The sequence below is a fragment of the Cuculus canorus genome, chromosome 22, assembly GCF_017976375.1.
Source record: "Cuculus canorus isolate bCucCan1 chromosome 22, bCucCan1.pri, whole genome shotgun sequence".
NCBI lineage: Eukaryota > Metazoa > Chordata > Aves > Cuculiformes > Cuculidae > Cuculus > Cuculus canorus.
The window spans coordinates 4,606,026-4,676,646 of NC_071422.1; the positions used below are offsets into that span (position 1 = coordinate 4,606,026).

Sequence of the window (70,621 nt, forward strand, 5' to 3'; positions counted from 1 at the left end):
GCCCGTCATTGCCCCGTGGGAGCCCGTTTCGGCGGTGATGCTCAGGGGTTAAAAACTGTCACCGTCGCGTACCCCCTTGGACCCAGCATCTGTTGTCTGATTTATGAATGAATAGCACGCTCCCTCCCTGCGTGCTGCTCTCAGATCCCCTTCCCTTAACTACAAAACAGATCCAGACACCCGCATGGCCCTACTGAGCGCCGCGCTCCTGAGGAGGCTGAGGCAGGGGTGGTGATGAATTTTTAATAGAAAGCTTCCTATAAAGCCTCTGTGCTCACTTTCTTGCCGTCCAAACAAGAGGTTCTGCTGCTACGTAGCGGCTCAAATGAATTAAAAACTACAGAGGAGTCTGTAGAGGAAGTAATCCCAGCGAGTAATGATTTAAAGAGCCGCTGACCTCTCTGCTATGTGAGCAGTAGCTTTTAAGTATTTGAAAGGATGCCCATGCAAATCCTGAGTCTTAGACTTCTATTCACCTCTTCTGGAGTGCGGGGAGGGTGATGAGAAATAATCCCCACGTGATGATGTCTCCTGGTTGCTGAGGACCAGAGCAGTATGGGGTTTCCCCCGGATTGAGACTCTGAATCCTTCTGTGCTGGAAAGGATAATTCAAACGAAAGAGAATTTAGGGTACTGTGGGTACCTGTAGTTCGGGGATGCCTTCGCTGGCTTGAATACCTCTTTGTAGAAACAGCTAATGGGTTGCGTTGTTGGGGTTGCACCTCTGGGGATCACCAGACAGTTTCAGGAGCTTGGTTTGCTACGGTCCTGTGGTTTGGGTCTGATTTTATGTCTGGGACTGGCTTTGCGCTCATGAAGAGGAGAAATGCAGGGCCACGTAATGGGTTATGGTGGTGAGTGTGCATCCCTTGCCCTGAAGTCAAGAATAAGTTGGGGTTGGAGTGCAGAGGGTGCTGGAGAGAGTGGCTTTTGGGGAGAGAGCAGGACACGGTACCCTGCACACCTTGGGATACTCGGCATCGGTGACCTTCTCGATGTAGTTTGGGGGAGCATCTATGTGTTGCTTTGAGAACACTGAGGTAACAGGCTGAGAGAGTTGGGGTTGTTCAGCCTGGAGAAGAGAAGACTACGGGGAGACCTTAAAGCAGCTTCCAGTCCCGAAAGGGGCTCCAGGAAAGCTGTGGAGGTGCTCTGGATCAGGGAGGGCAGGGATAGGACGAAGAGGAATGGTTTTGGCCTGAAAGAGGGGAGATTGAGATGAGGTCTTTGGAAGAAATGTTTTGCTGTGAGGGTGGGGAGGCCCTGGCCCAGGTTGCCCAGAGCAGTGGTGGCTGCCCCATCCCTGGAGGGGTTCCAGGCCGGGTTGGATGGGGCTTGGAGCCCCTGATCCAGTGGGAGGTGTCCCTGTCCATGGCAGGGGGTGTTGGAACTGGATGATCTTTAGGGTCCCCTCCAACCTAAACTGTTCCATGACTCAAAGTAATGAGATGTCCTTTCCAACAGGTTGCTCCCAGTATAACAAGGGATTCAAGAACTGCACAGATGGCAGGGCTGTGGGCAGACACTGCACAGAGAAAACAGCTGAAGCAGGAAAGGCAGGGCACGGAAAGCTGGAAACAAGTGTTGCGCTGCAGGGAAGCAGCTCTGTCCAGTTGGCACCAAGTCCAAAATCACCTAATTGGGGCTTGTAGGCTGGGACTGGCTGTCATTGCTGTACCCTACCTGCCATGCGGCCACCCCGCAGGGATGTAGTGATGCTTGTGAAGCTGCAGCTTAGTGACACCTGTGGGGTTGTAGCTCGGTGATACTCCTGGAGCTGCAGCTGGTGACACCCATGGGGCTGCAGCTTACTGGGGAGGGGGAAAGTGGTCCGGGCTGTGGGGGGCAGGGTGCAGTGGACTGTGCTGTGGGGAGAGGGGGAGCAGTGGATTGGGCTGCAGGGAGGGGGGGAGCAGTGGATTGGGCTGCGGGGATGGGGGGAGCAGTGGACTGGGCTGCGGGGATGGGGGGGGCGGTAGACCTGACCGCCCCGTCGCGCCCGCCCCGTCGCGGAGCCGCCCCGGCGGAGCCCTGGCGCCAACTAGTGGCCACACCGTGCACTGCAGCGCAGCTGCGCTCTACCCTCCCGCCGCCCCCCGCCCCGTTGCCCCCCTCCCAGTACCGGGAGAGGGACATGAAAACCCCACAGCAAACCCAACAGCAAATCGTCCTGGAGCACTGCTCCGGTTTTGTGGGTTCCCCCCCCCCCGCCCAATTTGAAGGGAAGAGAAAACTACAATTAAACCCGCTTTCACTTCCAAAAAGGCAGGATTTGAGCACCGGGAACTGCCCCCCCACGGCAGGCTGGTGCCCCCCGGGACCGGCTCCCCTCGAAGCTGCCCCCAGTCCCGGCTCGACGGCCGCGGGGGTCTCTGCGCATCCCCTTGCGCTGCTCTGCGTGTTGTGGGGCGCTGTACCGGAGGGGACCTCCTCTCCTCCTAGATATTTTTTTAATATTTTTTTTTTAAATAGTTTTAAAAATAGTTAAAAAAACTATTTTTGATGTTGTTCTGAGGCTTTTCCGGCAGCAGAGGGGTGCGGAGCCCGGGCTGCCCCTCCACGCGCTGCAGTTTGCGCAGGAAAATCTTCCACTAATTGGCGGAGAAGCTTCAGCAAAAGGAGGGGAGAAAAAAAAATATCAGTCTTGGGGGAGTTTTGTTTGTTTGTTTTAAAGAAAATTGCGTTTCATACGGCAGAGCAGGCTCCACTCCGACTGGGCATCCCGGTCCATCCCGGCCCCCGGATCCCACGGGAAGGGAGTTGAGCCCCACCGAGAAGAAACCTCTGCCGGCAGCCCGGCTGTGCTCCGTTCCGGCGGTCGGGGAGCCGAGGGCAGCAGCGCTCCTTGTGTTCCCGATTTAATTCCTCACTAATTTTCTCTCCGACGATTCCAGCCGGAGCCACCGGCACAGCCCGCAGTCGCTGGAGCTGCCGGGGCTGCCGGGACCGCCGGGGATCGCGGCGGATTTCGTTAAAAAAAAACCCAGGGGAAGCAGAAGCGGAGGGTGGAGAACGGCTGTTTCAGCGCAGGCCGAGACGCTCCGTCGGGGACGCGGGTGCCGGTGCTCCCCAGCGCCTGCCCCGTCCCGCACGGCGGCGGCTGCGGTCCCGAATCACCCCATCGTGCCCCAAAACCGTCCAGCGGCGGCAGCTGCGGCCCCGAACCGGCCCCATCTTTCCCCCAAACCCCTCCGGCAGCCGCGGCTGCGGCCCCAAACCAACCCCATCGCACCCCAAAACCATCCGGCAGCGGCTGTGGCCCCGAATCAGACCCATCACTCCCCAAAACCAACCCGGCTGCGGCCCCAAACCAACCCCATCGCGCCCCAAAACCATCCGGCAGCGGCTGCGGCCCCAAACCAACCCCATCGCACCCCAAACCCCTCCGGCAGCGGCGGCGGCAGCGCGAACCCACCGGAGCCCCGACGTGCGCCCGCCCCGCCGGGACAGCCGGAGGGGGCGTGGCTCCTCTAAACCACGCCCACTTCAGCAGAACCCTCTCTCCCATTAGAGCCAATGGGAGTTCCAGTTCGTGCCCCCTTACCTCGTGGCCACGCCCCCTGTCTGCGCTGGCCACGCCCCTCGCCCCGCGGGAGCCGGGCGGTGGGCTGGGCCAGGTCCCGCCGCTGCCTCCCCATTGGCCCGCGCCCCGTCCGTCAGCGCCGGTCCCGCCCGCCCCCGGGGCCGACAGTAAATACGGTACCGGGCGGCGCGGCTGACACTTGGGAGCTGCTTTCGGACGGGGACCCAGGGTGCCCGGCCGCGACGTGGCTCTACCGGGGCTCCCCGGGTGGGACCGCAGCGTAAACCGCTTGGGGTCGAGCCCCCCCGCAACCGGACCTGAGCGGATAAACCCCGCACCGCTTCCTCCACGGACGGCGATCTGCCGGGACGCAACGAGGCAGCGCGGGGCTCGGCCGCTGCCGCCCCCGGCCAGCCTTCCCGGGTCCGTCCTCGTCCCCTGACGCCCGCCGTTGTGATGCGTATTCCCGTAGACCCGAGCACCAGCAGGCGCTTCACACCCCCCTCCACGGCTTTCCCCTGCGGTAAGATGGGCGAGAACAGCGGGGCGCTGGGGGTTCCCGCCGCCCCGGGCGCCCGGGCTCGCCCCGAAGTCCGCTCCGTCGTGGATGTACTGGCAGACCACGCCGGCGAGCTGGTGCGCACCGACAGCCCCAACTTCTTGTGCTCCGTCCTACCGTCCCACTGGAGGTGCAACAAGACGCTGCCCGTCGCTTTCAAGGTAAGCCACGGTGGCTACCAGCCACCCCCTCGCCGCTTGCCCTCCGCCCCTTTCGCTTTGACTCCTGACATCACCTTCAAGGGAGACCGCTTGGTTATTTTTAATCAAGTCTCCGCGTTGCCCCGCGGTCACAGCATCTGAGATATTCCGTACGGTTAGGAGCTCTCGGGCAACTTTGAAGTTTTAATGAGAGTGGAGGTTAATTACCTTTGCTGGGAGACGGGGAGAGAGGCAGGGAAGGGAGATTTAATCTGGGAAAGGAAAGGAAAGGAGAGGAAAGGAAAGGAAAGGAAAGGAAAGGAAAGGAAAGGAAAGGAAAGGAAAGGAAAGGAAAGGAGAGGAAAGGAGAGGAAAGGAGAGGAAAGGAGAGGAAAGGAGAGGAAAGGAGAGGAAAGGAGAGGAAAGGAGAGGAAAGGAGAGGAAAGGAGAGGAAAGGAAAGGAGAGGAAAGGAAAGGAGAGGAAAGGAAAGGAGAGGAAAGGAGAGGAGAGGAAAGGAGAGGAAAGGAAAGGAGAGGAAAGGAAAGGAGAGGAAAGGAAAGGAGAGGAAAGGAAAGGAGAGGAGAGGAAAGGAGAGGAGAGGAGAGGAAAGGAGAGGAGAGGAAAGGAAAGGAGAGGAAAGGAAAGGAGAAAAGGAAAGGAAAGGAGAAAAGGAAAGGAAAGAAAAGAAAAGGAAAGGAGAAAAGGAAAGGAGAAAAGGAAAGGAGAAAAGGAAAGGAGAAAAGGAAAGAAAAGAAAAGGAAAGGAGAAAAGGAAAGGAGGAAAGGAAAGGAGAAAAGGAAAGGAGAAAAGGAAAGGAAAGGAGAAAAGGAAAGGAAAGGAGAAAAGGAAAGGAAAGGAGAAAAGGAAAGGAGAAAAGGAAAGGAGAAAAGGAAAGGAGAAAAGGAAAGGAGAAAAGGAAAGAAGAGAAAAGGAAATAAGACAAAAGGAAAGGAGAAAATGAAAGAAGAGAAAAGGAAATGAGAAAAGTAAAGGAGAAAAGGAAAGGAGAAAAGGAAAGGAGAAAAGGAAAGAAGAAAAGGAAAGAAGAGAAAAGGAAAGGAGAAAAGGAAAGAAGAGAAGGAAAGGAAAGAGAAGAGAAGGAAAGGAAAGAGAAGAAAAGAAAAGAAAAGAAAAGAAAAGAAAAGAAAAGAAAAGAAAAGAAAAGAAAAGAAAAGAAAAGAAAAGGAGCTGAAGCGCTTGCACAGGGCTCACAGAGGGATGGGGTGACCCGACGGGCACCCCCAGGCCGGGCAGCCCCGAGACATCAGTGGAAGGAGCCGGGCAGGACGGTGGAGGGGTCGCTGGGATGCTCGGGTTGGGAGCGAGGGCCCGGCGGAGGTGCAGGAGGAGGTTTGCAAACCGGGTTCCGCAGCTCTCGGGGTTCGGGATGCTGCTCCCCGGGCAGCCTTTTTTTTTTGGGGGGGGGGGTTGTCCTTTTCCCCAAGCCAAGCACAGGCTCCGCGCTCCCCTCCGCGCCCGCGCTGCGCTGCCGGCTCCCCCCGCGCTTCCACCACGGCTTCGGCAGTGCTTTTCCCCCCAAAAAATTAAACAAAATCATAATTCCCCGAGCACAGCCTCATCCTCTCTCCGTGGCTCTGCTCGCTCCTTTTCACCCCCTTTTTTTTTTTTCGCCTATTTTCCCCCTCCCTCTGCGACTTTCTGACCTTCTCCGGGGGCTCGGGTTGCTTTTGCTTTTGGTTTGATTCGATTTGGGGGGGGGGGGGAAACGGGACCGTAGGGCCAAATTAGATCCAACAGCGGTGAATTTTAACACAATCCTTTCGCCCTGCCCTAGGTCGTAGCCCTCGGAGATGTTCCCGATGGGACAGTGGTGACGGTGATGGCAGGGAACGACGAAAACTACTCAGCAGAGCTCCGCAACGCCTCTGCCGTGATGAAAAACCAAGTAGCAAGATTTAATGACCTCAGATTTGTTGGGAGAAGCGGCAGGGGTAGGTACCGGCCGGGAAATGGTTGGCCTTTTTAATTGTATTTTTTTTTTAAGAGACAAAATTAGTTTTACTTTATTTCATTTTTTTGTCTTCTTTTATTTTTATTTTTGTCTTATTTTATTTATTTTTGTCTTCTTTTATTTATTTTTTTGTATTATTTTATTTATTTTTTTGTCTTATTTTATTTCATTTCCATTTTTTGTCCTATTTTATTTCAATTTTTCGTATTATTTTATTTCATTCTTTTGTCTTATTTTATTTCAGGAGTTTCTCTTATTTTATTTCAGGTGTTTGTCTTATTTTATTTCAGGTGTTTCTCTTATTTTATTTCAGGCGTTTGTCTTATTTTATTTCGGGGTTTGCTTTATTTTATTGAACTTTATTTAATTTCATTTGATTTTAACAGTGTATTTTTTGGTCGGCCGGTTGTTTCGTTGCTGCGGGACTGAGCTTTTTGTAGGGAACAAAAACTTCTTCCAGCCCCGAAGTGGTTCCCGGTGGAAGAAGGGATGCGGGAAGAAGGGATGCTGGAGAAGGGATGCGGGAAGAAGGGATGCGGGAAGAAGGATGCTGGAGAAGGGATGCGGGTGAAGGGATGCTGGAGAAGGGATGCGGGTGAAGGGATGCTGGAGAAGGGATGCGGGTGAAGGGATGCTGGAGAAGGGATGCTGAAGAAGGGATGCGGGAGCCGGCAGCTCTGCCTCGCTGATCCCGGGGATTTCTCTCTCCCGATATGTCGGGAAAGGGTGGTGTAGGGAAATAAAGCAGAGGGCAGAGAGCCCCTCTCAGGTGCACGGCGCTGGCGGGCAGCCCCAGCCCAATCCCTCCCCAATTTATCCCATCGGGACGGGCTCGGCGCTTCCCCTCCGCAGTGAATGCGCTCAGGAGCAAAAACCCACCCGGGCAGCTCTGCTTAAAGCGGTGAAAAATCAAGTGCTCAAAGGAAAATAAAAATCCATGTTGTGCTCGGCACGAAGGGAACGGAGAGAGTAGGAGCGCAGAAAGGCTCATTTCCATCGGGAGATGCTGGAGCCGAGAGGGGGAGCAGAGCTGGGGGGGCTTTTGGGGGGAGGTTCACCCTTTTTCTCTACTGTAGATGTGTTTTTGGGGGAGGTTCATCAATTTTCTATACCGTGGGTGTCTTTTTGGGGAAGGTTCCCCCGTTTTCTCCCTAGAAAACTGGAAGAGATGTTTTCCTTTCCGGCTCTTTGAGCTTTAAACGCGTCGCGCTGCTGGCTTTTTCCAATCAAACTGAAAGGGAAATAGGAGGAGAGAGACATAAATTCCCTGAAAATCCCGAACGGCAGCGGGATATCAAGCCCTGCTTGCCCTTCCCTGCTCTCGGTCCCTCGCAGCCCTGTCCTACCTGAATTCCAAACGCCTAAATAAAATTTCATCACCAATAAACACCGCAGACCGAAGCACTTAATTGTTATTTTAAACAAAAATAGGAATACTGTACTTTAATGGCCATATGGCAGCATTTTTTCAAAGGCTTCGAGTACATAAGCACGATGTCACATATATTTTGACTTCTCTGCATTAATTAAAAGCAGTGATGCTAGGGATTATTTGCATGTAATAACTGTTTACTTGTTCCTCTTTATGAAACTTGAATAGTTTACATTCTTTCATACATTTCCTTTTTCCTGTTGGCTCCTTCTCCACGGTGCAGTTTCTTTAAAACTCTCCACTTAACTGTTTGCAGGTTGATGGATGGAAAATGTTTTTCTTTTATGAATTAAGCTTTCATTTCTGTAATCAATTATCCTCTTCAGCTCTTGTAATTTTTTTTTTTTCATCCTCCTTACACAAATTTCCAAACTCAATGCAACCCAGTCTCAGCTTGACTCTTGGATTCATTATTAACGTTCTTCCTCTGCATCCCAAGCTCTGAATTAACAGTAGTTTACAGTCTCTTGGAAAGTACTTGGTCTCCTTCCTAGGGCAGAGCCCTGGCAATAACTCATTACAGCAGTGGACACATCCCTGCTGCCTCTAACGGGCTTCGAAGCAAGGAGCGCAACTCAAACGACGATTGTTTTTAATTTATATATCCTGTGGGATGAGGGTTTGTAATATCAGTAGAGAAATAATCCCCCTGGGGCTTTGGGGCTGGTGTGAAGGCAGCACGGTGGGCTTTTCTCGTGTGTTCCGTTCCTCTCGCACACCCGTGCTTTCCCAGCCAGAGGCTCTTTCAGACCTATTTAGTGTGAAAAATCGTTTTTATTGTGTTTTTATTCTGCGTGTCACGCTTTGCTTTCCCTTGTTTGGTTTAATTTCTGAAAGCGCGAGGCTGGTTTCGTTTCTTCGGGCAGAAAACTGGATTCGAGGTGAAATATTTGGTTGGGGCAGAGCTCCGCGCAGGTGTAAACGTTGGTGTAAACGCGATGTGTGGGTGAGGGCATCTGTAAGTGTGAATAGCCTGAGCTGCTGGAACCCTGCAAAACCCGCAGCAGCCAGGCTCTTGTTTAGGAAACGTGAGCTGAAATGGTTCAAAAATGGGTTTGTTTGTAGTATTAATGCATCTGGGATCATTTCCCCAGCGCTGTGAGCTGGGAAGAGCAGGTTCTTCTCCGCTCCTTCAGAATTACCTTCTCCCTGTGGAAGACAAAGCGAGGGGAGAAGGCGCAGTTTCATGCTGTGCTCTATTAAAATAATAATAATAATACTTTAACCCCCCTTTTCTGCTCGGGTTGCGCTGTATAAAATCAAAGCCAAGGCCAGCGGAGTGCTGCGATGCCAGCAATTCCCCACCTTCTCCTTTTCCCAGCTGGAATTTCCCCCCCAGAGCATCCCCAGGTGCTTCCAAATCCCCCCAGGAGCTGGGATCCTGCTCTACGCAGCAGGTGAACTCCGGCTGAGGCAGGGTGGGAATGAGCAGCCTCAGCCTGGCTTCCCGAGAAGGTGGGAAATGAGTAAAAAATGTTGCTGAGTAATAACTGTAATTTTCGAGTCATGGGAGGGTTTTTTGAGAGCCGCTCAGAGACACACAGAAAGGGCTCGGGCGACTCCACGCTGCGGCAAACTCCCTGGAGAGGTATTCCTGTCTGCAGTGAGCAGGATGGGAGAAACTGAAAGCCAGGGAAATTAATCCACATGGAGAATAAAATATTAAAAATAATTAAAAATAAGATGTAGTAGTAATTAGGGAGCCGGGAACAGAGCTGCTGGGCTCAGCTCGGCTCTATGGAGGGTTCTGTGTCTCTCCAGCCGGACACACGCAAATCCAGAGGCTCCCTCCCCTCCCTGGGAATTTCCTAAATAATTGCTCCTAATAATCCTCATCCCTGCGTTTTGATTTTGCAAACCTTTTGCCAACAAATACTTGGTGTTGGTTATTTTTGACGCGCAGGCATCCAGGAGCCTTCACGCTCCGCAGGCTTTTCTGTGCAGGTTGTCGGCACAGCCATCCCACTGGGGACTAGAGTTGTATTTAGGGGGGTTAAAGAAAAATTCCTTTTTCGTGCAGAAAATGAGATGAAAGGTTGTGCACTGTTAGTCCCTGAGGTAGGGCAGGGATCGATGCTTGTTGCCTACATTTCCCCCTTGCCTGATGCTCGTGTAGAGAAACTCTCCCAACCTGGTATAACTGCAGGATGTTCTCTTGAGGAGAAAATCTCTTTTTTGTTGTTGTTCTTTTTTTACTTCCTAGCTGTATAAATACCATTTTGTTTGGCTAGGGACATTCTCGGGTCCAGACTTATAGATAGATGCTGGTCGGGATCAGAAAATTGCTAATTCTTTTAGGGAAAAAAGGGAAAGGAGGTGATTTCTTACTGCATTTGTTTATGAAATAAAGGCTGGAGGAGCTCGCACGGGCATTTCCAGCCTGATTCCTGCTGGGGTTTGCACCTCTGAAATACTCAATACCTTTGCAATCCCATAGTGATTGTTCCTGGGGGCTTGGATGGAGTGATTTGCATCCTCGCGTGTGCAGCCGTCCCCTTTACCCAAGTGAATCCTGGATGTGGGGAAGCCGGAGGCTCCGCTCTCCCCATCAGCCGGGCATGGAGTGCATGATGGCAGCAGAAATTGGACACGGGGGAGGGCGGAGGATCTTGGTTGGGGATGGATGGGTTTGAGTGGGTGCTGGGAGGGCGAGGCGGCACATGGGTGCAGGGCTGGCAACGCCCTCCGTGGTGCCAAAAGCATTTTTGGGCTGCAAATGGAAATCTGTGCAGCTGGAGCAAGGGGTTATCGTTGTGTTCTTGCAAAATGGGGCTCCAAAGAGTTTTTCACCTCTTCACCCATTTTTTTTGAAGGTGTCAAGCACCCCAGCCCCCCCCCCATGGTGGTATCTGAGCCTTTTCCCAGGAGCACGAGTTCCTGGTCTCTGGTTTGAGCTGGCAGAGGGATACAGTTCCCACAGCTGCTGGGGCCACCTTCCTGGTGGCCACTTGTGGTGGCCAAAGCTGGCTGGATCCAGTCCCCATGGCAATTCCCAATTTCTGGCCCTAGTGTGAGGGCTGCAGGTGCCCATTCAACCGACAGCCCGGCACAGCTCCCTCCACACATCCCCACGCGGGTGCATCCACGGGGCCAAAGCCACCAGGTTTCCCCAGCGACCACCAGCACCCATCACCCACCAACTGATGCCATGTCCCCAGCCTGCTCCTGCAGGAGCATCTCATGGGCACCAAGACCCAAATCCATCTGTCATCGAAGGGATCCTACATCGAGCACTGCATTTCAGGGCCGGATTCCCATGGGAAAAGGGGAAGCATTGAGCAGGAAGGCACCAGGAATCTGCTGTGGGTGGAGGGGTCGATATGAGGACAGGACAGGGGAGGGGGAGGACAAGTGACTTTTCCACCCAGGAAGGTCCTGGCTCCCGCCCTGAACCAGGTCCAAGCCTCTCTCCACTGCAGCCAGCTGAACCCCAGCGGGAGCCGGCTGAGCTCTCTGTCTCGGCAATAATGTCTCATAAAATTAAATGATGTGTTTGGTGGATGTGGATATTTGTGTCTGAGCTTGCTCCAGCAGGAGCCTTGCGCTCCCACAAAAGCTGAACCCATGCAAATATCCTAATTTCTCTTTTCCCCCCTCTCTCCTCCCCCTCTGTCCTCCTTAGGAAAAAGCTTTACCCTGACGATCACCGTGTTCACCAACCCCACTCAAGTCGCTACCTATCACCGAGCCATTAAAGTGACTGTGGATGGACCCCGGGAGCCACGAAGTAAGTGATGTGTTTTATTTGGCAGCTACTGAGCAGCGCTGGGGGGGGTGCAGGGATCCGAGCTCTGCGTGGCCGAAGGATGCAGGATGCGGCCGGTCAAAACCTGCTGGGGGAGGCATCATTTGAGGAGGCAACGAGATTGGTGTCGGTGTGGTTGAGCGAGCACCAAGAGCTGCTTTTGTTCTACTTATTTTTAGGGTGCTGTGTCTTCCTGCTGCTTGTTTGCTCTGCCTGTGCTCTGTATCCCATCAAGGAGCAATGGTTTTATAGCTCTGGTCTTTGTGGTGGTTGACACGGAGAAAAGCCTTTGGGCTTTGACAGCAAATGTGCAGAGGACTCAAATCTGGGAGCCCACAGGGCATTTTGGGGAGGGGAGGTTGCAAAGCTGGAGATGCTGTGCCTGGCTTCGGAGGCTGACTGGCTGATTATTAAGCTAAAGACGATGCAGGTTTTCTCCTCACGGTGCTTTTATTTGCCTGTCTGTCCGCATGGGCCCAGGAGAGCTCGGTGAGTGCCTTTCCCTTTGGTTAGTGGCAGTTTCGCTTTCGTGTAAAGACTCCGGCTGGCAGTGCCCGCAGCCGGGGACTGCGTTGCTTGAGAAAACCAAAGAGACGATTTAACCGCAGAAATTTCTTTCTGTTTTGATCGAGTAGCTCTCCTGGATGCAGGATGGTGCCTCTTGACTGAAAGATGCTCTTTGCAAAGGCAGCTGCGAACTCGCCTCGCTGCATTGCTTTCCGGGCTGGTTTGAGCTCACCTTGGCATCTCCCGTGATCGTCTGAGGAAATGCTCTGGTGCTTTGGGTGGAGGAGTTTCCTTTTTGCCATAAGGATTATTTGCTCTGTGGGACCCCCTGTGTGCTGGGACCTCATCTCTGGGGCCTTCATCTCCATTTTTTTCCTCCGGCTTCACCTTCCTGCTCGCTCAGCACCACCCCAGGGACTATAAAGCAGAGTTTGTTCCCTTTGCATGTAAAGCTGTCAGGGCTCAAATTGAAAGGAAACAGTTTGATCCTTCTAAATGTGCTTTAGAAAACATTTTCTGTTGATGCTGTCACTGGGCCATTGGTGCCCCTTGATGTCCAGCCAGGTGGAGGCTGTTCCCTCGGCGAGGGGTTTTGAGTTGCATCGGGGTTTGTTGGATTTTCTTCCCCCCTTGATTTTTATCTTGGAGCGCGAGAGGCTTCACCAGGAGCCTGTCGAGCAGTTGGGCTGGAATTGCGATGCTGGCACATAGGCGATGCAATGCTGTTTGGTTTCTTTTAAGCCAGAAAAACAAGGCAGGTCCCTGTTGTGGGGCTGCGGCGAGCACATGTGGGTTGTGGTGGGTGCTGCAGACACCGGGAACAGGCTCCGTCTGGGGCTGGGAGGGGAAAGCAGGCAGGGAATTTCACAACTCTTCCAGGTCAGGAATAGAAACCAGGTCTCCTGACTCCTGGCTCAGCCCTTTATCTGCTGTATCAGATCACCTTTCTAATAATAATAATAATAATAATCAGGAATACATAAATAATAATACAAGGCAGATAGTTACTACTCTTAGTAGTTTGGTTCGTTCTGACTTCACCGACAGCCAAAACCCCTGCTGAATCACACCCGCTCCTCCTGAATTTCAACATCTCAGCCCATCGCTCCTGATCTTTAATTGAAATTTTCTGATATGGAGGCAAAAGGCTTCAGATCCAGGCGGGGAGTCTGGAGAAGAGGAGAAGAGGAGGCTGAAGGGAGACCTTATTGCTGTCTACAACTGCCTGAAAGGAGGTTGTGGAGAGGAGGGAGCTGGGCTCTTCTCCCGAGTGACAGGGGACAGGACTAGAGGGAATGGCCTGAAGCTCCGTCAGGGGAGGTTCAGGTTGGATATCAGAAAAAAATTCTTCATGGAAAGAGTCATTGGGCACTGGAACAGCTGCCCAGGGAGGGGGTCGAGTCACCTTCCCTGGAGGTGTTTAAGGAACGGGTGGATGAAGTGCTGAGGGACATGGTTTAGGGAGTGTTAGGAATGGTTGGACTCGATGATCCCGTGGGTCCTTCCCAACCTTGTGATTCTGTGATTCTGTGATGCTGTGAGTCGGGGGCTGAGCCGCGGGTGTGCTCACCCCGTGCTCTTTGAGTTGGGGCCATGGCTTTGTTGGCACAATGAGGCAAAACCCTCGGACAGGGCAGCTCACCCTGGCTCTGCCTCGCTGCGCCTGAGGGATGCTCACCCTCGGCTGCTGTCCTGGGCTGCAAGGTCAGCAGTTTGTTGCTTTTTTGCTTTATTTTTTTTTTCTTTTCCTGATTTCTGGACCTCATACTGTTTGTGCTGGAGGTGCAAACTCCTTGAGAAGGTCTGTGTGCTCTTTGTTTGCTATTTCTGCTGTGGTCTTGTGTGGACCCACATTGTGGATCAAAGGAGTTTAAACCCAAGTTGTGAGTTTTCTGGAGGTTTTTGGGTTTTTTTGTTTTTGGTTTTTTTTTCAAATAATCATAGATTTACTTGCATTAAAAAATTGCCACAAATTTATTGGCAAAATAAAGGTCATATTTTGATTTCCAGTTTGACCCAGGGCATAAATTCATGCTTGATGAAAATCCAGTGTCTTGCATTGGAAGGAAAAAAAATATTAAAAAACCCTCCTTTTTGCTGTGTTCTTGTTCGCACTTTCTAATGAACCTGAAATTTAAAAAAAAATAATTAAATAATGGCCTTTGCCTTCCCCGCGCTCCTCTCCCTGAAGAAACCCTTGGCGTGGAAAGACTGCAAAATGATCCAGGCTCTCCCATTCATGGAAAATCAATGTGTTTTTCCTGGTTAATCTGCCACTTGGTGGCTCTCCAGCACATCACCCCTTGGTGCTGGCACCCACTGGGATCCCCAGTAAGAACTGGTAGAGCCCCTTAAATCCCTACATTTGGCCAAAACCAATGGCTCGCATTGCCTGACTTTGGGAGGCAAGAGCTGTCGGCAGGAATTGCAATTTTTATGTGTATATATTATATATATTATTTTTTTTGCATATATATATATACGTAGATACACGCGTATTGTGTGTGTATAAAAAATAGATGGGTTTATTCTCCCCTTCTTGGCTGTAGCGTTGCAAACGAGAGGAACTTGGTGTGCTTGGGCTTCTGTTGTGGAGGATCAGCGCAGGCTGGGCGTGGGGCTGGGAAGGGGCTGGTGTGAGTAGGCAGAAAAGCACCCTTAATGTGGAAAGAATTGGGCATTTGTCTTGGTATCCTGGGAAAGCCCTGGGCATCGTCTTCTCAGATGCGGTGAAATTCCTCCAGCAAATGTTCTCGTGGGGTTTGGGGGCCAGAAATGCGTCTGGGCTCCACGCCCCAGTTCTGAGCATCCCATTCATCTTCACCCCTGTCCCATCGCTTCATCTCAGCCCTTGAGCAAGTCTTTTAACTAAAGCTGTGCCCAGCGAAACTACTGAGGAGTCTGAAATCAAGTCGAGTTGGGTGAGAAATTGGAGGGAAGTGCAGTTTCAACCAGAGCCCCTCGCAGGGCCGGGGAATGAAGCCAGGATGGGGGACCAGGACAGCTGGACCACAGTGTTGAAGACAACCAAGTGCACTTGTTTGAAGGACCCACAGCTTAGTGAGGAGCAGCGCTTGGGGCTGATAACAGTGATGGTTTTGGCTGAGCCACCATCTTGGCTGCTCAGACGTAGTACCCACGAATCATGGAAGGATTGGAAGGGACCTCACAGCCCATCCAGTTCCAACCCTCTGTTATGGGCAGGGACACCTCCCACTGGATCAGGAGCTCCAAGCCTCATCCAATCTGGCCTTGAACACCTCCAGGGATGGGGCAGCCACAACTCCTTTGGGCAACCTGAGCCAGAACCTCCCCACCCTCACAAACCCCTGCGAGCCATTGTGTGGGCTCCTTCCAAAGTGCCCCACACACTCATTCCAAGATAGGTTTGTTTGTTTGTTTGGTTTTGTTTGGTTTTTTTTTTTCCTTGTGCTCAGTGTCTTTCTGGAGAGAAAAAGGACATTTTTTTCAAGTTGACACCTTAGCTATAAACAAATGGCGCAGCGGGTGCCAAGTGTTGACATAGTTTGTACAAACAGGAAGTAATAAAATATTTGAGTTTCCTGTGGAATTTCCTCCTTTCCCCCCCTTCTCTGCAGCTCTTTATTTAGTAAGAACCCAAATCGGCTGAGCTGCAGCCTTGCAAAGTCCTCTCGCATCCACAGCTGCTTGCAAAATAATCCGCGAGAGGCAGAACATGGCAAAAGGAATAGCTGGAAGCTACAGAGGGATTTTTAGTCTCTTCCTGGGTAAATGGGAGCATCTCTGGGGCCTCCTCCATCACACCCACCTGCTGGCTGCCTTCCCTTTCCCTTTCCCCTTCCCTTTCCCCTTCCCTTTCCCCTTCCCTTTCCCCTTCCCTTTCCCCTTCCCTTTCCCCTTCCCTTTCCCCTTCCCTTTCCCCTTCCCTTTCCCCTTCCCCTTCCCTCTCCCCTTCCCTCTCCCCTTCCCTCTCCCCTTCCCTTTCCTTCCCTTCCCTTGGGATTCTTATGCAAAATCCCTTTTTCCTTTAATTCCTTTCCCCCCACCTTTTGACTGTTTTTCTTGCTGCCATTCAGTCTTCCATACCCTCTCTTCCCCTTTCCAGATCCACTTTGCCCATAACCCCTTGTTTCTGATCTCCACCCCATCCCTGCTGTCCTGGCCACCATGACAAGGAGGAAAGGGAGATCGAGAATTGGGGATGCTCCATCGCTGGAAGTGTTCAAAGCCACGTTTGGATGAGGCTTTGAGCAACACGATCCAGCGGGAGGTGTCCCTGCCCATAGCAGGGGAGTTGGAACTGGATGGGTTTTAACGTCCCTTCCAACCCAAACCATTCCATGCTTCTATGACTTGATCACCCACCATAACCCACATCAATACCCAGCCATGCTCCTCTCCCGGGGTAAAAACTATCCCATTGGCTTTAAGCACACACAAAGCCTCATGTGGGGAGGTAGGAAGGGGTGCAAGGCTCTGCTGGGACATGCAGAGCCTTATTCACTTCCATGGTGAGATCTTGGACCGTTTTGAGTAAAAAATTGCTTCCAGAGGTTTAATGCTGTGTAAATTTGGGTGAATGGAGGTGTTTTTCTCACTGCATCTCCCTGCTCTTACATTGCAATTTAAATTTCTTCTGTCCTGGGCAGAAGGATGAAATGGAGGGTGAGGATGAGGAAGGTTTGTAGCTTGGTTTTCCACATTCAAAGAGCAAAGGGGCAGTGGGGTCCACACAACCACCTTTTGTTGTCCACTTGGCCTCAGTAGTGGTGCAAATGCCTGCAGAGGTGCTGGTGATGGTTGTTGGTGTCTCCTGTCCTGCTCATTCTGGGTATGTGCATCAGAGATTCAGTGCTGTTCCGTGGTGTTCCTGCTTGGTATGACCACAGTGAACACCACAAGCACGTCTCCATGCTGCAGCGCCTGCAGGAGGAGGAGGGGGCTCATGGCTGCATTCACCCTGGCCAGGCAAGATCATTCCATAACCTCTCTCTCTATCTTATCCCTGCAGGGTATTTATGTCAGGGCCTCATCCTGCACAGGCACAAATCCCCTCCATGGCCACTTTTCCTCCCCAAAAGGCTCCTTCTCCCCATGTCCCATGGGAGGGATTGATGGAGCCGTGCTGGGACCTGTGCCACCCTGAAGGGGACAGCCCAGCAGCCACCACTCTGGCTCACCCCATACACCCACTCGCCCTCACATGGCACGTAGCCGGCGGGTGGAAAGGCTTCTCACCTCCCACAGCTCTGATTCGTTTCCAAGAACTGCCGCTTTTTGCTTTCGTATTTTCAAAAGCCTCAGCTGGGTGAGGGTTTCCCTCCCTGCCTGCCCCGTATATGTGACGTCAGCTCCTGCCGCAGCCCAGCCCTGTGCTCTCGGCTGGGAAATAAAGAGTTTGGGATCTGAAGAGTGTGAAACCCCCTTGTCTGTGCCTGTGTGAAGTGTTAGTGGCATCTGTGTCCCCGGGGTGCTGGCAGTCAGTGGGCGCAAGAAGGCTGCGGCTTGGGTGCTGGCTGCCCTTGAGCACTGGGAGCTCTTGGCTTCAAGTATGGGGCAAAAAAGGCAAAGAAAAAACTGGGAAAAAAAAAAATTGATTGTAAAGGGAAAAAAATCCTGTCTGTAAATCCATCCTGGAGTTTGTTGATACTGGGGTGGCTGCAGGAGGCAAGTGCCTGTGGTGCTGAGTGTCCCCAGAAAGGCCAAGGGCATTTCTTCCAGCTGCACTTGTGCTGCCCAGGTGGCAGTCAAGGAGGAGAAAGGGTTGTATCAGCACTTACCACGGATGACACGTAACCTCGGTGTGGCTTCTTTATCCACCTTGTAGCTGTGCTGATAAAATCAGAGCCCTGAATCATGCCGTCCTGCATCAGGTACACCTTGGCACCACTGCCTACACCCCGGTATCTCACCACCTCCATCTCGATTCTCATCTCACGCCCAGCACCTTGCTGGCCCTGGCTCCCTGAACCCTAGTGTGTCCATGAATCACCCTGAAAAAGCCTTTCTCACTTCTTTGTTTTGATGTAACGTACAGCCTAATCCATATTTCTTGAGTTCAGATGAGTCTGTGCTGTGAATTCCTTTTTCCCCCACTTTTATTCCCAGTAGATGATCCAGTTTGAGGCTAGAGGGGAAAAAGGATCTGCAGGACCATACTAGCAACATTCGCTACTGATGCTAGCAATTCTCCCACTCCTTTCCCTGCCCATCATAGCTGCAGAAAAGTCTGAGATTTGCTACCAGCAGTAGTAAAACTGAAACCCGTTTTACTTGGGGAAGGGAAAAAAGGTGCAATGTTCCACTCTGTTAATTAGAACAAGCTCTGCAGAGACACCAAAATGATGTTAACAACTAGAAATCAGCAGGGGTTCTCTATAAGATGGTGTTGCCCTAATCTGAAGCCTCTTATCCTGCCCATGGGTTTTGAGCAGGCGTGTGGAAGGCTGAGTACCCGGGTTTTCTTCTCACAGATAACAAGTGATACGACAAGAGGAAATGGCCTTAAGTTGCACCAGGGGAGGTTTTGATTGGATATTAGAAAGAATTTATTTACCAAAAGAGTGATGAAACACTGGCAGAGGCTGTCCGGGGCAGTGGTGGAGTCCCCATCCCCAGAGGGGGTTCAAAAAACATGTAGACATGGCACTTGGGGACATGGTTTAGTCGACACAATGGTGTTGGGCTGACCGTTGGACTGGATGATCTTAGAGGTCTTTTTCAACCTTAATGATTCTATGACTTGTATTCGCCACAGGCTGTTCTGGGAAGTTTCAGTGCTTTAATCTGGACGGTTGCATGCATTCAAGTTGGTCTGTATGCATCCCCACAGCAATGTCCTTCTCCACTGCCCGCTCTGCTCGGCACTGGCTTTGACCTCCAAACCAGCTCCATGGCATTTTTGCCTTATCTACGCCTGGGCTTTATGTATTTGAAAGCGAGGGCCGTTCGCCCAGAGCTGCGGTTGTATGGCAACTGGATGAGGCTGAAGAGCTGAGTCGGCCCCTCTGCACCAGAGGGCTCAGATTTGAAGGGTTTCAGCGATGTGGACTTCCCCATAGTGTGAATTCCAGGCTCCTGTTTGTTTTTCCTGGGGTACAGCAGCCCTGCGCAAGCTGATTTCTTTAGCAGTGTTATGTTTTTTATGCCTTAATGGCTTAAATGCCATTAAAAGTACCAAATGTCATGTTTAATGTATTGCAGAGTTGGTTATTATTGCCTTTCTAACTTCTGGATAGTGATGTCTTTAAAAGCGTTGGTGATTGCTGGTGAGATTTCTGACTCCTTGCGAATTGTAGCAGAGAACAACTCTTCAGGGCTTCCCGCATTTGCAGTGTTTTTTTTGGGGGGGGGTGGGGAGGAGAGAAAAGAAGATAAAGCAGAAACATTTCTGTTATCATCGAGAAAAGTGACCGATCTATGAATTCACCCATCACATCCTGACCCTGCCGGGTGCTGTAGTACACGGTGTCCCTTCACGGAAGGGAAATTGGTGGCACTTCTGAGAAAGGCAGGGCCAGTCTTGGGGAGCACTTCTGACGCCAAGAACCCCACGGCAAAGCTGTTGTTTGCCTCCCAGCCTGGTGTCTTGGGATGCTTTGAACCTGTGCTGGGGGGGGCGCAGAATTTGTGTAAATCTACACTATGCTTCTTCCGCACAGAAGGGGGAAAAAAAAAAGGCTGTCTCATGGGTTCGTTATGAATTGAAGCAACTTTGAGAGAAGAGCTCTGCAGGGCTCGGGTGCACTGCAGGGAGGCTCAGGGAGACGCATTGGAGCATGAATCCAGATGGTGAAATGAAACCCAGAGGGGACATGCGGGGGAATCGGGGTCTACCGAGTGGCAGACACAGGTACGAGTCAGCAGCCAAAATAGCTGAGGATGAAGAAGAGGGAGTGATGCAGTCAGATGGGGTTGAAGGATGGGAGCCAAAGAGGAACAAAGGCAAAACTATCCCCTCTTACGATATTCCTGCGGGCAATTTTGGAACCCCACAGTCTGTAGAGTACCTGGGTCATTGCCACCCCATGTTTGCTGTGTCTTTTCCCCTCAGAGGTTTGATATGGCTTTGGGAAGTGCTCGGAGAAGAGATCATATATTATTAGAGGGTCTTGCACTTCTCAGAAGCTCAAATGGAGACCCAGGATGAGGGCTGTGTCGTGCCAGTATTGTCTGCTTCCAGATCTTTATCTTGGCAAAGAGGCTTCCTCATGGGGATGCGTAAAACTTGAACTCGAGATGTTTCTGTAATTAAAAGCAGGCTTAGTGCTGAAGTGCTCCCGTGGGGTGATAGTTTGGGGTATTATTAGGGTCTTTTGTTTTATTCCTCTGCTTGTCCTTAGCTAGTTATAAATATACAGACATTTACCAGTTTGTCCGGGAATTAGGAAAAAAAGAAGGGGGGCGACAATGAAGAAAAAGGGAAAATAAGGGGAAAAAAACCAAAACAAAAACCCAAAATCAATCAAACCAATAAGATCATTTAAATAACTAAATAACCTCACCTCTTCCTGCACAGTAGTCAATGTGAAAATGCTGTGATTTGTTCTAATTTAAAATGTGCTTAAATACCCTGATTTCCCACTTCTTGAGCCCCATCTCCTTCTCTAGGGAGGAAAAGAAGGAAGTCCTGAGCAACACTTTCTTGCTTCTCCGTTAAATCCCTACTCTGGACCTGCTGCAGCCACTTGAAATGGATGTTTCACGAAATCCTGTAGGCTCCATATGATTGTCTGGGAGCATCGGCATCGCTCTTGCCATGGTGCTTCTCCATGGCAGCCCTTGGGCACGGGGGGATGCTGCTGCCTGGAGCTAGTCCTGGCCATGCTCCAGCCTCTGGCTTTGCCAGGTGGAGCCTGTGCAGAGTTCATGGCTTCTCCCTCTGCTGATCCAGCCTGGAGGAGTGGAAGAGCTTTTTGGGGTGTCCTGAAGTAAGGCAGGCATAGGAAATCCAGCATATTTTAATCTTATAATTTTTTCAGTGGTTTCTTTGCCGTCCCCCTGGCTGCCACGGGGGTTGTAGGTGCCTGGGATGGGGCACTTGCATGGACAGTGCCCGAGAGCCATGGCCACCCTGTTCGTCCTGCATGGAGACCGTTCAGCTCCATCACACCCTTCTCCCTCCCATTTGCTCTTTGGATGGAGACAAATAAAAAGCAAATGCTGGCTGGGGCGAGGGGCTGGGAGGATGGCATGACATCGGTGCTATCACTGCACAGCCTACCAAGCAGCTCAAGAGGAGCATGATGTACCGCTTGCTCTCTGCCAGATCCCTTAAAACCCACCCTAACACCCCATTTACTGGGACCTTCAAAGTGAGCAGTCAGGTGGGAGGCAGAACCCGCATCTCAGCATGGTGAAGGCCCACGGGTGGTGGTACAGCAGCCGGCCCTTGGGTGGGGAGGGAGGAGGAGATGCCGGCGCAAGGCTTGGGGCTCCCAAGTTCATGCAGGAGCCCTTGCAAATCAGTACTTGCCGCAAAGGAGGGTTTCTCTGCTTGTATTCCCATTGCTAATGTGTTTTGATCCCGGTGGGGAAATTTGCACCCTTTGGTATCTGCCCAGACCATCCAGGGCAGTGTTTTCTTGCAGAGGCAGTTCAGGATGGTTGTTGATACATGCGTCACAAGAAATTATGTTAAACTACCTCCTCCTCTAATTTCTTATAGGCACTGCAATCCAGTTAACCCCTTCGGGGCCCAATCCTGCAAAGACAAAATGAAGGGAATTTGGGGCTCAGCTCCATGAGGGGCGATGGATAAAAATCCTTCGGGGAGAAAAGCAGCCCGGTGCTGGGTTCCTGGAGGTTAGGCTGTGCAAGCACCCGGCCTCATGTGGGACCTGTTCCCTTGACAGGGCACAGGGATGCCCTGGGGGACACCTAGGGGGTTACAGAGCATTCCCTGGGCAGAGCAGACTAGGGGCAAATGTTGCCTGACTGCACTTGAAGCAAGGAGTTTGCCTTGCCTGGGTATTCGATGCTGCAGCTCAAGGCTGTAATGCCAGCCTCAGAACCAAAACTATATGGACTCCAATTAATTCATTCCTCTAATTATTTTACTTGCCACATACAGTAAATTCTACTTCTCCTTTTACAATCACTTGGTGCATAATAACTTCAAAATAATTTCACTTAAAAATGGCCAATATTTTCTAAGCAAAACAGTAGTGAGAATCAGCACAGAGAAATTATTTTTGCTTGCATTGTACAAAGAAATCTTTGTTGAAATTGGTTGCAACACCTCCTGCTTTTGAAAGCTTCAGGAAAACCCCAGGGCACGATTCTTAGCTGGGGTGGAAGAGGCATACCTGCTCTGGCTTCAAAAAGAAATGAGAATCGGGACAAGTGGGCATTGATAATGTGTTTGGAAGAGGCTAAACTGGAGCAAAAGATTCTCTCGTGAATGGGGATGTTTGGAGAACTGAGTTGCTTTGATGGCTTTGTGCAGAAGGATGTGGGCTGTTTCCATGCTGCACATAGGAGCAAGTTGTGCCAGGTGCTGTACAAATAAATGGCAAAAGAAATTCCTATGGAGTCCAGTGGTGTGGCCCGAATGGAGCCTTGCAAAGAGGCAAGTGGGCTGGGATGCAGGTGGCGGGACACATTGGCACTAGACAGGAGTACCAGGGACTATTACAGCAAGGATGATGGTGGGCTTCACTCCTTTGTAAAGTGGCAGTGTTTTGCCCTGTGCCTCAGTTTTACCCATTTGTAAAGTGGATCTAATAACCCGCTGGGCAATGGGTGATGGGGGAGCGTTGCATGTATGTGGAGGTTGTTGCTGATGAGGATTTATTGAGCTGTAGCTGGGAATGGGTGTCGCAGGTTTGTTAATGCAATCTAGCTCTGCTTTCCTCAGGCAGGATTTGCAAGTTCAGAAGGAGAGTGTGAAAGGTCATGGATTGGAGAAGAGAAAAAAAAATAGTCAGTGCTAAAAGACAAGTTTCATTTCAGGGAAGACAACAGCTAAAGGACCAGAACTATCAAACAAAACCACAAGATCACATCAGATGTCAGGGCAGGACACATCTCGTGGCTTATCAGCACAACCAATCACTTTGATGATGTGGCGAAGGGAGGAAGAGGATTTGACTCAGAGTGAGATGAAATTTAGTTCCTAAGACCCTTCTCTTCCGCTGCTGAAGACCAGTCACCTGTTCTGCAATCAGCCAGAGATAAATGATCTCCTGCAGCGGAAGGTGCTTAGACATGATTTTGCATTATTTCGTTGTGCTCTTTCCAGTGAATCTACATGGTGTAGTGAGAGGGGGCAGGATGTGGTGAGCATCCCTGGTGCTCGTTGCAGTCTCTCGGCCCTTTCTCAAAGGATAATGGCAGTGGGAAGGTGCTGAGCAGGCAAGCCCTGTGGTGCTGTACCTCCCCATGTGGAGGTTCCCAGCCAAGAACATCCTCAAACCGCACGCGGGAGCGAGTAGGAGCTTGGCAGCACCACGCTGCCCGCAGCCACAGAGCCCAGCGCAGTCCCTCTGCCTGCCGTAAGCTCATGCACAGCTCTGCTCTTTTGGCTTTGGAGGAGAAGTGTTGCAGAGAGGATTAAGGGCGCTGCGCAGGTAGCATTGCTCTGGGGCTCTTGCTTATGGCATTGCTCTGTGTGCGCTGGCAAAGCTCATCATGAGCTGTAATTATCTGAAATACCAGCCAGTCTCTGGAGATGGAGCCTGGAGCTCAGTCCTGGGATCAGGGGATATTAACATTCGAAGTCAGGGCTCAGCTCCAGCTCTGTCCTAGGGCAAAGGGGAAACCCAGCACTCAGCATCCTCAAACCTTGGGAAAGTTTGGGTCTGATCTGGGTTGTGCAGTGTTACCAAGAGCAGAGAACCAGCTGGCAAAATGCTACAGCATGCAGTTGGCTGCCGCATGGCCCTGCAGCATCAGATGCGTCTTATATCCATTAGCTGCACCACTGCACATTCCTTGCACAGGTCTGAACCCAACAGGCAGTCTTCCCCATCCTGGGCAGAGTATCCTTAACCAATGTCACCCCAAGGAATCTGATGTGCTTGCCCTAATGGTACAGGTTATTAACTGGGAAAAACCAGCCATACTGGTACCACACAGGTCCCAGTTCAAGTTGTTAGATAGCAGTCATTAACTCAGTGTAAACTGGCATCATTCCACTGATCTGCACAGTGACAGCTAATTTATGCAGTTGAAAATATGATCTCAGACACGACTGAAGCAATACCAGCTGGATGTCCTTGAGATCTGCCTGCTTCCTTCCAAGCACCCAGCTTTGAAATCTTTGAATCAAGAGTTTTGCAGAACTCCATGAGGGCTGGATCACAGCCCACAAATGAATTTTGCCTTCCCCGAAATGGGAGCAAACTGCAGGGAAGTCAGCAAGGTGATGGGTTTTGCACCCTGTTATGAAAGTTGCTGTGTTTCCCGCAGATGTGCACCCAGCTGTCAGTTCATGAGTTTTCAGATCTGCAAATCAAAATTTTTAAACCCCACCTAATTCACTCTGCAGTCTCAGAGACGGATTTTCAGAGGTCTTTAAGGATGGGAAGATGCAGGAAAGCACTTGTGGGGATTTTCAGTAAGGCACAAGTGCATTAAATGCTTAAACCTGATGAATTTTACCCAGTCTGCTCCCAAGAATGCCCCCAGCTTTCCCTGCACTGTTAAGTGCTTTAAATATCTTTGCAAATTCAGAAAGATTCAGTCTCCCTGCTGAAACCCTGGGAATGAGAAGCCCATGTCCTTCAGGAATTTGTGCTGAAGTTGCATGGAAATTTGGGCATGATATTCCTTTTGATTTGAACATGGGCCACGGTGCTCGCATCCCAGGAGCTTTTGGAAATACTACCCTGGATTTCTGTTTCAATATCTGAATTAATGCCCTGCTTTATTTTTCCAGCCAGAGGACTTAGTTTTGGGGTCTCCCAGTGTAACAGAAGGCCACAATAGGATTTATAAGAAGCTGCCCTGCTTGGAAGGGCTCCCATTGCAGGGTGGGCAGGGAGAGAGGCAGAGGCAAAGTCGAGGGACTAACCCGTAAGTGAGAGGAGATTAGGGGCTTGCAAAGCCAGCTAATCAATACCAGGCTGCCTCGAATGAACATCTCTCCCGCTGCTGGAGCTTCAGACAGTAAAAAAACTACTGTAAATGCAACATATCTCTGTGCTTCCTGCCAGCTGGCTGGGAGCCAGCCTATTTCCTTCAAAAAAAAAGTGATATTTATTTTCATCCTTTTAGAGGAAGCCAATTCATCTCAGACCACCACCAGCTAAAAAAGCTTTATAAATTAGCAGGCTGCTTCTTTTTCTTTTTTTTTTTTTTTCCCGCTTAATTCTCTCCCCCACCCCCTTAAATATTATTTTCTTTTCGTTGTTCAAGTCAGTGTGAATCCTCTGCCAGGACATGCGAGCCGAGGCGCATTGCGATACACTCCCCTTTCTCTCCAAGCTGGAGAAGGACAGTAGCGGTAGTGTCTCACGAAAGCCAGAGGAAACCAAAGCAAAGTCTCACTGTGACTGATTCTCTTTCCAAATGGCATAAACAGCCCAACTTCAAACGTGTGAATAATGAGTTATCTGTGCTTGACTTTGTTCAGCAGCAGAAGAGACGGTTCCCTCTAACATTTTCCTCCTGCTCCCTTCTGTGAACTCCTGGGCTTCAACTTTTACAAGCAGGCTGAGGTAGCGCTGGTACTTGCCAGCTGCTGTTGCTCACCGGAGCTTGGTGGAGATCTCTGTCCTCCTCCACGGAGATGTCATGTTTGAGTCCCTTCCAGTTGCCAGTGCTATTGGCAGCCCGGTTCCCATCTCCCTGCTATTCTCCCATTCCTTTTTTTCTGGTTGTGGGGCTCCACCAAACTCTTCCTGGCAGGGAATTTCCCATGGCGAGTCTGGAGCCGGAGGTGGGTTTCCAGGGAGAACCTGAGGGATGTTTACGTCTTGTGCAATAGGTGTGCAAAGATGAAACCACACCAGCATCTGCTGTAAGGGACAGGCCCGCTGTTCCCATAACACAGACGTTTCACATGTGGCTTCTTTCTAGAGCACACGCCAGGACTTGATAGTCTAGCCGAGACTCGGACTGGGAAAAAAGTCAACCCTCTGTAAGAGGATTGGTGCGTCTCTCTGAAGTACCCATTTTGAGGGCTACAAGAGGAATTTGAAAGGTGTTTTGTGCATTGAGACGGGGTTTTATCCACTGCTGATTGCTTTCTTGTGGTCCATTCTCATGGGTGTGTAGAGACTAAGCCACTGGGTTGTGTGCAGCATGACTGCAAGGGGTGCTCCTGGTGAGCTCCTCCTCAGCTAAGCCATAGAGTCTGGCTGTTAATATATGACCGGAGCCTTAGGTGGAGGATCCTACTTGCCAGCAGGATGCTTAGAGCCTTGCTTTGAAGGTGGACGAGCAGGGGCCTTTGTGGCCACTGATGGCTCAGTTCAAGCTGCTGCCCCAGCCCATGCTACACTCTCATGGTTCTTGCCTCCTCATCAGTGGAGCTAAGGAAATATCTACAAATGTGTGTTAATGAACATCCTCCCCAAGCTGAAACGCTTCGTGTTTCCTTCACTCCAGCTTGCCACCAGCGTTTCGCAGCAAGGCGCCTGAAGAGGGCCAAGCCACTTCCCACCATCTGCTCTCCCATCGTTTAGTAGCACAGGGCTATGGTGGGGATGGGGATGAACGTGACATCCAAATCTAAGCCCGTGAGATCGGAAAGCAGGCTGTGCAACTCCTTTTCTCTCCTGACTGTAGTCCCATCTACATCTAAGCACAGATAAAACAGGGGAACGGGACGCCAGGCACCTCGAAGTTTTTTTTTCAAATCAAATCTGCCAGCTCAGAGATTTTGGAATCACTCAAACCATGAAGTTCCTGGAGCCCCTTCCAACTTTGATCAACTTTATATTCTTCATCTCAGTAATGTGGGGAAATACCCTGCTTTTGGTGAACATGGCGGACACCCCCTCCACTGCCTGAAAACCTGAAAACCCTATCCAGGTCCCAGCTTCAGAAGCCACATCAAGCTGCACATTCCTAGAAGGAAGTACAGGGTCTGTTTGGTCTTTGAAATGTTTTAGTGCAGAAAGCATGTCTTTAAATCATAACTTTGAGGGCCTGAGCTCCAGTGTGGAGTACACTGTTTCGCTGTCTGCATTCCAAGGAAACACCCAAAACTTCCAGTATGCTTCTTATTACTGGCCCAAAGTGTCAAATTCACATCAGCTCTTCCAGCTGGGAAGTGTTCAATGGGATCGTTTGTTTGATATACAGATACGGATCTTGTTATTACATCAGGATCGTAGGTGATCTGTGAATGTTTACATCATGTCACGTTCAATATCGGAGTTAACTGAATCCGAAACCCGATCCAGCATTAAAACCCTTGCGCTGTTGACAAGAAGTGCCTCAGGCCAGTAGCTGCTGTCATTTTATAGTACTAAGGACTACTGCTTCGATAAATACTGACCTGCAAGCCAGTGCTAGCACAGCAGGAAATGCAATGCAAAATCTCCAACCCAACAGTAGGTTTCATGCCCCAAAATTCACAAATCGAGGTGATCATGACTTCTCAGATAGATTTCTTGGGATGAGGTCTGGAGCTGCTTGAAGTCAGTTGAAAATCCACCCACTGGCTTCAGGAGGCTTTTAGTCAGTCCTTGGGTTAAGCTAGAAACCACCTTCCACTTCTCTAAGGTATGAGCTATTGTTCACTTGACGACATTGGTTTCCTCTCCATGACAGCTGTGGGTAGATGGGGAAGGGCTTTTAATGAAGCCAACCGCTGCAGAAATTAAAAAGCTCAGGTTATTCTGATGAAAGAAACCCATTAATAGCAATTCTCTCTTGCGTGACAAAGTCTGACGTCCTTAGCTCTAAGTGACAAGAGGCAGGAAGTCCTGGGGAGACAGCCTGTACCAAAGAGGGTTGGCAGACCAAGGTGGTGGTTTTTAACTCATTCGCTGCCTTGTTTCATACGCTGTAGCGCTGCCAGGTCCCAGTCATGGAGACAGAATGAGATACAAACTAGAGAGTGTCTAGGAGAGTTAGGAAGGGTCCACACTCTCCTCCGGGATTTCAATCCTAAATGAGCCCCTGTGTTTGCTTTGATTTACATTTGCATCTAGTTTTCTACTTTCATTTTATCAGGAGAGTTTTAGGGGTTTGATTTATTTTGCTGGTAATCGTAGAGTCACGGAACCGTTTGGATCGGAAGGGACCTTAAAGCTCATCCAGTTTCAAACCGCTGCCACAGACAGGGACACCTTCTACTGGATCAGGTTGCTCAAAGCCCCATCCAACCTGGCCTCGAACATCTCCAGGGATGGAGCATCTACAATTTCTCTGGACAGCCTGTACCAGTGCCTCACAGGGAAAAATTTCTTCCTAATATCTAATCTAAATCTCCCCTCTTTCAGCTTAAGTATTGGATCTCCCCACAAACCAGCCCCTTTTAGAGAGTGTAAGTACAGCACTGCTATTTATTTGAGGCTCAAAAACCCCATGGGGCTGTGCCCACATTCCAACAGTGTGGGGACAGAGCTACCACAGTGGAGCATGATGCAGCCACACGAAGCCCTTGGTTAAGTTGTACAGCTGAATAATCTTTAAAAACATTATCAGCATAGAGATCTCTTGATTTATTTTTCAGGATTCTTCTCTATCACATGCCAGATGCTACTGCAGGACAGGGTTTTGGCTGAGACAGAGAGGGAATATTTAGTTTCCATTAAATTTTTCTGGAACTTGGTCTTGACAACCTTTTGGCTTCTCTACTTAGCTCTGCCTGAGAAAACTGATTAAAGGTAAAATGATAAATGATTTTTCTTCTTCTTCTGTGCTCAAACGTATACTGAAATAATAAAATGTGGACCAAAATAATACACTTTAATGCACATGCCTTTTCCCTTGAGGAAAGGACAAATACCCCGTGATAGATGCTTCTTACATCTCTGAAGGTTTTCAGATAACACAGAGATGCCAAAGGTCTAGGGATGCACAGAGATTAGAAGAGATCACTCGTGGTGTTGATTTAAGGTTTCCTTGGTTTGCTTCACACAGCAGGGAAGATACTCAGAAGTACTGCTGGGTTTTGCTTTCTGCTGGGAGTTTGTCCTTACCAAGTTTTGCTCTCTGGTGTCAGCACTTTTTTGTTCACTTTTTGTTTTTACACACCCAGGAGCCTGGGGATTGTAGGATTTGAGGGGGATGGTGGGGCTCACTTGGATGTGGAGCTCCCAGGGGAGGTTCAAAGCCTCTCAAGAACTGTGGCTGTGGACAGTTTACTGTTGGGATGCCCATGGACAACACCGTGGTAGGGAGCTCGGCTGGGAGTGTGAGATCCCAGATCCTGATGCTCCTGTCTGAACCATCTGATGTCTCTGCAGACAGCCTGGCAAGTGCAGCCCGAGCAGAGCGAGCCAAACGAATGCAAGATGCGAAGATATCAGCCATCAGATTTAAAGAGGAGGAAGTCTAGGGACTTTCTGTGTCTTTGCTATAAATTGACACGCTACACAGATGTGAGGGGGGAGGGAAGGGGGGTACGAGCAAGAGGTGGCTGCATTTTTCACCTTTTAAATGCGTCACTTTTCTTCTTAAAAGCCATTGAGAACTGAGCTTGACTTGGTGGATGTTGGGCCATAGACTGGATCTGATAAGGCTCAGCTCTCAGAAGAGCTGCAGAAGGGTTTCTTCCCAGCTCCCTTCCTATCTCCCCGGCATGCCTGCACACCTCCACTGCCCTGGAGCTGTGCTCTTGATTATGCTGGGATAAGGCGTTTGCCACCTTGGGAAGGTCTTTTCATGACAGGTGCAGAGAGCTGGGGTTGTTGTATGGCCGTCTGGCTTCGGCAGGTAAAGAGCAAGGAGGATCCAAGGTCTGAACCTGGCACTGATGTAAAAACTGAAGCAGCTTCAGCTTTTCTGGAGTCCCTCCAGCTTCATGCGGGTGTAACTGAGACTGGAATCCGTCCCAGAGAGAGTGAAGCCATTTGGTGATGATTAATACAGTAAAATGCGAAAGTTATGTATCAAGTGTAATTCATGCACCTCTTGCCTAGGGACAATTAGCATAAATTTAATAATTATTGCCCTGCTCCAGCAGCTGCTACCTAAGGAGCTGGGAGTGCTTTACAAACGCTCATTAGCTGTTGTGCTGCCTGGGGAAGGTAGGTGAATAATCTCTCCGTTTTACGGGTAGGAAAAGAGGAACAGGAAGCAGCAAAGTGAGATGGCCAACGTGTGGTACCATGGCTGGGCTGCTCCCTTCCCTCCTCCTGCAACCTCTGCCGGCCTGCTTGGCTCTGGTCCCACGGGTGGGCAGATCTGAGGGGGCTGGAGTAAGATGACTGTTTATGCTTTGTGCACACAACAAATGCTATAGAAAATACTTAAAATGCAATGTTTCTTTCGCTAGTTCCCCAATCATCAAAATGCCGGAAAATATTAATCCTGCCTTGCACATGCCTCCCCTCCTTGTTTGGAGTGAGAGAAGGCTGGTGTAGGCTGCTTCCTTGGGCACAGCACAAGGCACCCTGACCCCAGAACCTGCATCCTGCTCCTTGATTGGACGCTGACTTGCTGGGTGATCTAGGGCCTCTCATGCGGGTCTATCTGTGTCCCTCCTTCGGTTGGCCTCATCTGTCTGAACCACAATGTCCTCCTCTGTGCGCATGCAACACTGCAGCGCCTCTCAGGGAACCGCCACGCGTTACCCTCGTGCAAATAACAGCAACCTGTGAAGATGGAGACTGCACTGACTTTGTGTGTAACCGAGGTGCTGTAGCCAAAGGGGAATTGATTGGATACCAGACTCTCTTATCATGTTCTAGGGCACAGACAAAAGCTAGAAGACCAAGCCAAACCCTTCACCGACCGCTACGGGGAGCTGGAACGGCTGCGCCAGTCCATGAGAGTCACCCCAACAACACCCAGTCCCCGCGGATCCCTCAGCACCCCAGGCCACTTTGGGTCCCAGGCTCAAACTCCAATACAAGGTAACTGGCTGGGTGTCCCTGCCTGGCGTTGCACCCTAACCCCTTGTGCTCTCAACACAGCTGGGCAGGGAACAGAGCCATCCCGGCTGAGCAAGCTTCCCTCCGGATGGTATTTTAGGGCTGGAGTCCAGCTCTCTGCTGGGTGAGGAGCCCTGCCTGGGGGCAGGGAGGGTTTTGGTTGGGTTTCTTGGCTCTGGAAATCATTTTGCACTCCATCAAATTCGCTGAATCATAAACCCCAGAGATTTCTCTCTGTGCACCTTTACATATGGGATCCTAGGTAAAACTGAGCAGTTACAGGAGGAACATGCGGGAGATCAGAGCAACCGACTTTGACTCCAGTAGTTTCTTTGACATGAAGGCGCCCGCGTAGATGGCTACACATCAACTAGAAAGGGTGTATCATACTTTACATGCTAATCCAAATGGTTTCTTATCTTTTTGCATTGTGTTTATGCCAAGTCTGGTGATCCATCACCCAAATCCAGCATAATTCCCCACATGTATGCACACCTGCATGGGCGCACGCGTGCACATACACAGAGACTTTGCTCTTCCCATATTTGCCATCGGCATAGCTGAGCCCTCGGGCGTTCCCTGTGAATCTGCATTATAGCTTGGTGCCAGGAAAGAGGTAGGAATTGCCACCAGAGCTACCCGAGAGAGGTCGGTTTACTGATTCCCATGGATCTGAATTTCAGTCCCAAATTAAGCATTCAGTTTGAAAATATCCAACTGTCTTCCTGCTCCCGGCTTGCTGCACTTCTCAGCACAGCCAGACATCACCACAATGTATTAAGAGAGACTGTTCTTCTGTCCATGTGTGAATCGTGCTGCTTTTCCGTGCATTTTTCATCTTGGTGACGCTTTCCTTTGCAAATCAGCACAAATACTAACAAGGTTTTAAGGGACCGTAGTCAAGCTGTTTGCATTTTGAGTATTGGTGATTGAAAGGTTTCACATTGAAAAGTCTCAGAAGTCTTTACGCTGCACTTTCTGAAGTCACATAGGTGTCAGAAAACCTCAGTGTCATTGGCAAAGAGGGTGTCTCAGGTGCAAAAAAAAACATGTTTGAAAATGTTACCTGAACTGTAAAGGCTGCCCCACTCCTTCCAACCCAAATTACAGTGAAAATTTAATTTATTTCTCATTGAAATGCAAATCTTTATGCTTGGAATTTTCATTGATATTAGCATGGTATATGAGAAGAACCTGGGCATTTTGGGTAGGGTTATGATTTGATTTTTGTTAAGAAAAGCAAAAGGGAGAGAGAAAAAGAATTTTATAGGCTCGTCTTGTTGGCTGCATAAGAAGGGATTCTTGGGGGAAGCAAAAAAAAAAAAAGAATATTTTAAATTAGCCTGGTCCCCTGTAGTGCCAGAAACCCAAAGATCGTCGTTTGGAGCAAAGAATCAGGTGATGACACAAATTCAACAAGTAAAAAAAATGGAACTGGCCACAAGCTGCCATCAGTGCCAAATTCCCAAATGTCAAGTGACAGCAGGAGTGGAGACACACAAAATTAGCCATCCCAGCTCATTCCTGCGGAGTGACTCCAAAGTACCAGGAATGCTGCAAAAGGCAGTTTGTGCACGCTCTGCTCTTGGCTCCCTTGTTCCCAAGTTGGAGGAACTGTCTTAAAATTACTGTGGGTTCTTACCAGTGTAACTGGGAGCAGAATTGGCTCCGTAATTTTAATCTCAGCCCTGTCCCTTTGACACAACACTGACTATACCAATCATAATAATAACAAAAAAAACCCTCTTTCTCTCTCACACACACAGCTTATTCACAAAGATCATAATTTTAACCCAAGCAAGTGGAACCTGGCCCATGCCAAGAATAACATGGGAGTTAACAGGGCTGTCATTCTCACGACTTGGCACGTTCCAAGGTAGCACACATGAGAAGCCGATTAGCAAAAAGGATAATGAGATATCGGTTAGGAGGGATGAACAGGGCAGGCTGGAGTTCATCCAGCCCTCGCTATCCTTTACCTGGGTCCTTCCCAACCTTAACATTTTTAGCATCTTTACATCCCTGTGCAGGGATTAAAAGGGGGCCAGTGAGGGTGGAGGGGCAGATTTTCCCTCCACTAGCACCTACACCCAGCAGCCTTCCCTCTGCTCGTGTGCCGGAGGTGCTTGGCCTCCCACTTCTGCTGACCGAGCAGTTTGTACAAGCGGTTCCTAATCCGCTTCTGGCAAAACCAGGCTGGGGAGCCAAGATGCTCAGAAACCACCTCAGCCACCAAGGGGGGATTCAAGCACCTCAAATACCTGGACACAGCATATGGAGGTCGTGCTTTGAAGCAGACAGACATATAGGAGAGAGTATTTATCTTTGGGAGGAATTGAGGTCCTTTGGAGATGTGTTTACTCTGGCCCAGTGCAATCTTTCCTTCTTCAGAGTGAAGACTGTAGCTGCTGTGGAGATCACAGCAAGGACGCTGGTGTAAATAGGAGAAGAATCTGGCCCTCAGCCACTTGCAGAAGACTTTCAGTAAAGCAGCCCCCTGAGGTTATAAATAGCCCCCATGTAAAATGATCATCCTGAGGTTAAACGGTCTCAAACCAAAAACCTCCCGGTAAAAGAAAACCAATCGTTTCTGCAGGGCATGCCAGGAAACATAGGAGGAGAGCATGCTCAGCACCATGGCCAAGCAGGTCAGATCCTGCTCCTGTGCTGGTTTCCCAGTGTCAGTGTATTTCATTGCCTTCAGTCTTGCCTTGTTCCATGCAGATGGACAAAGAATCAATTCCTTCCCACACCTGTTGGCAAACAGGAGAGACTTTTGCAGCCCTTCACACACCAGATTTTATTCCCATTTCCACAGATTTGTGGGGAAAATAGGGTAATTCTGGGTTCATCCCAGTGTAGCTGTGATAAGAATCTGTCCTGATAGCTGGGCAGGTAGGACAGGAAGGTCCCCTAGCATCAGGCAGTGCTGCTTCCTTGGCTTCAGCAGGGCAAAGCAATTTACTTCCATTGAGGGTTTGGCCCAAACTTCTCCAGTGAGGCCTGGAATATCTGAGGTTTTGAAATCCCGGCTCTCCTGTCTCCACAGTGAGACACCAAGCTGTCATTAGAATGGCTTGAAATGGTTCCTTATTACAGGGCACGCCAAGCCAGAGCCTTGCGTGCTTGCTTCATTGCAAGTTTTGTCTTCTAGCTGAAAAAAAAAAAAAGCCAAGTAGCTCTCAAAAGTGAAGCAAGATGTTGAAGAAACTTGCTTCTGCCCACTTTCATCTGCTTCTCAGGGCCCATTTGCTCTGGGGAAGTGGGATGGTGACAGACACACGTCCTCCTGGGGAGAACTGGGATGGTCCTAGCAGCCCCCAATTCTCAGCGCGACACTTTGCCCTCGCTCATGTTTCAGCAGCGAGTCCTGCTGAGCTGTTTTACTCCCATTGCAACACAGGAGGACCGCCCACGCAGCCGGCTCCTGTGTTCTAGCTTTGTGGTGGGAACATCTTCAACCACTCAAAACCAATTGTGTGCATTGTCCAGCAATATGTAGGGGCCTTGCATACACAACAACAATTGCAAAGTGATTTTAAATTTGATCAAATCAGTAAGAAAGCAAGCTGGTTTGATTAATGCACTGAACATCCCTTTGCACACTCTTCATATTGCTCCAGCGAAACCAAATTCCCTTGACTTCACAGGGAAAACAGTAAATGCTGGATCCTTTTTGCAAATTCCATCCTGCCTCTCCCTGTCTGCTGAAGAGTTTGGGAGGCATTGTCTTCGCTAGTGAAAAGCTTCCAGAGCTCCTGATTGGGAAAATGCTCACCTTTAATCAGCTTGATTTCCAATCCATTACTTACAGGCAGCGCAAAGTTTTTAACCTAGGCCAGTCATCAGCTGAATACTTCTCGATATGCATTTAGAGTAATAGCTCTCTCTCTTTTTCTTTTTAAATATACGTTTTTAAAGTATTACGTTACTTTTAAGAAGCCTCTTGGCATAGGCAGCAAGTGCCTTATTGTTTCTGAAATGCAACGTGGCTGCTCTGAGGTTAAGTCCTGAATTATGGGCCCAGCAAACACACTGAATCGCTGCTTCCTAATCCCTGTCCAGATCGACTTATGGTTGCTTTAAAATATCCGTTTCTTAATGGATAAAAACATTCTACCATGGGCAGAGACTAAATTGTTTCCAAAGGAAGCTAGGCAAGCATTAGTGGGAAGAAAACATATTGTGGGATTCAGCTTCAGCCTCAAAGGAAGGAACATGTTTAAGATGGGTTTCCTGCCTGCTTTCAGGCTCCACAGGCTTCTATGCCTATCTTTAAACTGCTCTTCTGCTCCTCTCAATTACATCTGCCCACTGCATAGTGGATGTCCCTTAAATGCATTTGGTATGTAACTAAGATGAAGCACAAGCCAGTGCTGGACGGGAGCATTCCCCGAGAGAGAGTCCAAGCACCCATGACCGCTGCTTTTCCTACTGGCATGCAGCTTCCTCTGTCTCCCAGCTGCAGCTCTGGGGGCAATAGTGCTGCAGTTCCTGAGAAATAGCAGATGAGCTCACAATAAGCCCAGATGAATTTGCCTCAGGCTCCAGGGATGCTATCCTGCCTTTGACATGGGATTTTCGCTATGCTGGGACCTTCCCTGTCACATTCAGACTGCCAATGGGGAGCTTTCAGCCCAGGGTCTGGCTGCAAGAGAGCTTTGCCAGGCTGCTTGGCTGCGGTGCAGCCCAGGAGTGGCAGCGCAGGGCAGGAGCCCTATCTCTCATCAGCCCATCAGCCTACCCTATCAGGCTCCTGCTCTGCAGTTGGTTTCCCATGGCAGACTTGGCCTGGTCCAAACCTGCTCTGCAGGCACGGTGGTCTAGCTGCAGGCTGGGTTGTAAATTCAGCAACTTCCTTTTATGTAGTCAGGGCTTGTTAATTTTTTTTTAATACCCTTTGAATACAGGTAAAGAGCAAAGCACGGGCAGGCCAGAGGGAGTGCCTGCAATCAAGGGAGTGCTTCCCGTTCAGCCCACCCACCCACTCCAATTAGCACCGTTAGTTTATTCATTAGCTTTGCGAGATGGAGTGGCAGGGATCGAGCCTGATGTGGTGCGTGGTGGGCAGCGGGATGTGGGCAGAGGAGGGCTCTGAGGACAGTGAAGAGGCAGAGGAAGCTGGGAGAGCCTGGCTTGTTTAGTCTAGCTAAAGGCAGGCTGGGAGCGGAGCTCATTGCTCTGTGTAAATACATCCAGGGGGTAAACATCAGGGTGAGAGAGGAGCTAATGTAAGCTATGAAGGACAGTGCTGGCACAGGAGATGAGGCTGAACTGACCCTGAATAAATCCAGACTGGATGCTAGAAGCTAGGTCCTCCCCAGAAGAACAGGATGGGTCCAACAAATGGTTGGGAGCATCCCAATAGACCTTGAAGAGTCTGCAGAGGATGTTGAGATGTGGTGTATGATTCACTGAGCTGGGAATACTTGGGAATTTCCCTGCCTCACTGCCCTGCCCATCTGTATAAACCAGGAGGCTGTTGCTCAGCATTTTTGGGGTCTGATTGAAAGTGCTGGGAGAGGACCCAGGAAAGCAGAGTTAAGTCTGCAGTGCTCATCAGGGTGGATTGGGGGGCTATGTCTGCAACAGCAGCACATGGGATTTGAAGAGAATTAGAAAACTGAGCAGCAAATGTCCTTTGCAATCTTGAGGTGGTGCCTGGCGATGCTGTGATAAAGCGACATGTGTGTTGTTTTGGTTTGGGGTTTGGGTTCTTTTTCAAACTCTGGGGAGGAAGTACTTGCACCCAGTTTGTAAGCTGCCTATATCAGATACAGAACAATTGCTCCATGGGCGTGTAACAACGGATGCTGTTCACACCCTCATTTTTTTTCAGCACCTCCCCTCCTCCCCCAAAAATAAATTTTGCTCTATTTTTTGTGTGGTGGGAGGAAGGGGCAGTTTTCTTTTTTAGTTTTCTCTGGCTTGGAAACAAATGAACTTGTTCACATATGTGACAGAGGCATGAGAGCGTGCCTGCATGCGTGGGTGTAGAGGAGAGCGTGCCTTCTATAGAGATGAGCTAGGTCATCAGAGATCAAATGCATCTCGTGCACCTTCCTGTACAGAGCAGATTCTCTCTGTCTTTGGCCACCTGCCTCTCCATGTTCCCAGATGGAGCCATAATGATGAGGGGAAGCAAGCAGAGAGGAAGAGAGGTCAAAAAAAATGCTGAAAGATGACTTGGAGGTCCAATCATCACAGAAATCAGTAGAGAAAAAATAGCCAAAAGAATATACAGAGAGAGAATTTCTGTCCCCGCTCTGTCTTGCACATGCATCTGTATTATATACATAAGCATAAAGTATCATTAGAATTTACGTTGTTGTCAATCATTGTGGCATAAGACAGGAAAGGAGGGGTTTTTTTCCCCCAGGCTAGATTTTTCATGACAATTTTGCAAGGCACATATATGCATATAAATAAAATAGTGATATACAGGCAGGCTGAGAGTGCCACACTGCCAAGATCGTTTTACGTTTCCATTTTTCATACTGTGTGTACCACACACTATGAGTATTTGTGTGTAATGTACACACATGCTTAGGTTTATTACCATCTTTATCCAATGAACCACTGCATGTTCACTGCTTCTTTAAAATGGGGACCAGAGAGTGATATCTTGAGTGCTGTGGAATTGCTTATATTCCATACATCACTGCGCGGCCCCAGATGAGATCTTCCTCCTGCTGTACATCGAGCCCACATACATTCTGTGCTCTGTGCCCATGCCCTGGGCTTGTTGTTTCATTGTCCCTCAAAGCTCTTTGCACATCTTGATGTTGTTTTGCTGCCCTTTCCTCTCTCCAGGCAAAAAAAAAAGGTATTTTCCTGGATTAGGAGGCAGCGGAAACCCTCACTGCATTACTGACCTCGATGCACATCACTACCATTAGTCCCTAAAAACTTGCTCCATGAGGGCTTCCAGGGAACTCTGAGCAGATCCACCCGTCCTGACCCAACGGGGGCACAGATACCAGTTTAGGTCCATCCACGACAGGTCCCAAACCCAGCATGGTCTTAAGGGAGGTGGTTGAACATACCCAGAGAAACCTCTGTGGTCGTCAACCTCACGAACCAGTCTCCCCACTTCTCATGACCAGCCCTCACCGCCCTGCCCAGCTCTGCCATGAAGCAGCCGAGGTTCAGCTCCCATCAGAGGCAGCTCTTTGCGTTTATCTCCTTGCCATCCTTCCCAAGAAAAGACTCATATTTTCTCTGAGGCAAAAAAGAAAGCTGTTGTGTCATTGAATGCGGTTGTTTTATCTGGAAAGGGGCTGAGTGGAAAGGGGCTGAGTGGCTTTGAAAGCCTGTTTCTATCCGGGTCCAAGTGCGGGAGGGGGGGACTTGGGGGTCCTCAAAAGGTGCAAATTGCAGCTGCACAATTAAATAACAGGGTGTGTCATGGCCTCCGCGGTCCCAAGAGCAGCACAGCCCTAACGAGGAGACAGTGGCATTACTAATCAGGGCTTTGACCTTTACATGGCTTTTACTTAATACACATTCCACACTTCCCCAAACTCCCATCCAAAACATTGACATTTCCGCTGATAGATTGGGTCAGATTTTGGAGTTGTTGAGGGACTCAATTCACTCTTACAATGGTTAAATTCTTACAGCTAAATGGGCTTATTCAGTTAGTGCAGCAGCTGGTGTGATTTCGAGAAGAAAATAAACATTTCCTTCAAATATTTTGATTGGCAACTGGACAACTGAAATACTCAAGCTCAGATTGCCAGGGTCCAAAGAAGCAAATGGGGGCTGGACGGCGAGTAAGGGAGGCAAATCGTAGTAAATCTTTGGAGGCAGCACTACTACGCAGATACGTGTGTGTGTTTGAGATGTGCTGGATTCTGGAGAACGGGACAACGAGATGTGATTTTTAAAGCACGTTGTCAGCTGTGATTTCAAAGGGAGTGTGGGGCCCAAGGGTACAACTGCACCGGTTCCGATTTCCCTGGCATTTGCTTAGCACGTTGCTTGCTCCAGTTTGTCGTTTGGGGGCTGGCTGAGCATGAGGGAGGGTTACTTTGCTGCTGAGTTGGGTGGTTATGGAGGGTGTTTATGGTGATCTTTTATTTGGACCTTGCTGGGGTTGTTTCAGTGGAGATCTCAGATGCAGGGCAGGAGGGCCAGTGTCCCCAGATGGGGTGGCGGGCATGGGGCCTGTGTGGCTCTGAGCTGCGTCCACATCTGTGATGTGGAGGGGCAGCCCCGAGAAGAAAGAGATGGGATAGAGGGGCACCTCTGAGATGAGGGAGTCAAGATGGGGGCAATTGTGAGGTGAAAGAGATGGGATGGAAGGGCAGTGCTGAGGAGGAGACGGAGTGGAGGGACACTCTGAGGAGAAAGAGATGGGATGGAGGGTCAGCCCTGAGGAGAAGGAGATGGGATGGAGGGGCAGTCCTGAGGAGAAGGAGATGGGATGGAGGGTCAGCCCTGAGGAGAAGGAGACAGGATGGAAGGGCAGTGCTGAGGAGGAGACGGGGTGGAGGGACACTCTGAGGAGAAGGAGGTTGGATGGAGGGTCAGCCCTGAGGAGAAGGAGACGGGATGGAGGGTCAGCCCTGAGGAGAAGGAGGCGGGATGGAGGGTCAGCCCTGAGGAGAAGGAGGCGGGATGGAGGGTCAGCCCTGAGGAGAAGGAGGTGGGATGGAGGGGAAGTCCTGAGGAGAAGGGGATGGGATGGAAGCGTCCGCCCTGAAATGGAGTGGCGATGGAGGGGCAGCTCTAAGATGAAGGAGATGGGATGAAGTGGCAGCCCTAGGAAGGAGATGGGATGGAGGGGCAGCCTTAAGGTGAAGTAGAGAGGATCGAGGGGCAGCGCTGAGGCGAAGGAGAGGAGCCGCAGCGGCGGCGCTGAGGGGAGGGCGCTGCGGAGGAGCGGCAGTGACCCCAGGTCCCCCCACAGGGGGGGCGCTCCCCCTGGCGGCCGCTCCCGTCCCGCCGGCGCCCCCTGCTGGCGGCGCTGAGGCGCGGGGAGCTGCGACCCACCCTGCTGTGCTCCACAGCTCCGTGTCCGAGGGGGCGAGTGGCGATCCACAGGGATCGGTGTTGGGATCGGTGTTTAACGCCTTTGTAGCAAACGGGGACAGTGGGTGAGGGCATCCTCAGCGAGTTTGGCAGCGACACCGAACTGTGCGGTGTGGTTAACGTGCTGGAGGGAAGGGATGGGTCCAGAGGAAGGAGTGGGTCCAGAACAAGGGGATGGATCCAAAGGGAAGAAGTGGATCCAGAGGGGAGGTTTGGAACCAGACGGAAGGGATGGATCCAGAGGAAAGAAATGGGACTAGACGGAAGGGATGCCATCCAGAGGCAAGGGATCGATCCAGAAGGAAGGAATGAGTCCAGAGGAAGGCGATGGATCCAGAGGGAAGAAGTGGATCCAGATGGAAGGGATGCCATCCAGAGGCAAGGGATCGATCCAGAAGGAAGGAATGAGTCCAGAGGAAGGGGATGGATCCAGGGGGACCTGGGCAGGCTGGGGAGTTAGGGCTGTGCGACTTCATGAATCTCAACACAGCCAAGTGCGAGGACCTGCACCTCGGTCAGAGCAATCTCAGCACAAACATGGGCTGAGCAGAGAATGGATTGAGAGCCCTGTGGGGAAGGACTTGGTGTGCTGGTGGGTGAGAAACTCAATGTGAGCCGGCAATGTGCACTCCCAGCCCAGAAAGCCAACTGTGTCCTGGGCTGCACCGAAAGCAGTGGGACCAGCAGGGTGAGAGAGGGGATTCTGCCCCTCTGCTCCACTCTGGTGAGACCCAACCTGGAGCTCTGTGTCCACTTCTGGAGCCCTCAGCACAGGAAGGACATGAATCTGTTGGAGCGAGTCCAGAAGAGGCCACAGAAATAATCCAAGGACTTAAGCTCCTCTGTACAAGGACAGGTTGAGAGAGTTGGGGTTGTTCAGCCTGGAGAAGAGAAGGCTCTCAGGAGACCTTAGAGCAGTTTCCAGTACCAAAAGGAGCTCCAGGAAAGCTGGGAAGGGACTCTTGATCAGGGAGTGAAGGAACAGGGCAAGGGGGAATGGTTTTCAGCTGAAAGAGGGGAGATTGAGATGAGATCTTAGGAAGAAATGTTTTGCTGTGAGGGTGGGGAGGCCCTGGCCCAGGTTGCCCAGAGCAGTGGGGGCTGCCCCATCCCTGGAGGGGTTCAAGGCCAGGTTGGATGGGGCTTGGAGCAACCAGATCCAAGGGAAGGTGTCCCTGCCCATGGCAGGTGGGGTGAAACTGGATAGTCTTTGAGGTTCCTTCCAACCCAAACCATTCTATGATTGTACAGGAGAGCAGCCCAGTGGCTGGGGAGGCTGAACCCCTCAGATAACATAGGGACAAAACACACAGGTAATTTGGGAGTGGTTTGGGTTTTTTTTTAGCCTCATACTGATGGGGAAAGCTGGAGCTTTATTCTGGGCCAGACTTTAAGCCCAAGGCGCAGTGATGATGAAAGCAAGTTGGTCATGGTCACTTGGCTGTTCCAGTTACTCTGTGGGGCCTTGGATTTCCCTGGCTGGGGCAGACACGGCCAAGGGATTGGCTTTCCGAGGGATTCATCCCCAGACACTAGCATTTGTGCTGTCCCTTACAGGCCGGGACGTTCCGACACCCTCGCCTGCCTCCCAGCAGTGTTTTGCATGGAATGGCCACAGTGTCTCTAGACCTGATGGTATCACTCGTCACACACACAGCCTGCAATTAACACTCTTACACGCTTGTGTCTAAATTAGTAGCAAGGCCTCATTGCCAAACATTGCAAGTTCAGGCCAATAAAACATAGCCTTTAAAAATCCCCCTTTAAGTACATTATAGAGGAAAAGGGAAATGTGCCCTGAGCACTTATGTTTTATTTCAATTTGCATTTTATGGAATGTCATTTATGGGCATGTGAAAGCTAACGAAGGAGTGTGGTCTGATTGCTGTAGATTGTCATCTGCTGTGGGGAAGGGAGTGAGTCTGGGTTTTCTGGGAGCTGGGAAGGATTTTGAGGCTGCTTTTTCTCACTGTATGGCAAAACAGTCCAACTCCTTGGACCACAGTGGCAGGGTATGTGTATAAGGCATTCAGAAAACAGTAATTTCTCTCTCCAATCCAAGTTCAATCAGGATTTTTGTCCCGTGTGCCCACCTGTGATGCTGCTGGATTGCTAAACCTACAGGGTCTGGTCAAGCTGCTTCTTGGAGAGCTGGTCTCCAAACCTCAGCTCACAGCAGTTTTCGTGCTGCTTTTGCAGCACCGTGGCTTTGGGATGGGGCAGAGCATCCTGCTGCCAGGCTGAAATATGAAATCAGGTCAGTTTGGTCAATTGTGAGTGTTTTTCGCTGTGAATTTTTCGCAGTGTTGTGCTTTTCTAGCTAGCACAAGCACGCTACTCCCTCCACGAAGCATGCAGGAGGGATGGCATTGTGGCCAGGCAGTTGCTTCCACACTTGGCTTGGCTGCATCCAGCCCTGGGTGTGTGCAGAGCAGTGCAGTTCATGACAGCTTTGAGCTACTCCTCTCTTATCGCGCACCAAAACTGCAGCCATGTTCACAAACCAGGTGCTCCACCACCTTTCCCCTCCGTGGAGCCTGCGTGGGAAGGCAGGCGCTGCTGATCAGCCACAAAATGCCTGGAGGGGAGAGAGGAACCTCCCTTCCTCTTCTCCTCCCAACAGGCGATGGCTGAAGGACTCACCTGGGATGAGAAAGAGGATTCAGCTCTAATTCCCTCCCTTTCTGCTCCTCTGGAGCAAGCCCTTGCCGCTCTTTAGCTGGAAGGGATTAGCTCAAATATTTTTTCCTGGGGAAATGCTGCAGGGCCTGAATCAGCAGCACTGAGAAGTTCCAAACGCTTCATCATAACAATACATAAAACACACATCTCTATGTGTGCTCAGCACATACACAATTGTATGAATGTGTGTGTCTGTATATATATGCCTATCTAAAACCAACAAACATGTTTGTCGTACTCGCCTCACACATTTTCTTGCTCTCAGTTGATTCAAAATCCCGCCAATGTGACAAAAAAGTCACTGAGGCCAGATGGCATCCCAGTACCACATTGGGAAAAGGAAACAAAGGAAAGAGGAGCTCTTGGGAGTAAACTGAATGGAGGAAGAGCCACCACCAGCTGGCCAAGGCTTTGAGCTCAGTGCACCAGCTGAGCACTTTGGACTAGAACCACTCTATTTAGAGACTGTCATCTCCTGAGGGATTTTAAAAGGCTGAGAAAGGTGCAGTTGCAGTGTTTCTAACCATGTCCTCCTGCATAACCAGTGCCAGAGCTTGGTGTGGGCCGTTGTGGTCTTGAAGAGAGGAGTTTCAGGTCTCTTCCTGGAGAGCGAAACTCATTTCTCTCACTGTCTCAGGTGGGCTGAAGCCAGGGGTTTGCTGGCCTCTGTGAGGAAATGGCACTGGTCTAAGGAGACCTGAGAGCTCTACAGAAAAGCCTAGAGGTCCTCGAAGGATTTGCTAGACTAGATTCCGGTCTCTAACCTTCTGCTTCCCGCAGAAGGATGGGACCCAGTAGCACTGGGCAGAGGTCCTTTTCCAGTTGCAAGCTGGCTGCGACCCTCTTTGGGTTCAGACCTCCCCCCTGCCCAGAAAAGGCATGGAGGGCTCCAGCATCTGGGGGAACTGCTAACGTCCCCATTGTGCTGTCCCAAATCTCCCTTCCCCCAGCAGAAGAAAGCCTGAATTTCTCACTCTCTTTATCCTCTTGGAAGGAGAGAAATACACAGCGAACTCAAGCAGAGGGATATTGTGGCTCCTAGCTTGGGAGTTTTCAGCTGTGTGTTTATCAGCTCCATCCCCTGATGGTATCAGCACGAACAGGCCACCCACAAGAAGGCTTAGCAGGCTGGTCTGGACTCCAGCTTTTCCTCTCTGTCTCCATCTGTGTGTATACACAGCACTGACTATCTCAGGGACTGGCCGTCTGGGGCCTGCATCCATTTATTTACTACACAGCTGATGTAATGGCTAAACATTATTTTGCTGTGTTTATGGGGTGTGCTTTTTTTTAATCTGCTGGAGATGAATAGACCCCTAGAGAAGTCAGCTAAGTCGTGTCCCTTCTTGGATAGGAAACAACAAATTTTAGGACAGGAAACGGGAACAGCTTAAACAAATGGGTTTAGGATTTTTGTATTTAAGTTCCTCTGCTCTCTTCCCTGGAAGATACAAGAGGTGCTTTTCTCTTTGACTTTTAATCCCTTGAGCAGGGGACGCCCAGGCTATAGCACAAACTCTACAAGCCTCAAGGATAGTGCTTTAACCACCCGCTTTCTTCCTCCTTCCCAACAGGCACATCAGATCTGAGCCCCTTCTCTGACCCCCGGCAGTTTGATCGCTCCTTCCCAACACTGCCAACACTCACCGAGACCAGGTTCTCTGACCCACGGATGCATTATCCCGGTGCCATGCCCGCTGCCTTCCCTTACACTGCAACACCCTCCGCCACGGGGATCGGGGGCATCAGCATGACCAGCATGCCCACCACAACGCGTTTTCACCACACTTACCTGCCGCCCCCGTACCCCGGCTCCACACAAAACCAAAGTGGACCCTTCCAGGCCAACCCCTCTCCCTACCATTTGTACTACGGCACATCTTCGGGGTCCTACCAGTTCTCCATGGTGGCGGGTGGCGAGCGCTCCCCCACCCGGATGCTGTCTTCTTGTACAAGTGCCTCAGCCGGGAACAACTTAATGAATCCCAACCTAGGGAATCAGAACGATGGGGTGGATGCGGATGGGAGCCACAGTAACTCACCAACGACCATGACAACTACTGGGAGGATGGATGAGTCAGTTTGGAGACCCTACTAGGAGGAACTCAACTGGGCACCAAAAGCTTTAACTTAATCAGTCACCTTTACGTTCCTTTTGGTAGCGAATAGAGCAAAATGATGCCTAGGGAAAGGGTAAACCAAAGTCTCCCAAACCAAAAGCAAACCGGGATATTCTGCGTGCAAACATCAAGCGAAGATTGACCAGGACCTACGTTACATTTCAAGATGAATGTCCACGAGGCTTGAAGTTGTTGCTTGATGTGGTTCCTTTTGTATGTTTTAAGTATGTGGATTGTACATAAGGGGAAAAAAAATGGACGTGTGGAATCAGATGTTTGTTTCTTACAGAACGTTTCTCAGTCATCTCACTCGCACCCTTTTCCCCATAAAAAGCTTTCAAAAGTTCTGAAAAGCTCACCCTTCTGCAAAATCTTTCGGAGAAAAGACCAGGGAGTTGTCCAAGCCATCTCTGCCGATGCAGGAATGCTGAACTGAAAACAGAAAGAGAAAAAAAAAGAAGAAACCCCCGTTGTCTCCTTTCCTTCTGTCCCCACCAGTGTACGGTCCTTGACCACCACAGAGCTCTGGGAGTACACCAGAGCCGCATGCGGCACGTGAGAGTCTGGTTTACAGCACAACCACAGAGACTTGGGCACGCGCAGGGGCTGCACACTCCTCGCGGGTCAGCCGGCATCAGCCATGTGAACAAGAGCTGTGATGTGATTATTGTTATTATTTGTTGTTGGCGACAGAGGTTGTATTGTTCATTTTTGTCATTGTCGTCATTTTTAAAACAGTAATGTGGTTGATCCCGTGCCTGACAGATCCTGTATGTTTACATATGAGATGTACTTTTTATGAGACATGTTTTGTTTTGGTTTGTTTGCTCTTCTGTCCTGACCTCACCATTCGATTCTTTGCTCCTTAGCAAATCTCAGTGATGGTGGCTGAAGCAAAGGCAGTGTTCAGGACAATCTGAGGTGTATGAGATGCACTTCTAAGCGCATTAGCTGCAAAAGGGGCTCAGAACCCTTTGGCATGACCCTGCCACCGGTCTCTGAGTCTTCCTTTCATCCTCTCTGAGTGGCAACACACACAGCTGGTGGCAAAGCATCATATTTCTCCTATGATTCTTTCCCATGTTTTCACCCAGAGCGGATTGACATGCGATGAGTTTTTTTTATTATTAAGAAATTAATTCCACTTGTCAGTTTGTACTGAAAGTTCTAACTGAGATTTGGAGAAAGGAGCAGTGTCTACTCAGTCTCTTGGTGGTGGGAATATTGCGAAGCAATGTTGTCTAGCGTTTTCCATCCCCTCATCCTCTTTTCCTTTCCAGAGCACAGAGCACAGGTGTCTCGCTGTACGTGAATGAGCTGAAGAAGGTGCTCTAAAGGTACTTCAAGCACGTCGGTACCTGGCTGCATCACGCAGCGTTCACCAGAACCAGGTTCCCCCTGCACCACACACCCTTGTAGCTGATACCAAAGAGATTTCAAGCTGAACAGGACCATTACAGGAGGTTGCAGACAGCCAGAGGGGTGCAGTGCCTCCTGCAAGGCCTGGCTCTGATGCACGCCACAGGGTTACATTGCCTCCTGCTGGCTGGCTGTTTTTCCTGTTGGCATGGGAATTTAGGCTGGATTTGGGATTCCTCACACTGGCAAGACTGACAGTGCATGGGCAGGGTTCTCAGGAGTGTGTAACTGCGGCACACACTGCTCTCCAGAGCCTAGCCTGCAGCAAGTGGACAGGAACAGTCCCAGATCCCAGTGCCAGCAGAAACCGAGCCTTTTTTTCGAGGGGAAGGGGGTGAGCGTGGGAAAATGGGAAGCCCACAGCTGCCCTCCCAGGCCCTCAGTCTATTTTACACATTACAGCCACGCCACTCATCGCCAAATCTCAGTTGGCAGTTTGACAGCATTCGGTTGAGGTACGGAACGTTGTAATTGCACTACCAAGCCAAGACTGGAGCAAAACATCCTGGCTTAGTTGAAAAGCTGTGATGACCACTCATCAATTAAATAAGCAACGAGAAGAACAACTCTTTTAAACAATAACAACTAAAAAAATACCAGCCCTACCCCAGCAAAACTGCAACCTTCACTTGCCTTAGTGACAGCGAGCATCTCTCCGGTGCTTGCCAGCTGTAGAAACTGGACCACAGCAGCCTGTGTTTTGATGAACGTTTATTATCCGATGGCGCCACTGATAGAAAGCACAAAGAAAACAAGGCATTCGTAGTACTAGGTTAATTTAAGACTATTTGTAGTGAATTTAAAAGAATAAAATAATAAAAAGAATGGCAACAATGTTATTTTTATGACATATTGTCATGTGAAGGTGTAAATACACGCACCTCTGTTGTATGCAAATGGTCACGAGAGAGGCCAAAGTTTTTAGCTTTGCACTATAATTTGCTTTTTTAAAAAGATGCACAATCGCTTGTACAGTAAAACCCCTTTGTCTGGCTCACAGAATATTTAACTATAAAATCTAATTTTTGGTCTTATTTGTTATAATAATATAATTCTTAAATGTGTTGAAGGATCCGATTCTTAATTATGCTTCTCATACTTGTATGTGCAGGGTAAAATAACAAGAAGCAAGTAAGGAGATGAGATCAAAGATCTTTGTAGATAAAGAAGGCTAAAGTTGTCGGGTTTTTTTAATGATGTCTTACGATGGACATTAAAAAAAATGCTAGTGATACCAAATAATGTGGTTATTTGTGTAATATACCAGCCCTACTTGAAGGTAATGCCCCATATTTAATATGTAGCCCATCTTTTTAACCTGTAGCACTTGTCACTGGGGAGGGAGGAGGCAGGGAGGGAGGGAGGGAGGGAGGGAGAGGAAGAGGAGGGTCTGCTCCTGTCGAGGTCATTGGAAAAAGCTCCTGCTGGAGGAGGCTCTGCAGCGCTGGCTTCAGCGAGAGCAGGGTTTGGCTCCTTTGTGAGCGGATGAAAATTGCATTGGTATGAAGCCACAGCAAAGTCGTCAGTTCTGCTTTTCTGTTATCGGTGTTGATGTTCTTATCCAATGTACGTGACTCTATTGTCAGGCCTCTGTGTAATCATTATAATGACTTTCCATGTGGAATAATAAACGTACGGTTACAAGTCTGCCCAGTGCCTTCTGCCTGCTCACACCTCGCCAGGGGAGCAGATCTGCACCCCAGTACAGAGGAAGGTTCTCACCGCTGTTATTTCTCCAGGGTCTCAATCTAGCACCTCTGAGCATCCCAGTGCCCAGATCCAGTGTCTGGGGTGGGCTCGCGGCTGCTTGTGACCACAATTTGGCCTGAGTAGGGTGTACAGGGAGGAGGGCAGGAAGGTGCCTTCATAGGGATGAAAGGAGGCAGTGGGTGGGGGGGAACCCTGGGCTGTGAGCTCTGAGAAAACCCCTATAGTCTTCTCCAAGCTGGGTCTGGACCACTCACACTGTGCCAGACTAGACCTGGCAGGTGATCCCTGCATCCCCAGCCAAGCATCCCCCACCCCAAACGCTGCCTGTCATCACCACACCACTTCCTAAGATGCAAAACCTCCAGAACAAATCCTAACCAGGACCCAAATTCCCAGGTGGTCCAAGCCCAAACCCCTTAGCGCTCACCACTCATCTCTAGAACACAAGTAACATCTGAAAAGCAAAAAATAAAGAAAATCCCAGCCACCAATAGCATCTGATGCCAACACACTGTAGTCCGGGGGCTCCCGAGGAGCCAAGACACTCAACGCAAGCATTTACCATGAACCTCGTGGAGGCAACGGCAACAGTGTGCTGGGGAGATGCCAGTGCTTTCCCCATCAAGCAGAGCTTGTGGTGGACATGCTGGAGCCAATGTTCTGCCTCTCTGTCCTCCGCAGCAGCATTGTGAGCAGAACCCACAGCAGTGATTGCAAGAAAGGGTAAAAAAAGAAAGAGGAAAACAAAAAGAAAAACTATAACAAAAAGAAAAACTATAACAAACCCACAATAAATGCTAATATGGATGAGAACCCAGCTCTGCAGCCCTGGCCAACGGAAATATATTTCAAGTCAAACCCTCGATATACCTGCTTTTTGTTCACAGCTACTGGGAGAGGAAACACTCTGAGGTGTAGTACAGGAACTTTCCATTCCAAATTGATGTGCACTTTACTCACAGCCTCATTTAAAGCTGCAATGAAAAGAGAGAAGAAGAAGGAAAAGAAAACGAGGACAGATAAACAGGGCTTTGTTGTACTGACATCCACACAAAAGTGGCGGCTTTTGAAGGGGGCAAAGTGGGTTTGGTGCTGATGGAATGATGCTGTTTGAGGTGATGCTGGACCAAGCCAGTGTGGGGAGGATGCGGCAGCAGCTAAAATACAGCTAGGAGACCCAGGTATCCCCATGAGCTGATGGTGTTAAATGTACCCAGCACGTGAGGACCGAATGGGTGTGGGGTCTTTATAGGCCACCTCCCAAGCACAAGAAGCAGCAGGCTGTGGATGCTAGGGTTGCTTCTTGCTTATACGCAGGATTGGCCCCAGTTTAATGAATTAAATGGAAAAGCTGGACCCCAGCATGGCAGTGTGGGACGCGGGGTGCAGCTCAGCCTCCCCTAAAGGGCTTCGGAGAGCCGAGGGCAGCCACAGACAATGGTCCAGCCAGCCAGACGGCAGAGCTGAGCACCCGAGGGCTCCTGCTGTTTCAGGGGGATGCTGAAAAACAGGGCAGAAAAGAACGTGGTGGGCCAGCCAGAGCAGAAATGTTTGGTTCCTATTTCGCAAATGAAAACTGAAAGGGAGGGCGAGGGGAACACTGAAGCTTGAATGTTTTTTTTTGAGCATTCAGATATTAAATTGAGTGGAATTTGGGCTATAAAATCTCCTGGGAAAAATGAAGAATATTTCCTTTGAGAACAAAACTAACAAAAGTCTCAGCAAAAATCTTATTGTCATCTCTATGCAGACCAAATTCTAAGAGCCAGCCTCTATTTTAATGACAGTGTTTTATCCAAGCTGCCCGGTTTAGTCAGTAAATTTTGAACTTGTAATAAGTCTCTGGGCTACGCAGGGTGCGGGGGAAAGAGCCTTGCAACCGTGGGGTCCCACCTTACCCACACCATCCCTTCATCAAGCCCTTGACAAACCTTGCATAAATGAGCAATCAGCATCATTAAGGCACAATCCTGTTCTTCTGATATAGCGAGGCCAAATGGCCCTGCAAGGTGCTTGGCACCTTCCCACACTCTGAACCTGCAAACAACCATCTCCACTTGGATGCTCATTGCCTGGACCAGCATGAAATGGAGCCACTGGTTCCTTCTTCAGCATCACCTCCGTGGGCATCCACAGAGTGGGTAACCCTGCTGGAAAGGGTGGGTAGTTTGTTGAAGTTGGGTGGGTTGGGTTTTTTTTGTTTTGAATGCTGCCTATTTAGAAGCTAAATGGTAGAAAACATGGAAAATTCATTAGGGTGTCTGGGAAAGTGTTAGGTTACACGTCATTCACATCTACTTACTCAGCGGGACCTCACGCTGTGGGGGAGGTATATAGTTATTTATTTTATATATATATATTTATAGACGTATTTTTACATATATTTTATATATATATATTTATGCATATATTTTTATATATTTAGGGGAGTTCTTTCTCCATTCAGTTCCCACACAGGTACAAAAATGAGCCCTATTGCTCCTCACAAGCTCTGTAAAACTCTCCCTCTGAAGTAAAGCTGCTGCCCCATCGCCCAGCCTGGCTGGGGCTCTGCCCACTCCCATCCTTCCCAGACCAGCCCTGATCCTCAACATCTCTGGGAGGCAATTGGTGTCATTCTCTCTTGGAAAAGGCAGGAGCTTTTAAACCAAGGCCCATAAAGGGCAAATACACAGCCACGCCAGGACCTGCTGGCAGTGAGCCCCGGCTGGCTGTTTTTCCTGTGTTGTCTTGGCAAGGGGATTGGCAAGGCTGGGAGCTGGGAGGAGAGCCGGGGGGGGATGGAGGGCTGGTCCACTGCCCACACTATAAACCCCCAAAACAATCCTTCATTCCTGATCACTCAGAATTTCTCAAGTTTGGTGCAATACAAAACCAACCCAATAAAAACATCATTCCAGGGTCACAAGAGCTGTTTTGTTCAGCTGCAGCCAGGATGTTTTGTTTCCCAGGTCCTCTGCTGAGCTCTTTCTCCCCAGCGTTGATCAGTCCTGATGCCACCATCCAGCCCTGAACCACAGCTTGTTCAGCTGAAATCAACCCCAAATCTTTCTGTGTGTCACAGAGGAGACTCTCCAATTGGAAAAAAAAAAGCAGACTATATTTTCCTATAAATAGGACTCCAACAACAAGTCCTCACAGCTCACCTCGTGCCAGGGCACTTGTTTTCTCCCATGCTTGCTTGTTCCCAGCCGGAGAAGCCCAGCGCATGTGCAGGGAATAAGGCTGAGGCATAGCTGTGTGTAAGAGCTGCCCCTGTGGCACATCAGGGCTTTGGATATCAAGGCCAGGGGTGCCAGGGGGAAATGGGAATCCAAAGGCTAATCCCCACTCTGGGGTGCACCATGGATCTCCTGGGTGGGGAATGGTCTCGTTGGAACAGTTTGAGTTCAGGGAATGGCCCAGCTGGAACAGTTTGGGTTGGTTTTTAGTGTGTCTGGGGCACTTCCGCAGCACCACCCCAAGTACCCACCTTGGAAATCACTTCCTAAAGCCAGTTTGGGATTGAGGCTACACTTGGGGCTAAAACAGGCAAAAAAGTCAGTGGGAATTAAGCACTCAAATACTTTTGCACAGCTCGGGAGGCTTTCCCAGTGATCGATTTATATCCAGTTCTCTGGATCTCCATCATTCTCCTTGAATCCCTCCTGCCGTGCCGAGTTGCCACCAAAAGGGGCCATGGCATCATGGCATGCATCCCGATGGCATGCGAACACGCTCGCTGCTGCCGGCTGCGCTACTTGGCTGTCGGCTGCACTAAGAACAGCAGCCACGTATCGAAATCCCCTGAAGCACCTTATGAACTGCTCTGCACGAAGGCTGTAATTTAATAACATACGCTATTTTTAACTTAAGCCATGCAAATAAAGTCACCTGTATAACTGTTAATTCCCTGACAGCAGCAGGCTGAGATGCAGGGAAGGTGTTTTCTTGCATAGAGGTTGGGCTGGGCTGGGAGATCAGAAGAGTTTAAATTAAAATAAGCTTATGCCCTGTGAGTCTTTATTCTTGGCTTAACCCACAGAGGCTAAAAATGATGTTAGCGACACGGGGCTGGGATCCCGGCTCACTCCACTGAGCACCTCCTGCTGCCATCAGATGCCAGGCTATGAAAGCAGCTCAACTTCAAAGGGCGGGGGCAGGGGAGGATGGAGAGTGAGGATTCATTAACCATGGAATTGTGTTAGATGGAGTGATAGCGGTCTTTAATTAGGCCAGCTGAGGCGAGCAGGGGAGACGAGGCTGCATCCTGGCATGGTGTGTGTGCAGTGCCATTTTGGTGCACCCCCCAGGTGAGCACCGCGGGGCGTGCACCTGCCTGTGTGGGCAGAGTGCACACGCGTGATGGGGCATGTCCGTATGGCGGGGGGACGCGTACCCGGCAGCACCCGGCAGCACCCAGCGGCACCTGCCACCTCCTGCCAGCCCCACTTGGGCACCTCCAGCTGCAGGGATGCTTTGTTGCCCTGGGGATGCTCTGCTCCTGCTGAGCAGGATCTGGCCTCAGGAGCATCCCCTGCATTGCTCCAGCCTCAAAGGGGTCCATCCCACACCCTGGTGTGGTTCAGCTTTGAATATGTGTTGCTTTTAAACATTGGTAATGTACCCTGGGCTTCTGGCATCACGCACCTCTGACCTGACTTGGCGCTCCATGGAGCAAAAAAGTCTCTTGTGTGGCTCCCAGGGTGTCAACGGGGACAGAAAAGCTGTTGAAGCAGTGAAAGCATCAGGGTTCCCGCAGCCCCACCACACAGCCAAGCAGGAAGGACAAGAACACTGGTTTTGGGTTGTATTACCCAAATCCTGGCTCTGTCTGCACTGTGATGCTAAGCAGGTGGGCAGCGAGGGATGAGGTCGGGCTCTTCATCACCATGCAAAGCTCCAGTGATCCAATGAACTCTTTCTTCGACCCCTGCCTGGGCTCTGGCTGAACTCCAGGAGGGATATTTCACACTGGTGCTACTTGGCAGTATATTTCCTTTCCATTCTAGGAACTTGAAAAGCCCCCCCGGACCCTGCAAGTATATACAGCTGATTTTTTAAGATGGGGAGGAAAGGAACCACAGCAGAGCTGGGTTTGGCTGAAGTGGGGGGGTGGCTGGAGGTGTCATCCTCAATGCTGTCCCTGGAGTGGCTGTAGCCCAATCCCTCCTTGGCAGTTTTTGCTGTTTGCCTTTTTAGCCACCAGGTTTATTAAGACCAGGAACACCCAGGGTTTTTTTTTTTTGCTGTCTGCCGTGAAATCGATACAGTAATTTCATTTCTCAGTCATAAATGAAATGAGCTGTAAAGTAAAGTTGGGTGTTTAAGCCAGAGTGAAAGAAAGAATTGTTCTAATGGGGGATGTTAACGAGAGGATTAAATGTTCCAGCAAAACCTGGGGGTCCGTGACCACCCCTGCCTGCCCACCGGGTACTTTTAGGGCTCCCTGCACCCCTCCCTCGTGCTGCTTCGGAGCTGTGTGGTCCAGAGCCTGCAGCCACCGGCCAAGCCACCGCTGTCCCCGCCTGGGGGGGACATATCCATACCCTGCTGGGGATCCTGCTGGGCACTGAGCAGCTCCAGAGGGGTTTCAGGGTGTTGATTGCCAAGGCAGAGACCCAAGGGAAGGTGCTTGCTGTAGGAAAAGGCTGCTGCAGCAGCTCTGCCGGCACCTCTTCACCAGCATCCTCATCACAGTGATGGCTTGATTCCACATAGGGCTAGACTGAAAGCCAAAAAAACCCAAACCAAAAAGAAGATGTTTCTTAACAATAGCTTTTCAACTGACCCAAAGCAACTGGTTTTCTGTCCAGAATATTATTTTTTTTTCAGGGGGCCGGAGGAGGGGGGCATAAAACCCCACTGCTTTCAGGGCAGGATGCAGAGAGGTTTCTGCCCCCAGGGCTGGGCAGTTTGCAGATTTTCCCCAGGTACAGAAGGCAGGTGCCAGCTGGCAGGATTTGCCCAGCTCCACACTATTAAGTACTAAGCCTAAAACTTGGTCTTTGCTTTCCTGCCCGCAGCCTGGCAGCCCAATCTTGGGATCCCTTCTTTCCCAGCAAGCGGCCAAGACCCCCATCTCCCCTCCTGTCCCCACTCCATCATTTATTTTCCAGCATAATCCAAGGCAAGAGAGTGCACTTTGACGAGTCCAAAAATACGAGGGCCATGTTATCTTTAAACCATTGAAAAAAAAAGCCCACAGTGAAAGCCCTTTTGGGCCAGGCAAAACTCCAGCCAAGTTCCCCACATCCGCCCCCTGCTCCAGTTGTATTTTCCCCTGGAAATCCTCGCAAAGAAAAACACAGGGCATGAAAAAAAATTTGGTTTTCATTAAAATCCTCGAATGTGAGGGGTTCTGTAACTTTCAATGGGGCTTTGATTCCTATAGATGCTGGAATGTTTTCAGACCATTTAAAAAATGTTCTCCACCTTTCTATCTTATATCGGCAGAAAAACTGCTCTGGCATTTCCCCCCCCTGGCCTGGGCGATAGAAGTGGTGAGCATTGAATACAGATGCAAACTCTTGCCTTTATTTACCTTGAGGTTTTGTTTTAAAAGTACGATGATATTTTCTTGTGGCTTTGAAACCAGAGGAGATAATCCAAGTGGGGTAAAGAAATGAGTGGAAAATGCTGCAGGAATTTTCTTAAAGGGGGATTTTTATTACTTTTTTTTTGCTTTGCTAGAAAGCAGGATCACCCAAAGCTTGCAGGCATCCACATAAGCACCATCAGCAGGGAGCAGAGAGGCATTTCCAGATAAATCATCACTGGCTTCATGGAGAACAGTGTCTTGGACCGAAGAAATTATTGTAGTGCTGTGTTACATCACTGCTGCTTGGATGCACTAACTGTGGGCTCTTCTGAATGCCCCTTTCCATGGCGGATTGGATGGGGCTTGGAGCAACCTCATCCAGTGGGAGGTGTCCCTGCCCAAGGCAGGAGGGTTTGAACTGGATGGGCTTTGAGGTCCCTTCCAACCCTTGGGATTCTTGGGGACTGTGGCTGAGCAGCAAAGACGGTGGCTTGGCCAATGTCCCTGTGTCCCCTCCAGAGCCGGGGCTCATCCCTGCTTGTGCCAGGGGTCCCTTGGGCACAGCCACCCACCCTGTTCTCTGCAAAGAGCTTTCTTCCAGCTGTGCAGCCAGCAGGCTCCTTGGGGAGCAATTCCAGCATCGCCTTCCAGACCTTGCTAGGATGTTCCCCATGCAGATCTTAACCAAGCCAGCATTTTGAGTGACTTTGGGCTTTATCTTCCAGGTAAAATCTCTTCATGCACTTTGGCATCTCAGTGCCACGTTAGGGCACATGGCGGCAGGAAGGAGGCATGAGCCCAGCCGTGGGTGGCTTGTGCCAAAATCCAGCACCCCGGCACAGGCTGGTTCAACCGGTCAGGCTGGCTGAGCAGCACCTCTTTCACCCAGACGTGCCACGTTCGCCCCTATCTCTGCTTCTCCTTCCCCACCTCCCTTAAGTCAGCTCACCTGCTGGTGGATATTAAAGCCTCATCTCAATTACAAGAGTCATTAGTCACCACCCAAGAAAGGGCCACCCAGTCTGCGGTGGCAGGATGCCACCACGGGTGCCAGCCCCGCTGCCCCGCACACAGGGATCACCTCCAGCACTCCCAGCCTGTATTTATCAGCCATTCCTTCCGGAGGGATTAGAGGGAGCTGAGGGATTTGAATAAACCCAAGGGAGCTGCACACATGCCACCACGGAGGCAATAGGTGCAAAAATGCTGAGGGTGCTGTTGTTCCAGCCCAAAATCCTGAGAAAAGCAGCTGTTGGATGGCTTTGGAGCTGCTCTCCGCACTGGTGTCCCTGCACGATGGCAGTGTCCGGCTGAGTAGCAGCTGCCTTGTGGTCTGGCAGTGTGGGATCCATACTTGGCCACAGGGCTTTGCCTGCCTGTGCTTCCGCAGGCGGGACAAGCCCTCTCTGCCGGCGGGCAGCTGCTGGTCTGGAGCATATCAAAAGGGTGGGAAGTGTTCTGGATGGAGTTAAGGCTTTGCCTTCACCCTCTTGCGATGTCCCCGGGCTCCCCTGGCACTTGCCCATGGGGCTGATGGCCCCTGCCCGTCCCTGCATCCTGGTCCAGGTGCCAGGGCTGTGGGAGGTGAGGGAGAGCCAGGCTCCAATGTGCCTCCCTGCCAGAGCTCACGTAGGCAGGAGGTGCTGCCGACCTTGGCTGCTTCCTTTCTGGCATGGGAGAGGATGGGATTCGTTCCCCTCACACAACGGGCATCGTCAAGAGGAGATGTGGCTGGTCCTTGTTTTAATATGGGAACGCTCACGGCCCCCTCCCTGCCCCCTGAGAGCCCGTGAGCAACAAGCAGCCAAATAAAAGCTGCTACTCAGCCCCTACCAACAGCAAGAAATAAAAATGTGATTTTTTTTTAATATATAATGAACTTTTAATGTGTTACTCTTGTGCTAGAAGCACAGTTACTGCCGCTGCGGCTGTCACTTCAACGCCGTGTGTAACGAGCTTATAAAACACCCTTGCAGAGCCTTGATGGAGTTGAGGATACTTATTAATTAGCAGGCAGGGGTGGGCAGGGTTAATCACCAAACACCTTGCTCGCATCCCTCCATCTGGCCAGGCTAGATGAGGATCTCCACAGCTCTGAGCCCCCCCTGGAGCTGAGCAGTGGCCACTGAGGCATCTCTGAGCCCCATCAGCTCCCGACAAGCTGCAATGATTCAAGGCAAACGTCAAAGGCCCCTCTATAACCCGGTGCAGCGTCCATCTCTGCCCTGATGAGCTCTAGTACTTGCCTACGGGGGGGAAAAAGATGCTTATTAGATTAAAACCAAGCCCTTCTTCATGAATCCTCTCCCTCTTCCCAAGTTCAATCATTTTAAAGAGCAGAGGTGGAAAAGAAAAGAGAAAGGATAGCTTTAAAAAGCCTTACCCCGTTCACAGACACTTCGGCCTTCTGTAACTTTATAAATAAACTTTCCTTTAAAATTTGACTTGCGGCACAGTTTTGGCAAATTCAGACCCCTTAAATACAGCGTTTCCTGCATTCTCGATTGCTATCTGAAGGCTTGAGAAAATATACAGGTGGATGGAATAAACTTTAACTCTTTGCTCCCCATCCTCGCCCTCCGAGTCAGAAAGTTGCTACTAAAGCAGAGCTCAGAGCCACTCCGGAAAGGGATTGGCATTCCCAGCTGGAGACCAAACCTCCACTCCAGCAGCATGGGGAGATGCTCAGAATGGGCTTAGAGGAAAATTGGAATTGGGCCCAAAGCAAAGCACTGGAAATTGGGTTCAATCCCAGCTTCTCACTGCCTGCACCACAGAAACCCCAAGGACAAGGGGGACAGAGGCTCCCCGCTTCACCGGGTGACATCTGTGCAATGGTCTCTGGCAGTTTAAGGCACATTTGCAGGAGCCCTGCGAGACACTTGCTTCACAATTGCAAAAAGATTTTTATTCTTAGCTTAAAACAAAAAGGGTAATAATAATAATAATAATAATAATAATAATAATAATAATAATAATTTATGGGATGCTTGGCTTGAACCAACCCCAAGCCCAGGGATGAGGAGGCATCTGCTGGTGTCAGTGGTCCTCAATGGGCAGGGCTCTGTCCTATCCCGTCCCCACCAAGTCCCACAGGACCAACCTGCCTGCAGAGCTCCATCAAACTGGGTCCAACTGTTGGACTAGGATTAACACTCCCCAGGGAACTGCCCAAGCCCTTTCTCTGTAGGCCAGAGCTTTTCTCTCAGTGAGACACCCATGGTCAAGGCACCTGACCCTCACTTTTTGACTGTGACAAGCAGCCAGGTGAGGTTGTACCCAGGGAGGTGCCAGCTTGGCCAGAAGCCTCCTCCTCTTCGGCCAGCATCAGCTCCCCTGGGGGAGAGTGAGACATGGACATATCATATCATATCATATCATATCATATCCCCTCCACTCTGGTGAGATATTATCTGGAGTTCTGCTTTCAGTTCTGGAGTCCTCAGCACTGGGAGGACATGGATCTGTTGGAGTGAGCCCAAAGGAGACCATGGAGATGATCTGAGGGCTGGAGAACCTCTGCTATGAGGACAGGCTGAGAGAGTTGGGGTTGTTCAGCCTGGAGAAGAAGAGGCATTAGGGAGACCTTAGAGCAGCTTCCAGTACTGCAAGGGGTTCCAGGAAAACTGAGGAGGGGCTCTTAATCAGGGAGTGCGGGGACAGGACAAAAAGGAACAGTTTTCAGCTGAAAGAGAAGAGACTGAGATGAGCTACCAGGAAGAAATGTTTTCCTGTGAGGGTGGGGAGGCCCTGGCCCAGGTTGCCCAGAGCGGTGGTGGCTGCCCCATCCCTGGAGGGGTTCAAGGCCAGGTTGGATGGGGCTTGGAGCCCCTGATCCAGGGGAAGGTGTTCCTTGGGTGAAACTAGAAGGTGGAAGGGGTGGAACTAGGTGGGTTTTGAGGTCCCTTCCAACCCAAACCATTCTGATACCATACCATACCATACCATACCATACCATACCATACCATACCATACCATACCATACCATACCATACCATACCATACCATACCATATATGTTATAAATAATCCTATTATTTCCTAGTTATTTCCTCTCCATCCACCACCTGGACACCACCAGACCTCTTCCAAAACCACCAGGGCTATTGGTCTTGTCTCCTCTCGGCTCTGGATCCGAAGGTTGGGAGTGGGGCCGCAGCCCATCCAAAGGAGATTGATCAGGGGGGTCAGGGTGAGTGATGCTCTGGGGACACAGGCACTGCTGGTGTGGTTGTCCCAGCATGTTTCACCAGCACTGTTTCTCTGCTAAAGGAAACACCCCCTGCCCATGCAGCGAGCAGAGAGATTTCAATCATTTAAATAAAAAATAAAAGAAAGAAATCAAGGAAAATCAAGGAAGCCGTTCCCGCCCTCATTCTCCTGGACAAACAGCCTCTCTCAGCCCACATGCAAAGATTAATTTCTCTCTGCCACATCAAGATCCTACAGATCTGAATCAGCTGTTTTTACGGGATTAATTCCCCGCCACCACCACCACCTTTATTTTTTTGCATTTGCCAACAAAAAGTATTAAGAGGTTCAGTTCTGGAGATGAAAAATGAGCGGTTGGAAGGTAACGCCGCCTGAAGCCCCGGGTGAGGCGTCGGCGGAAGCTGTGCTGCCTGCAGCCAGCGCTCTGGCGAGGAAAAACCAAGCACTGAAAGTCCAATTTGATTTCCACTGGAGCAGCCTACAAATGCCAGCAACCCCGCTGGCTGGAGCTTCGTTGGAAAGTAAAATAAACAAAAATAAAATGATAGTAATTAAAAAAAAAAAAAAAGGTCGTATGAAAAACGCCAGCTGGGCTTTTTGCTTAAAGGAGACCCCGAGAGCTGCAAATACAAGGGCTTTCTGGGTTTCTTCTGCTCCACAACCCTGCAGTATGGATGCCCTCTTCCTACAGCACAGGCAAAGCAGGAGCAGGGACAGGCAGGGGTGGACTTGCTCCTGGGCTCCACAGCAGAGGTAGAACCAGCCCTGGCTCCACAGCCACCTCGGAACAAGACTCCTCCAATTCTACTTTTCCACAACCTTCTCCTTCCGATCAGTTTAGGCTGCAGGTTTTTAGGTTTTTAGGATGCACCATAGCCCAGCTCTGGTGCACATAAAGAAAGTCCTCATGTTGGCATGAGTCAAAATTCATCCCCATTCCCGTCCAGAGTATTTTTACTCAATTTGAGGTCTCTCTTTGAGAGCTGTGTTGACTTTCTGTGTTACAGGTCTGGATGTATCAGCTCCAAGCTGTGCTCAGGGACCGCACATCCACAGTGTGCTGGCGATGGATCACTACACCAGCTCAGTCTCTGCCCCAAAAAGCCCAGGAGATACCAGCTCGCTTGGCTCTGCCTCTCCCCAACAGGTCAGCCGGGCTCCAGTGAGCTCGGTACAATAACATTTGTGTTAAAAACCAGCAGAAGGGGGTGAAACAACAATGACCAAAAAGGAGAAGTGACAGCACTGTTCCTTTGGTGGGGACTGAATCAGAGTCAGCATCATCCCTGGACAAGGAACCGGCCTGGGGTTTAGCCCAAGAAGGAGGAAATTCCAGCCCCTCCGTGCTATTTACCACCACAGGAAGATGCTGAATGTGTCCAGAAAGATGTGTGCAAGAAATGTGCTATGCAGAACCTCAGCTGACCAGGAAAGGCACGACTACATGAGGATATCAGGGCTGGATCCAGCTTATTTCCCTCTTTTTTTTTTTCCCTGCGAGCCCTGCCTTGTCCTCACTTGGACACATAGACAGAAACACTGACAGGACCTGGACATCTATCTATAACCAGGACATTGCTGAGGGATGGACATGTGTCACTGAGGTCCAAAAAACCTTCCAGAAGGAGTAGAAGCATCCAGACCTCCTATGGAGGAGGGAGCAGTGGTGTTCTGTGGACCACAGTGGTTTTGCTGGTCCCCTTGACTCCAGGGCCACCAGCCTCACCAAGAAACCCTTTCCCAGTGTGCAGAACCTTAACACAGCTGGTGAGGAAAGGAAATTACACATCTCCACAGGGTTTGTGGCCTCCAGGGGAGGAAGGTTTGTTTCCCTTCCCTGTTCCAGCCTCCCCTCCTGATGGGGATGGATTTTTGCCTTGTAGAGGCCAGCTGGGACCTCGCTGTGTGAGGCAGGTGGGATGAAGCTGGTTGCCATGACTTTGGAACAGAGGGAGCTGATGGAGCATCCCAGTCAAACAGAGCTTTGCTGAGGTGCGCGAGGGCTCAGAAGGTGACTGAGCCCCTGCTGAGGGCTTCCCAGCAAGGCAGCACCAGCTTCCCTGGGCAGGGTAGAAAGCAGCTCCAAGCTGTGGGGAATATCCACGTCTAGGGAGCACTGTGATAGCTATGGGAGCCTGGATGCACCACTTGGGTGCAGGCACTGCTCTGAAGTTGGGCATGTGGAGCCCACCCTGAACATCACCACCCTCGGGGCACGGCAGAGAGCCCAACATCTCCCTGTCTGCGCCCACCCATCATGCAAGCGACAAGGGCACAGGGCAGAGCGGGGGCACACGCTGCTGCTGAACCCTCACCCCACTCCAGCCTACCAGGAGCACTACCAGGAGCCAAACAAAGCTTCTGACCCACCTCTGCTTCCTCAAGAAGGGTCTGAAGTGCTTGGTTATGGGGACCAGAGAAAGTCTATTACTTTGTAGCTCAGCAAAAGGACCTTAGCTGCCTCCCACCCACTTTAGGCACCCCTCTAATTGAGGTGACAAGGGCTCATCTTTCCCACCCACTCCAAATGAACATTGCAGGATTCAGGTCTTAGAAGGGCTGACCCATCCTGTTGCCAATAGAGTTGGTGAGACCCTCCCAGGATGCGCAGAGCTTGTGCCCATTGGCTCAGCTCCAGGGAGTGGAGAAGATGCTGGCCTCAATCAGCGGGAGCTGGCACGGTGCAAATGAAAGTGCTCATGAGTGTTTTGAAGTGATGGGCAAGACAAAGGGAGACGATGAGCAGCCACAAACCTGCCCCAGATCAGCCGCACAGGGACTGGGGTAAGGACGGGGAAGCTGCATGCTCAGATCTGAGCAAAGCCCCAGATTTATTATGGAATGACCTCAGGCAATGGCTTTCATCTAGCTCTGTCTCTGCAAAACTGGGTTAAACACTCCCCTCTTCCCTCCTTGTTTTTTTCAGTGGTGAGTGGGCTGGAGCACAGGCTGTCATCCAGATCCTCGCAGGGCCATCACTGAGACTGAGCTGCACCGGGTCCCACCGGAGCCATTAACCACCAGGCTTGTGCACCCCAACAAACCACATCCACTCCCTGCACAGCTCTGGGGTCCAAAAGACCCCATTTAAAATTATAGAATCACGGAGTGGTTTGGGTTGGAAGGGACCTCAAAGCCAATGCAGTTCCAACCCCCTGCTGTGGATCCCGCTGGATCAGGTTGTTCAAAGCCCCATCCAACCTGGCCTTGAACCTCTCCAGGGATGGGGCAGCCACCACTGCTCTGGGTAGCCTGGGCCAGGGTCTCCCCACCCTTATGGGAAAACATTTCTTCTTGATCTCTCATCTAAATTTCCTCTCTTTCAGCTGAAAACCATTCCCCCTTGTCCTATCCACACAATCCCTGATTGAAAGCCCTTTCCCAGCTTTCCTGGAGCCCCTTTCAGTTCAGGAAACTGCTCTGAGGTCTCCCTAGAACCTTCCTTTCTCCAGGCTGAACAACCCCAACATTTTATCTAGAAGAGGGTAGAAATACAGAATTGATTCTGACCTTGGCTTTTCAGCAGGGAGAGGAGATCTGAAAGGGGAGCTCCTTTTCTCCTTTGCTAACCATCAGCCCCCTCCTCACTGCAGCACCAAAGCATCACAGAATCACAGAATGATAGAATAGTTTGGGTCGGAAAGGACCATAAAGATCCTCTAGTTCCCACCCCCCTGTTCCCATGGGCAGGAACATCTCACTAGAGCAGGCTGCCCAAGGACCCATCCAACCTGGCTTTGAACACCTCCAGGGATGGGGAGTGAAGGAATGAAGAAGTTGTTGCAGAGCTCCTCCAGCCACATAGCTCCTCCAGCCACGTCAGGGAGCAGGACGAGGAGCTGGGGACAGGAGTAGATCCCTTTGGGCCCCAAAACACAAAGATTGTACCTGAGGGTTCACGCTTGCACCCCATCCACACCAGCCATGCTTTGCCTGTCCTCACCTCCCCGGCACAAAGACCCATCCCATCACCCAGTCCTGGATGGGGCAAGTGGGGAGCAGCCAGGCTGGACTCGGCATTCCCTGACACTCCTTTAGGGTTTGCCAGGAGAAAAGGAAAGAGGCTTTGAGCAACCTGATCTGGTAGAAGGTGTCCCTGCCCATGGCAGGGGGTGGAGGTGCTTTACAACCCAAACCATTCCGTGATTCTCTGATTCTATGAAAGCACAGCTCCTGTTGCCCCATGCCCAGCTGCGGCCTGGGGAAGGGACCTGGATTCTTAGCACTGGCACTGGAGGAGAGAGAGAGAGGAGGAAAAAAGGATCCTGAACCAAAACTTCACACTACTGGTTTCTGGGAATGGTTTGCTTTGACCACAGGAAATAACACACATGTCCAGGCATTCCTCCCCTGCCAGCCTCTGCAGGGCCATTACCACCGCAGGAGAGAAGGGCAGAAGCCACTGGGGTCACAGCCCAGCCTGCGGCTGAGGACGCAGCACAGTTGGCACCATCGAGGAAAACGGCACAGCAGGAGAGGTGCCCCAACCTCAGCATCACAGCTTCAGTGATGCCCACTTACTGTGAAGCATCCCCATTCCCCTCCTCTCTCCAAGAGCGCAACACCAGAGCTGCCAACGTGCTTTGCCCTACGGGATTCGGAGCAAGACCTTTTCTTCTTGGAGAAGCCCCCACGCACTCTCCATGCTGCTGTTTTACAGTAAAGCCAGTGTGGTTTGAGAGCCATAGTGCAGCATCACATCTGCTTGATGCACCCGCTGGTGGCATCAGCGTGGTCCCCATCCAGCCCCCTTCACTGTGTTGGCCATGTAGTCTGGTTTAGATTCATAATCTGCTTGTCCTTGGCCAAACCAGGGAGCTGATCCGAGTCACTGAGCGGCTGCACCATCGCCAGCTCACGGGGAAAGCAGGAGGCGAGAGCTGCGGCCGGCGGGGAGCAGGGACCAAAGTCCGCAGGCACAGAGGGATGGTGCCAGTGGATTGTGCAATAACACCCTGGTACCAGCCCGGCTTTGAAATGCAAAGGCAGAAAGATTTGTTGAGTTCAGGTAGTGCTGTTGTGGTCTAAGGCAAACAAAGTACACAATATAAATTGGCTGCAATTGCTAATCAGTAAGCACATTCAGACCAAGAGGCATCTCGCATGTAAATCAGATTTACCGCTAATTAAATGCACAAAGAAGATTTTTCCAGGCATCCAAGGTTGCTTCTGCAGAGTCTGAACACCCACACTCGCACACACCCAGCACCTCTGCAAAACGACTTTTTTTTTTGCGCACAAAGCAGTTCATTTCCATGCGCGTGGATTGGGCAATGCTGCCGTTCCCATGTTTCATTCCCTGCTCCCGCCAAGGGCACGCAGGCCACAGGCGGCATAGTGGCAGCATCCCAACCCACCACCAGGTCTTGGGTCTCCCGGGTTTCACCCTTCCACATCCATCTCGGGACATCTGGATGAGAAACACGGAACAATGAGACAATTTCAGCCCTTTTCCAGGGTTGGTTGATCTGAGGTCTGAAAGGGGTCAGGTTCCTTGGGGTTTTGGGAAAACAGTTGGTTTGAGGGACAAGACCCAAGAGGTCACAGTTCCTCAAGGAAAACCCAAGGTTCAGCCCTTGTTCCGGCTCACCGGTCGGCACGTGTACCACAAGTTGCCTGTGCCAATGGCTGTCTGAAAAAGTCATCTGTGAGCATGAGCATATCCTAGTGATAGGACGAGAGGAAACAGCCTCAAGTTGCACCAGGAAAGGTTTACATTGGTTATTAGGAAAGACTCCTTTACTGAAAGACTGGTGGTGAAGCCCTGGCAGAGGCTGCCCAGGGCAACGGTGGAGTCACCATCCCTGGAGGAGTTCAAAAAATGTGTGGCCGTGGCACTTTGGGGCATGGTTTAGTAGCTATGGGGATGTTGGGCTGACGGTTGGACTGGATGAGCTAATAGGGCTTTTCCAACCTTAATGATTCAATGATTCTATTCTACGATTCTACGATGCTCTACAAGCCAGAGCACGGATTGCTCTGCACCAGGCACTCCGGGCCAGCACCCAACGCAGCCGGTGTCTGCTGCACACCAAACCTACTGAAGGGATGTCAGGAAATTGAATCTTTTTCTTCGTGGCTGCCATGAGCTGATACTGGCCAAGAGCCGACCCTGCCCCAGCACCCTGCTCTCAGCGTGAAGGAGGGAGGAGCGGAGCAGGATGTGCTCTTCTGTGTGACCTGCCCCGTGCTTTGCTTAGGAGGCCGCCTGCACGCTATCCGGGATAATTTGGTAGAGGAAAGCTCGGGTCAACAAGCAGTTCCCTGCGGTGTGCTCTCATCCATGAGGGTTTGCAAGCCAGCCAGCCTGCAGGACAGCACAGCAGGTGCTGCCCTTGATGGGTGGTGAATATAAATCATCTATTAAGCTTACATGAAACTACGATGACTTCAGAGTGAGGAGGAGGAGATGGCAGTGAAACCGGCTGGCCTTTTCCTAGATCTTCTCCTGCAATGGTTTCACCAGCAGAGCCCCTCGTCGACGCTTTGCTGACTGGCCGGGCAGGATGGTGCAGTCGACCTGGGGTGATGCGCAGAGAGGCAGAGCAGCCCGGGACATGGCACCCTGCTCACCCTGGCTGCACGTGCGGATCCCAGCACTGCCAGTGATGCCAAGGAGCTTGGGGTGCTCCCCAAAATCCCACTGCCCCAAGGGGGTGCAGACTCTTTCCTTTGAGGCGTAGGGTCACCCCTGAGCGTCACTCATGCTTGCAAGCAGGGGCTTTAACCCTGGCTTGCTGTCAGCAACCCCTGCACTGTGAGGATGTTGTCGGATGCCAGCTCTCGTTTGGGATGTGTTGTAGCTGGAGTGTCAGCAGCAGGCAGCACAGTGGTGACCTGTTTCAAGGGCTGGAGCTGTGGACACACAGACATTCCTGCTCTTTCTTGACACAGCAGAGTCCTCCGTACGTGTCGTGTGCAACTGGAATGTGCAAATGTGATGTCGAGGAGGCAGGAGGGATTAAAATCCTAACACATCTCGGTGCTAATACTCCAGGGGCGACAAGTCTGCAAACCCACCGACCGGGAGCTTTTGCAGACAGAGCAGTTAAATATCAAAATCAGCCACCAGGGCTGAGGAGGGGGCGAAGGTTCAGAGAGTGAGAAAGTTCAGAGAGCAGCCAGGCGAGCTCACGGGGCCACGGAGAGTGACCAGGCTGCAGGCAGTGGCAGCTTCTTACCCACAACCGTGGGAACACTCATAGAAAGGAAGGGGATTAAGCCAGACCCACTGCTTTTGCCCCGATCACCATCTCTGGCCCCACACAGCAGCAGTGCAGGGGATCCCGTCTGCAGGCTGTGGTCTCAGCGCAGCTCACTCACAGCTCCTTCCTCCATCATCGCGGCAGCTAAGGGGAGATCACAGCACCTGCAAACCAGCCCTTTCCACCCCCTCCCAACACATCCAGACCACTGCAACTCCATCCTCAGACACAAATCTCTCCTATAAATGACAGCTGCTCACAGCCTTCCTATAGATTGTGGCTCTGCAACACTCGGGCTGCATCCGTGCCACCCACGGGCACACACAGAGGATGCAGGTGGAGCCCCAGTGTGTTTCTGAAGACACACTCCGGAGTCGGGCAGAGGGAAAGGCAGCCCTGGCACAAGAGAACAGGTGCTGCTGGTGCTCGGTGGGACAGCTGGGTTCCATCCCACCCCATGTGGTGACAGCAAGGGGAAGGAGGTACAATCCAGCATTTAACAATGGGTTCCAGAGCCCCTCGCCCCACTCGAGGATCGGCTGGGTAGCAGACATCACCGCGTTTCACAACTGCAAATGGCTTGTGCGCCCCCTCACCCCGCCACCACCCACATTTGGGGTGTATTTGAAATATCTAGATGTCGACTTCGTATCTCCTGCTCATCTCCAGCTGAAGCATTCCTTCTTGTTTACTGATGCCCTCCCAGTCACAGAATCTCAGTCAAGCGAGGGAGCCATCATTTCCTAGGGACATCTTGCATTCATTAGGACATGTTATTATTGACTTACAAGGCTACTAATTCTCAAGGTCCAATTTAGCCCTCAAAACCACTAACGTGTGTGCTGGGGAGTTGCTACATCACTGCCGTCAGCCAAGTGTTGCCATAGCCAGCCCAAAGAGGCTGGGCACAAAGGAAGCTCTGATTTAAAACCATCTTCTCCGTCAACTTGGTGGGGTGGAGGTTTGGGTCCTTTCTGCTGGTCTTTGGGAGCTTCAGATTAAGGCCAGCCACGTCTCAAGCAGTGGTGGCTCTGCAGGACACAGGGCTGGCAGATGAGCTCAAATGTTTGCCCTCTGCAAGTGGGAATAAAAGTCGATGAAGAGCAACCGTGGTGTGGGGGGAGACACAATGGCATCACGGGGACACCAGCAGCTGTGGGACCACTGGAATAGCCCTGGGGCTGCAGGCACAGGGGAGAGAGGGGTAGCCTTATAGAATCACAGAATCACCAGGTTGGAAAGGGCCCATGGGATCATCGAGTCCAACCATTCCTAACATTCCCTTGAACCATGTCCCTCAGCACTTCATCCACCCGTTCCATAAACACCTCCAGGGAAGGTGACTCGACCCCCTCCCTGGGCAGCTGTTCCAGTGCCCGATGACTCTTTCTGTGAAGAATTTTTTTCTGATATCCAACCTGAACCTCCCCTGGTGGAGCTTCAGGCCATTCCCTCTTGTCCTGTTCCCTGTCACTTGGGAGAAGAGCCCAGCTCCCTCCTCTCCACAACCTCCTTTCAGGCAGTTGTAGAGAGCAATAAGGTCTCCCTTCAGCCTCCTCTTCTCCAGGCTAAACAACCCCAGCTCTCTCAGCCGCTCCTCGTAAGACTCGTTCTCCATCCCTTCACCAGCTTCGTTGCTCTTCGTTGCTCCTGGCTGCTTAGAAGCGGAGTGTGAATCTCGAGGGTGAGAGGATCCACCCCTGAGCTGTACACCGTGAGGCAGTGCTGCCAGACGCTGCCTTAAGAGCAAATTCAAGTGGTTTGAGAAGTTGCCTCAGCCACGGATAAACTGCAACGAGTGACCACAGATAGGCTCCTTGTCTGGGCCCAGCATTAAGTAGAACAGGTTCGCTTAACTCCTCATCTCAGAGTATTTCTCCCTGCCTGTGGTACCCAGGGAGCCAGCCAGGAGGGGCAGGATCCCGAATTGCCTCCTTGCAGCCCCACTGCTTATGTATATTGAGCCCAAGCTCCTACCTGGAGCCCCTCAGGGCACTGACTCATCAAGAGAGATGGATTAAAGTGAGGTGGCTGAAGCAATTACAGCCCCCAGATGCCTGCCCCACCCCGGCCAGGAAGCTGCAGCCCCCACAGCCCCGATAGCTGAACCACACTTGAAGCAATGCCTGAACCACTGTGTTTACACGCTAGTGAATGAAAGCGGCGCTGGGTTCCTCCGCCGAGCCAGCCCAAGAACCGCAGGATCCACAGGCTCCATGGTGCGATGGCTGGCTGATTGCACCGGCGGGGTTTGCAGCCCCCGGGTACTGCTGGCGCAGGAGAAGGCAGGGAGGTTGGTGGGGATGCAGTTGATGCACCTGCAGAAGAGCCACGCTCAGAAAAGACCTTTTGACTACACAAAGGGTAGTGACAGAGAGATTGCTTTTTCCTTGGCCAACAAGGAGTTGAGACCCTTGGAGGGTCTGGAGGCTGTAGGTTCAGTTCTACTGAACCTACAGCCTCCAGTCCACCACTGAGATGGTACAAACCTCATTCCCACCCACCACCTTCCTTTCCCCTCTTCGGCACGTTTGGATGGCACCATGGGTTTGGATGGCACCATGGGGCAGGACTTCCCTTCCCTGAGTGGCCGTACCCTGGTGTGAGACCAGGAGCTGGGACCTCCCAGGACAGAGGTGTCAGGAATCACACAGGCTGGAAGTCCTTCGAAGAGGGAATGCCCAACCGGCTTCTCCAAGGTTGAGGGGCTCCAAAGGTCTCTTTTGAAGATACCTGGAGAAGGAAAGCCAGCAGAAGAGCTTCTAAAATACATCCACTCTGCAATGAGGCTTTGGGTGCCAGCTGGCTGAGTCTCCTGGGACGGCGCCCGATGCAGGGCAGGTGGCAGCATCTCCTGTGATCCTGCTGCAGATCCTCAGGCACTCCTCGTTTCTAAGCTGAGTTTGTCCCAGCAAGAATCAGTTACCGCTGCCTTTCCAGGCAGCTTCTCGAGTGGACCAGAGAGGTGATGGCAGACAGAAGCTGCATCAGACCCCCGAGGTGTTCACACAAGGCATGAAAACGGGAACAGTTTCTGGCCAGACGAATACCTTTCACACACAGGAGCTGCGCAATTCACTTGAGCTTTGCCATGGCCCCAAATCACCACGTTAGAAACAAGAGTCGGGGGATTTGAAATTGGAATTAGGAAGAAATGTTTTGCTGTGAGGGTGGGGAGGATTTGGCCCAGGTTGCCCAGAGCAGTGGTGGCTGCCCCATCCCTGGAGGGGTTCAAGGCCAGGTTGGATGGGGCTTAGAACAACCTGATCCGGTGGGAGATGCCATGGGAGAGTGGAACTGGGTGGGATTTGAGGTCCCTTCTAACCCAAACCATTCCATGATTCTATGATTTGCACCCTGATGTCAAGCTGCGATGCAAACTAGCGCTCCGTTGGGAAGCAAGTGGGACAGAGGCAAGAACCTCCTAGGAAACAGCAGAAGATTGTTATCATTCAGTGGACTAATGTGTCTCCAGGGCATAGTGCGGAACCAGGAGGTGCTCCTGGCCTGCTAGAAGTTGAGTATTTTCACATGCTGCTCTCCACCCAAGCTAACCTCCCCTTGCTGTAGGTGATAGGACTCCGTTGCTGCTGCGAGCGCTGCTTCGGGCAGCGTGTCCTAGGGCAGCACGAGGAGCAGGACCAACTTGCTTCAACACATGCCTTGGGGACAGACCTCCTCCCACAGCACAGCTGATGGAAACCGTGGGGTGCTGAGGACCCTTTGAAAATCAGACTCCTCATGTGTTTCGGGAAGGGCCGGGAGCCACTCCAGGAACCTGTTTCCAGCACTAAGTCCCAAGAAACCCAGCCTTGGGCTCCTTGGAAAAATTGATTCTCGGGTCGTGGCTGAGAGGGACCTGAATTCGTTACCATATATTTAAAAATGCAGATGAAGAGGAGCCTGGGCAGGATGGATGCACCACACTACATGCAGGCTCAAGGCAACCTCTAATTAAAGGGTTCAACTAATTCTCCCCAGGTTCAGGTCATCCGTGGACTTTATTCCCAGAGGAAGGTGACCCCAGCCACTGCTCTGGAAATGGATCTTTGGTCACAGATGGCATCAGACAGACTGAGTGAACCACCACTGATCAACACTGGGATGGGACGGGCCACCACGGGGACCCTAAACGATGGGATGCAGCCAGGTCAAATAACTAAAAATGTCCCTTTTGGCTCTAATAATCACCACTGGAAAAGCAACTCTTAGAGTCTTCAATAAGCAAGAAGTCAAGAAGTGCCTCCAAACATGAGAGCCCAGCTGCACGCAGAGGCTGAACTGTGTAAGAAGTGATGTACATCTCCAGCGGGTCACCAGAGATAGGAGATGGTCTTCCCAACACACCACCAGCCCTGATGAAAAGTGAACAGCACCAAATTGTTTTAAACCCTTAAAAGAGCAGCTGCAAAAATCCAAGTGGATAATTTCCTACTGGACATATTTGGGAATGTATTTATTTTATATCTCCTGAAAAAAAAAATTCCAGGATGTAAGTGAGAAGCCAAGAAAGGAAAAAAAAAAAAAAATAGGGGAGGGGGAGAAAGAAAGAAAACAAATTTGAACTGGGAATGTTTTACGTGCAGTATTAAATCTCCAGCACACAATGAATCATGCAGTTCTGGGTCTAACAAGGAGGACTCCAGAAAGTCTGTAGTATGAAAGAGTCACTGGAGACTCTAAGAAATATGGCAAGTGTGTTCCAAAGTGCACAAAAGAGAGGGGTTTTTTTAGCAAAGGAAAAAGGAAATAAAAGAAAAAACCTAATGGTAAGAAAAAAAAAGGATCTCTGATATTACAGCCCTACAACAGCTTTATTTGTATAATGCTCACGCAGAAGCTGTTTTGCAGCCCTCACGTCT

At 50.7% G+C, this 70,621-nt stretch overlaps 1 protein-coding gene across 1 annotated transcript; it reads left to right on the forward strand.

Moving 5' to 3' along the window:
- The first annotated feature begins 3,665 nt into the window (after positions 1 to 3,665).
- RUNX3 (RUNX family transcription factor 3) lies at positions 3,666 to 47,449 on the forward strand. The gene is made up of 5 exons (XM_009563444.2): positions 3,666 to 4,243; positions 6,019 to 6,175; positions 11,250 to 11,354; positions 30,674 to 30,838; positions 44,149 to 47,449. Exons 1-5 carry the CDS (start codon positions 3,980 to 3,982, stop codon positions 44,670 to 44,672), a joined length of 1,215 nt encoding a protein of 404 aa, XP_009561739.1. The 5' UTR covers positions 3,666 to 3,979; the 3' UTR covers positions 44,673 to 47,449.
- Positions 47,450 to 70,621: the final 23,172 nt, after the last annotated feature.

Coding starts and splice junctions, on each gene's coding strand:
- RUNX3 (XM_009563444.2), top strand. CDS start 3,980: ATGCGTATTCCCGTAGACCCGAGCACCAGCAGGCGCTTCACACCCCCC. Junction 4,244..6,018: donor CGCTGCCCGTCGCTTTCAAG/GTAAGCCACGGT, acceptor GCCCTGCCCTAG/GTCGTAGCCCTCGGAGATGT. Junction 30,839..44,148: donor GGCTCAAACTCCAATACAAG/GTAACTGGCTGG, acceptor CCTTCCCAACAG/GCACATCAGATCTGAGCCCC.